Source organism: Labeo rohita, chromosome 17 (assembly GCF_022985175.1).
Source record: "Labeo rohita strain BAU-BD-2019 chromosome 17, IGBB_LRoh.1.0, whole genome shotgun sequence".
Lineage (NCBI taxonomy): Eukaryota > Metazoa > Chordata > Actinopteri > Cypriniformes > Cyprinidae > Labeo > Labeo rohita.
The window spans coordinates 23777419-23849507 of NC_066885.1; positions in this window are offsets into that span (position 1 = coordinate 23777419).

The following is a 72089-nucleotide window of genomic DNA, read 5'->3' on the forward strand; positions in this document are numbered from 1 at the left end:
AACAAAACCCTCCTTCATTCCCGCAAACTCTGCATTTCGGGCCTCCCTCTCACAGCTCTGGAGTTTCACCAGAGCCTTGATGTATCACATATCTCTGTGTTTTTCCTGCATGGCCATGTCTGGGAGCCAAGGGTCAAAGGGTGAAATAAAGCAGAAGCTATTTAAAGTCTGACAGGGCCTTGAAAGTCAGAACTCACTGCTGTCCCTGCAGCCATACTTTTACTGAGGCCCCGTCCAACAAAGGTGCGGTTTGTTACAAACTCAAAAAAAAAAGGAAAAAGATACATGAGAGAGGATTATTGGGGGTTCTCTTGACCCTTTAAGCCCCTGGAGAAAAAATGTTTTCAATTTTTACCAGCTGGACAAGTCTAGTTCACACACGGGGAGTAAGTGTGAGTGTTGGACATGCTTTAAAAACACGGGAATAACTTATGAGAATTACTGCGGTGTGGTCATCGACATGCTTACAACATACGGACCATAAATCACTTGTTTGGATTACACGCCATTTATGATAGTCAATATCAGCAGAACGCAAAACCCCCGGACACCATGCATGCATACAGATACTGACCTTAACCAGATTAAATCTATATGCCATGTTAAATCATTTACACTTGAGTCCAAAACAAGATTCGCGATATTGCTTGAAACAGCGTTTTTTTTCCTATTGAAAGATAGGCTATTTTTCATTTACAGCAGGAGATCGAGAAATGTGGGCTGTGCGCTGTTTGCTAAACATATCATCAAATCTTGTAAAGCCTGCTTAATATTTAAAGCCCTGGCTATCCGGGCTAATGGCACAGGGCAAGAATAAGCTATTATAAAGTCAATAGTTTTATTAAGACAAATGATGGCATGGAGAAGAGGTTATTCTGATTAGTCTGGTTCATGCTTTTTAAAGGGGCAGATGTACAATAAGCTTCTATATCAGAAGAGCTTCAGAACTGTTTCTCACTTTTCTTTTCTCACAGAACAGATTTCTCACTTTTGTCTCACTTGACAAACAAATGTTTTTCAAATCAGATCTTCTAAACAACAAAATGTGAAGTTGTGATTGTGAGATACCAAAACATTCCAGGATTTTTCTCCATATAGTGGACTTCAATGGGGATCTACGGGTTGATGGTCTAAACTGCAGTTGCACTGCAGCTTCAAAGGGTTCTACACAATCCCAGCCAAGGAATAAGGGTCTTATCTAGTGAAACAATGTCATTTTCTAAAAAAATATATAAAAATGTATATCATTTTTAACCACAAATGCTCATCCTGCACTAGCTCGACTTCACACATTATGTAGTCATGATGAAAAGGTCACATAAAACGTAAAACGATGTTAGACAATTCTGAAGTTGGAGGAGAAAAGATGAAGTTTTTCGCCCCAGCCTACCTTTTTGAACCGAAATACACAGACGAAGAACAAACCACACGTGACCTTTCCAACATGACTGCATAATTCACAGTAAGTCGCAGAACTAGTGCTAGACAAGCATTTGTGGTTTAAAAAGTATATACATTTTTATTTTTTTGAAAATCGTTGTACCAGATAAGACCCTTATTCCTCGACTGGGATCGTGTCGAGCCCTTTGAAGCTGAACCGAATCTGCAATTTGGACCTTCAACCCACTGATCCCCACTTAAGTCTACTATATGGAGAAAAATACTGAAAAATTTTCCTCAAAAACCTTGAGAGACATGAACATCTTGGATGACATGGGGGTGAGTAAATTATCAGGAAAGTTTGATTCTGGAAGTGAACTAATCCATTAATTTCTCTAATTTTAAGTGGACTGTCAAGTCAGATGCATTGCATTATGGGATACAAAACTTTTGATTCCATAACATAAGAATACTAGCTATGCATTGCAGAAAGAGTAAGATTGGTCTTCCCAAATCTAAAACATTTGGGCTGCTAACACACTAGTGAAGTTCTGAGTAAGAACAATGTGCAAACAGAGTCACGCAGACACTCTGGCAGCAATAAAACTGCATTCAGATGAATAATGTGACTTTTAAATACAGTAAATTAGTATTTTGACAATGTTTCATGAGTCCGTCCAAGCTACTGAGACCAAAAGAGCATGAATCACCCAGCTGTGTCTCCTACAGTGAGCAAGCTTAATTCAGCATGTAGCCAAAGCTGTAGACCAAACAGAACATTAGCATCTCCAAAATCTTATGATGATGTAGGCGTTAATTGCTTTGACGCCCTAAATCTGGCAATAATCCTTATTAAACTCAACTTGCATGTGATTTAAAGAGCACACAAGCACATCTGGCTCCCATCAGAGGTCATCATCTGCCAGAAACGCAACCGGCTGCTAAAACATGGGGCGTTGCTTGAGAACTTGAGAGCTTGAGAAGAACTTGAGAACAACAGCAATCCGCAACACTAAACCGATACTCATTTTTCCAAAATGTCTTATGCATAGGCAGCCTATTTAAATCAAAAGCTAACTGATTTAATGTAGGAGCAGGATTTCACTAGTCATCTATAGAAAGAAAGATGTCACATGACAACACTATCCAGAGGGATGACCTCCACTGGACCATCTGCTCTTGTCTTCTTCGCTTTATTTTTGCCGTTTTCCACTACTACTGTATTTTTTATGCAGAGAGAGTCTTGGAGGGCCATTGCAAATCTTCAAAACAAAACAGGCCTTTCATGTCTTTCTACTTTGGTCTTTTTCCTCTGAAACACACGCTCGCATGCACTCTGACACATTGACAGGCGGCAGGAGTCAATGCTGTGGTTGACCTCCATGGCCAGTGGTTTGGTTCACTGAGTGTGAGGCTTCACAACAAAGAGTAGTGAACTCAGCAGCCCTGACCTTCCGTACCTCTCCTCCTCACATCTGGCCAGCCAAGCAGGCAACACGAAAACACTGCAAATAGGCACTAAACAACCAACTTCTCACTGGCTTGGGCACAGCTTTAATTGGAACCCCAAGACAGAGGTTTTCAAATTAATAGAACAAAAGTCTATGGAGCAGAAGAATGTACAAAATAAAAATATGCTTTAGGGTCTTTCCATGTCAAAGCAACCAAATTTTGGAAACTTCCCTGGCTCAAATTTTTCATTTTGCTGAGTAATCCACTGTTTTGTAGAGTGGGGTCAAAATCACAATTTTCATCTTAGATGAACCAAATTAGAGGGATGTAAACATGACTTCAAAAAAAGATGGCAGCATCTTAAATGTGACCCTGGACCACAAAACCAGTCACAAGTAGCACAGGTATATTTGTAGCAATAGCCAACAACACACTGTATGGGTCAAAATTACCTATTCTTTAATGTATGCCAAAAAATCATTAGAAAATTAAGTAAAGATCATGTTTTGTAAATTTCCTACCATAAATATATAAAAACTTAATTTCTGATTAGTAATATTCATTACTAAGAACTTTATTTGGACAACTTTAAAGGCAATTTTCCCAATATTTAGATTTTTTTTTTGCACCTTCAGATTCCAGATTTCCCAATAGCTGTATCTCTGCCAAATATTGTCCTATCATAACAATCAATCAATGGAAAGCTGATGATGTATAAATCTAAGATGATGTATAAATCTCAATTTCAAAAAGCTGACCCTTGTGACTGGTTTTGTGGTCAAGGGTTACATTTTTTTTTTTTTTTTTTTTACACAGGGATTGACTTACATGTCTTAGTAAAATCTATTGAGCTTAGAAATGTGTGTTTTATAACACGCCAACAGTGACAGATCAAAAATGGTAAAAAGCACATTTTTGTTGTGTTTGTTTGTTGTTTGCAAGCCTGTTACTCAAGAAGTATTAAAGACGACTTAATATCCTTTTAGATTCTGATTCGTAATAAACTTTCCTTTTGGTATCTTCATTTTAAAGGCCCTCAATGGTTCAGTCCCGGAGATATAAAAATCTTGTTGCGTAAACTACTTTCATGAGTAAGCTGTTCAATTGTTCACATTTTCCGTGGTCAAAAACCAAATGTGGGTCACTTTTTTTTTAAAGAATATCTAAAGAACAACTACAAATGTATCTCACTGTCTTCCGTCAGAACACACCTGACCAAGTGCCATAAATATTCTTTTTCCAAAGCTGTCATTCCTGTAACTATAAGTATTCAAGGTATGTTAATATCCTATCCTATTCTTATTTTTAATAAACTTTACTTTTGGAATCTTCATTTTTAAGGACATACATGGTTCAGTTCCATAGATACTGAGACCACAATATGACCTCATGTGCAATTTTTGAATTTTACCCAATTTATATGGTCAATAACCAAATCTGCAAACAGCTGATAAGAGTTGAGTTGTCACAGAATGACCATTTAGGGTTCAAAGACAGAGTAATAGATCCTCACTGAAGTATATATTAGGTATGAGTATTTTAGTAATCTGACTATTCAAGTACTTGGCTGATAAATTAAAAATGTAATCAAACCAGAATTGCATTAGCTCTGTTATACAATAACCAATCCTCAATAACGCATGGATATAATATAGAATCATCACCCTCAACCAGCACAGCTACTAACATCTCTGAAGCAGATAACAAAGTTTCAGATGGCCTAGGCTCTGAAAGAAAAAAGGCAGCTTTTAAGCATGTGTTGACACTATGAGCTTTGACAGAAATGTGCAGGAATTTCTTCTCAACCTTAAAGTGGATTTTCTCTGGCCTGCAAAGAAGTAGGAGGCACTTAAGGAAGGCCCACTTGATAAAACTTGAAAACAATTGAAAAAGACCCATCTAAGAAATGTTCAAATGAATCGAGAGGACATGTTCTGTGGAATTTCAATTCAGAGAAACCTTGACGCCTACAACTCTACTGATTATATGTCTTACTAGCTACGTTTCCATCACAATGTTATTATGCGCATTTTGAAGTATAGATTCAGAAACGAGTGATGAAAAAAAAGCCTCTTAATTCAAGTTACAAAAAAAGTCTCTAAATTCATTAAAAAAAAGGCTTGTTTGAGATGTGTTTTGAAAAAGGTTTAATGCAAATAATGGGAGATGGAAATGCATTTTGCGAATAAATTCCTCTACGCACACCAAAAAAAGTCATGTGACTTTGTGCTATGGTAATAATTTGACTAACCAGCAGACAGATCTCATCGCACAGCATCTGAAATGTTGTTATGGTCATTCTGAAATGCCTGAGGAAAGTCTATCAAAGTATTTTGGTATAATTGCCTACCAGAACTGTCTTGCACGACTTCATTCCCAAACAGCACTAACCACATTTATTTTAGTTTTGTCTGCTCTCTCTGAGGCGCACGTAATTTATTATATATGAAAATTATTATATTTAGGGCTGGGCGATATGGCAAAAAATTTAAATCTTGATTTTCTCAGAACGTTTGAAAGATTCTTGATTTTATATGATTTTTAACTAGTCAACTTTGAAATGTAACTACAACATGATTCAAGTAACTTTTTCTTTACTAACCCTCTAGTTAAAGAAAATTCTATTCCAATTCCACACATGAAGTTGTCAGCATGATGTAAATGTTAAACAAATCACGTTAAAAATATCTTTGCAGAAAAGATGCATAAACTACATCTTGAACAAACCTGTCTTATACATATTATATGTTCTAAAACAATGAGGAAAAAAAAACCAAAAAAAAAAAAAAACTCAAAAGTAATACAAATTCAAAATAACTGAAGGTATAACACCAGTAGACCTTTATTAACTATAAATGTTCTGCATAAACAATGAACAGCAGCTTTCAGTCTGTCATCATGATGCAAACATGAAATATCAGACATACAGTAGTAGTTTTTCACAGGTTTTTTTATTCGATTGCACTGCTTTTACATTGTTTTCTCTATGGACAAGTTTGACTGCTTTACAACGTCTCATGCATAAAACAGCATTATAAAAACACGGCGCTCAAGTTAAAAGAAGTTAAATCCCATCTTCTTACATTTTTGTCTTTTCCACCGCCCGCGTTGCATCCTTGTCAGCGCAAAAGCGTATTCGGTGTGAATGGCGACTAGCGATATGAGCACATCACACGTGAGTGGTTAATAACGTGCACAGACATATGGTTGGATCGTTCTTTTCTCTTTACTGTTATCATTGGCATATTGTCAAAGTGTCTATTTCTAAAATTTGGTAATATTTCTATTCAAAATTGCGATTCCTCGATTTCTAAACATAAAATCATGGCAAAACATTAAATTCGAATGAATCGACAAAAAAAACAGAAAAATGACCCAGCCCTAATTATATACAGTGGAGTCTTTTACTTTTCTTAGTGATATTTAGTGGCAGTTTATCAGGATGTGATGATGGACGTGACGTAGGGCTTCATGATAAATCGAAATGAAATCGTAATCGCGATTAATCAAAAGCTGCGATTGTCACGCCTATCTTTCAAAAAAGTGCGGTTCTGTGATCAGCAGTAAGTCTCCAACTCAAGGCTAGAGGGCGCTCTCGTGCAGAAAATCCAAATACACCCCAAGAAGAAACCCAGTAAATCACGATCGCTGCAGCTAAATAAACAGGAGATTTAACTGCTTTTATTGATTCAATGTCACTAATAAACACACGACTACGACAATTTATGGTTTAAGAGTTCTTCTTATTATAATTTTCCTTAAAATACAGTATATAATAATGCAATGCCTTTATCACTGCTTAGAATACTATGAATACTATGCGTACCTTATTCTGTGTAAAAAGCCACATCATCTCACAGAAGGATTTATTTCAAACACTTGACTGACGCTATTAAGTGAGTTTGGAGTAAAAACATGTTATTAAATGTGGTATGTACATGTGCTTTCAGATGTAGCAGCATTTCTACACAGAGCCGTAGTTCACTGAGAAGCTATGCAAACTGCTGTATCACAAACGATTTCTTTCGATTTCATAATCGCGTGATTAAATCGTCTGCGATATATAGCGTAGCTTCTCAGTGAACTACGGCTCTGTGTACTAAATGCTGCTCCATTTGAAAGCACCTGCTGGAGATTTACTACTGATTACACAACCGGCTTCACTGAAAAAAATGCACATGACAATCACCTTCAATTAATCATGCAGCCCTGCTCGGATGGATAAAAAACGTGCTTATTCTCAAATTTAATATGTGATTTTCCAATTTTAAAAATTCGCAACTTTGGATGGAAACCTGGCTACTGTTGTTGTGTGTATATAAAAGATCTGCCATGGTGTGCTAGTGTAGACATATGTAACTTTGTATCTTAAAAACAATATTGCTAAGTGGGTTTGTGGTGGATTTGCTCCCATCACAAAATGATATGATCCCCCTGTTGGCACCAGGCCTAATTTTAAAATTGAAAAACTACACACTTCACATTTAGCCAGTATATTCATGGCCCATATTTTCCAACAATTACTTACAATGATGAAAAACAGCATAATTAAGTCATAAAAAAGACATTAAAATAATACTTATGGTATAACCAAATGATACAACAAATAATAATAATAATGATGATGATGTCTACATTATTCATAAGTGTTTCAAAAGGCAACTTGGGCCATGTTCTGTATTTCTGGATCCACTGATGGCCCACATCTGCATGGCCTGTCAGTTCTCTGACGGTCTGTGTGAGGTGGATGAAAGCCATGACCGAATAAACTGACAGGGCCAAACCTTTCACTCCATTCACCTGCTCTCCTCTCAGCCTGAACCTACAGTCTCTCTCCGGTGCGCCTCTGTTTCAGTGCAGGAGCATTTGTATCAAATCACCCAATACACGCATTGAGAAAGACTAGACCTCGCAGCCAAACTCTCTTGTACTGTCATTTGCTTGGATTCAGACCAGTGCCCATATGACTGGATAAAAAGGGGAAAAAATAAAATCAGCACCCATATCCCAATACATATATATAACTTCTGCAGTTGAAGGCCACACTCAGGAAAAAAAGGTACAAAGGCTGTCACTGAAATGGTACCTTTTCAAAATCTAGTTTTGTAGCTTTTTTTTTTAACCACTAAAGTGTACATACTGGTACTCTTTAAAAAGGTACCACCTCAGTAACAGCTTTTGCACCTTTTTTCTGAGTGTGGGGCTGCAGAGGTAACAGAAATTAACTCCAAAATCACAGTATGGCTTAGTGCAAATTAGGGGTCGATATGTAACAATACGTGTTTTGTTTTTTTTTAGGTCCAAAGCCAATACCGATAACCGATATTTTGAACTGATATATATTTCTGGTCTTAAAAATTAAAGTTAATGTCAAAATAAAAAATAACAAGGGCTCTGACAAAAACTTTCTTTAAATGTTTTTAAATTATTGGGTTTTATAAATGACCGATACCGATAACCATTAAAAAAATAAATAAATAAAAAATAAATAAATAACATCGACTCCTAGTGCAAATATTAAACCACAAAGGCTGTGATTAAAGTTTCCTGTGTTTTTTAGACAAAATAAAAGCTTGATAGTTGAAAATTAGGAAATTAAGGCTAATATTAGTATTGTAATTTTACAGTTACACATGTAAAATTATTTTCTTATTTTGTTTTACTAAGTATATTTAGTAAAATTATTATTAGCCATATTGATATAATTTGCAGCAAACCTGGAGTTCTTAATAATAATAATAATAATAATAATAATGTCTACATTCCAGCAAGAAGGGAACAAATTAAATGAATAAATAAAATAAATAAATAAGAAAGACCTATTGTTACTGAATAAGATCTCAAGTGTAACAATTAAAAAAAAATTATCTCACATATCACAGTTATCAATAGCTTATAGTCTCAAAGTGCAGTCTTCAATAAAAATTAAGAGTTTTTAAATATAAGCTCAAATACATCATCAAATTTTCCAAATCCCAAAATATGCAAGGTATTCTATCCTTATTAATTTTGCATCCATTTTTTACTTTTTCTAGGAATTTGGTGCAAAAAACACAACATCACGTCATTATATACACAAGAACTCCTACGAGCTCTGAAAGAGCACCTTGTAAACAATAGAATTTCAAGGTTGCCACATCCTCTGCAGACCATGGAAAGACAGAATGAGATTATCGATGTTTGCATTCTTAAGTTTAAAGCGGCTCTTCAATTATACCAACTTAATGTGTGCAGCATATGCGACGACATGCCTTAATACCTCTCCGCAACATAAAAACACATCTAGTGTCATTACCGCGGATTCAGCTGCATACGACCCAGTTTACCGCTCAGCCTGCTGTTTTGTAGCATTTCAACCATTCAATTATGCTAATGCGAAGGTGTTAGTGCACAATGCTGAAAACATATCATTATTTAAGCCAACTTGGGTAAAGAGCACTACTCCTGGATCCGAGAAGCGAATGTCATTTCTCTGACGTAATGAACAAAATGCTCAGGAACACACAGGGTGCTTAGTTTGAAGTAGTTTGAAAGCCTCTTGTACACCAAGTGCACGCATTCACTGTGGGGTTTTATAATGAGTTCCTCTCCTTTTTTGCTCATTCTGAAGGCACTGATAGGCACTGAATGCGGGCGAAATTGCTCTGGCAGGAGCCGATCCAGCTCTTGCCTTTCGTTCATTATTTGTTTCAGATCAGAGAGAGATGTGGAGAGTCTATAGATCACAGTCTAAGCTCTACATATGCGTCCCTCTATCTCCAAGGCACACAGACACAGAGAGAGCGCAATTTACTAAGGCTGCTCTGAAGGATCAACATCACTTCAAAGAGGCCCTGGCTGAGTGCGGTGCCGCGTACGCCAATGTGGGTCTTGTAAGTGTGGGTAAACACGAGGAGATCACAAGCCCTCTAATAGCAGCCTGGATCTGAAGAGGTCCCCACCTTCTGCCTGCCTTTTAAATGTCTTACGAGCTCGAGACACAGAAAGCCTCCGCTCTCAAGTACTTATGTGTGCCATTACTCCGAGTGCGGGCAAAATGCACGTGCAAACACATAAGAATCATTGATAATACATTTTGCTAAACATACAGCGTGACTTATATGGAGATCGGAGTCGGGATAGGTTTTTCACATACACATAAATATATATACAGACGCACATACAACGGTTCAAAAGTTTGCCGTCAGTTGTTTTTGTTGTTTTTTTTTTCTACTGAAAGGCTTTAGTAATTTATTTAGCAAGAATAAATTAAGTTATTGGTAACACTGAGACTTTCAGAATCCTGAAAATAATGTATCACAGTTTCCACAAAAAATATTAACAGTACAATTGTTATCAACACTGATAAGACAAATAAGAAATGTTTTTTTTAATGTTTAAGAAATGTAAGAAATGAAATAGTGCACAGTATGCATCAGAAGTGTATAGATATACCAAGCATACAAACAGTTAAAGTCAAAAGTTTACATATACCTTGCAGAATCTGCAAAACTTAAACTATTTTAACTGCATGTTAATTAGTACTGACCTGAATAAGATATTTCACATCAAAGATGTCTACATATAGTCCACAAGAGAAAATAATAGTTTAGTTTATAAAACTGACCCTGTTCAAAAGTTTACATGATTCTTAATACCGTGTTGTTACCTGAATGATCCACAGCTGTGTTTTTTTTTGTTTAGTGATAGTTGTTATGAGTCCCTTGTTTGTCCTAAACAGTTAAACTGTCCATTGTTCTTCAGAAAAATCCTTCAGGTCCCACAAATTCTTTGGTTTGCCAGCATTTTTGTGTATTTGAAGCCTTTCCAACAATAACTGTATGATTTTGAGGACAACAAAGGGACTCATGCATGTGTATGCAGGGACTCATTGCAGAAGCTTTGAATTTGAAGATAAGAGTAAATTTAACTTGTCTTCTGGGCATCTTCTATAGCTTCTGAAGGGCAGTACTAAATGAAAAAAATATGAAATTAGACAAAAGAAAAATGTAGACATCTTCATTCTGTTCAAAAGTTTTCACCTCCGTGTCTTAATGCATAGTTTTTCCTTCTGGAGCATCAGTGAGCGTTTGAACCTCAGTTGTCCCTCAGTTGTCCTCAGTGTGAAAAGATGAATCTCAAAATCAAACAGTCATTGTTGGAAAGGGTTCAAATACACAAAATTGCTGGAAAACCAAAGAATTTGTGGGACCTGAAGGATTTTTCTGAAGAATAGCAGGCAGTTTAACTGTTCAGGACAAACAAGTGTAAACTTTTGAACAGGGTCATTTTTATAAATTCAACTATTATTTTCTCTTGTGGACTATATGTAAACATCTTTGATGTGAAATATCTTATTCAGGTCAGTAGTAAATAAACAATAGCATGCATTTTGTATGATCCCTCTTATTTTGGTACAATAATTAACATTTTGCAGATTCTGCAAGGTGTATGAAAACTTTTGACTTCAACTGAAATGTATGCAACACTTACTAGCCAAGGCCTGTATTTCATATGGTGGTATTAATTTTCCATATAGACATCACCATTTCTAAAGTATAATAATCTATAGACTAAATACAGTTACAATCATTCTCTCTCTCTCTCTCTCAGTTTGGTATACTTTTTTGCATGTCTACAGAGGCCAACCTCTAGCCTAGGCCTTCTTCAAAAGTTTGTTTTCAACAAAACGTATATAATGTTTAATAAATGCACTGTTTCTTTTTGGGCAAGTCTATCACAAGTGCTTTCCTCACTGATTAGTTTAATTAAATCATCAAACAGTGGTTAGATCCACATGCTGAGGAAAAACACAACCCCTGCTTGGACTGATGGCTGTGAATGTGATGTTTTTTTCAAAGCATCCACCTGAAACACTTGATACACCCCTGAGAGGAAGTTTAGTAAATAAAACTACTCTTTAAGCCAAATACAACATTGAAGTTCAGAGATTAGTTTACATCCAGGAAAAACAATGATCTAACAACACTTGCCTTTTGTTTCTTGTGTTATCCTGAGGAGCATTTGGGAATCCTCAGTTGCACTACAACCTTGTAAGACTCCAAAACGAGAGGAACAACAGGCCTCAGAGTGGGTGGCAAAACATTCCTCCATTACATACATTAAGGTTCTCAACACCTAAAGACTCAAGAACACTGACATCTATTGGTTCAGAGGTTAAACTGCATGTGCTTAGGAAAAACAAAGTAATCAACGACATTATGGGACTTTTTTAAATTCACATTTACATTCCTATCCACAGACACTTTGTCTCCTGTTTTTGTGAGGGCTATTATTATTATAATTCACCACCCATACATTAATAAAAACATAAGACTTAGTAACTAAAAAAATGCATATACACTACAGTTCAGAAGTAGAACTTTTAATGAATAAATGTGACCTTTAAAGACATTTATAATGCTGTTAAGAACCCTGAAGGGGAAAATACCAGAGGATTCACAAAAATATTAAACAGCAAAACTCTTTTTAAGCTTATAAGAAGAAATGTTTCTTAACCACTAAACCATAATGATTTTTGCGGGATCATGTGACACTAAAGACACTAAAGAAAAAAATACATGTTAAAATAACCTTAAAACAGAAAACAGTTATTTTTTCAGTTTAAACAGTTATTTTAAACTTTTATAATCTGGCATAACATTTTATATTTAAAAAAGGAAATAAATAAAAAATAGTGGGACTTCATGTAAAAGTGAAAAGTGAATACTATATACCAGAATGGACCCAGTTGTTGGAAGACGCCAGAAGTAAAGGCTAATGAATGAGAAGTACACCTAGGACAACTGATATGCATACTTCAGATGCATCCTCAGCTAAAATAAACCAATATATGCACTGCATATGGGAAATTCAGGGCTATTTAGAGTCAGAAAAAGGAGAATTGTCAATTACAGGTTTGTCAGAAGTTTGCTTCATTGACATTGATCTCCATCTGTGGGCTTTTTACTCCAGTGGCTCGAAGTGAAGTACTAAAGCCATGGTCGTTCTTGAACATGACACCATCTATCCCTCCCTCCCAGCTGTGAGTGCCCCTCGGTGAGGGTACTGTGGCTCTGGCAAAAGCCCCACCAGATGTTCCAGCTCTCCAGGGACTGATGGCAGGGCCTCCGATGAGGATAAGCAAATTGTCATTAGAGTCATTATGGCAAACGGGGCTTCATTTCCAAAGGCAGGTCACAAAGTTTGCGCTATGCTTTGTCTCGCATGCCCAGAGTGGGCGTTGATGGATCTGTTGCCCGTGAAAACAGAAGGCCAAAATGTCCTCCACTGCTGTGCTGGACTCACTGTGATACTGTATAGGGCTCTGAACATAAACAAAGCACTGAGGGCTTGGCGTACGAAAAAAATCTATTAATGCATTTCACACTTTTCCCTTTCTCTTTCACTTGCTCTGTTTGTCTTTTTCTAGTTATTGATTAGTCGTTTGCATATTAGCCTGCTTCACACAGAGTCAATAGCTTATACTGTACTATACTGCTTTTTTAAAGTTGGCATGGATCTATTTTCATCTATTTTCTAAATGCTATAATAGATCTTATTGTGAACCACTCAGCCCTGGTTCTTTTTTTTTTTTTTTAAACATTTTGATATTTGGAGCTTCCAGTCTTCTCTGGTGACTTTTACAGGACTTCTCCAATCACTTAGTCCGCTTAAAACCCACCCTTGCAAGACTGCATTTATCTTCCTCCATTTTTAAGTGCAACACCCACATCTCAACATCCAACCAGCAACTGATCCAATAAACAACCTTTTTTTTTTTTCAATGTGTCTGTTATACTTAGATCACAGCAAAATATGAAATAAACGTTTTGTCGCTTTAATCGCATTTTAAAACCAAGCACATACAAGACACATGATCGTTGACTGACAAAAATGATGATAAATCATCCAGATTTCAAATCAGAAATGAGTGTCTCTTAAGCATTGATATCAATAATCAGAAAGAAAATGGATTCAGAAAGAAAATAGATTTTGATGTTAGCATATTGTTAAGCTAACACTACAATACTAATAAACATAAAAATAGTATATACTTGCATGCATAATTATGGGGAAACTAGAAGTAAAGGTGACTAGAAGTTTAACAAAACAAGTTTGACTTTTAATGGTTTTGAAATCCCGAATGCTCACCAAAGCTGCAATTATTTGATCAAACATACAGTCAAACCGTAATATTGTGAAATATTATTACAGTTCAAAGAAATTGATTTCTGTTTAATCTATTTTAAATGTAATTTATTCTTGTGATGACAAAGCTGATCCTTTAGGAATCATTATAATATGCTGGTTTGGTATTTTTTTAAAAAAGGATTTTCAGGATTGGTCAGTTTAATGTGCCCATCCTGAATGAAGTATTCATTTTAAATAAATAATAATAATGATAACAATAATAAAAAAAAATAAATAAAACAAAATAAAATAATAAATACTTGATTGACAGTTCACTTCATCAGAAATAAAATGGATTTCAATTTCTAATATATTTTATTTTATGTCACATAATTTTTTTTTTTTTAGGATTAGTCAATTTAATGTGCCTATCTTGAATAAAAGTGTTTATTTAATATAAAATAAAATAAATTAAAATAAAATAAAACAATAAAATAAAATAAAATGAAATAATATTTTTTTGTTTGTTTGTTTTGTTTTGTTCTGCTCTGTGCCTGCTCAAAACTCTTGTGTAAAGACGTAATGCAGAATAAAAGCCAGACTAAAATATGCCTGCTCTGACCCACCTTAGTCCTACTATTAATTTTAAAAAGTTTTAATTATTGTGTAAATGCATTTAAGTCACCTCTGAGAAGCAGAGGTCTGTTTAAAGACACCTAAATGCCACTAAATTGCAGTGTAAATTTAACATTAATGTTGCTGTTTACCTTTTGGAACAGCTTTCAAATCTGTAGTGTGTCTTTTGCCAAATTTGACCGCAAAGGTGGCACAGAAGTGCTTCTGAGCTGGCATTTAGGTTCATTTATACACACTATTTAATGTTACTCAGAGGTGGCATGAATGCAGGCATAATTTGGTCTGTCTTTTATGTGGCATTGCATCAATACACTGAATTTTGAGCAGACACAGAGCAGCCTTAATTTGACTGTGTAAAGATGCATTAAGATGTCTAAAAATGCTATCCTGGTAGGGATCTCGCTAGGGTTTGGTAGATCACTGGTGTTTGCTGACTCACCTCTGAGCCCCACTCACCACCAAAACCACACACTTTCTTTCTCAGACTACTTTAATCTCTTCTTAAGCAGTTTGTTGTTGGTTGACAATAGGTTTTTGTTTGTGTGTGTGTGTGTGTTTGGGGGTGGGAAGCATAAATCTCAACTTTGTTAGGTGTTATCAGTGTAACTCCTCTTTTGTCCTCCCCTGCTCCATCACTCTGCAATCTCTGCATTTATTATCAAAGCAGAGCAGATAAGAACAAACACAGAGCAGTTTGTCGCCACCTGACACGGTTTCCATTGGAGGAGATGAGAGGAATACTTATCTTGTGGGCTAGATGAGATAAAAAAGAGAATATTCCTAGAGGAGATCAATAATGGTTATTCAGTCCAGAGTTCTACCATTGAAAGCAATGACACTGTCCCAAGCCACCGCTGGGATATTGATTTCAATTTATTTTTAACTTAGTGATGGATATGGGACAAGCTGATAGAAAGGTATTGGTTGGATAATTACTAACATCTATTAATTGGAGGATGAGATGGAGCACTCAGTTTTTATTTAGCATAACAGCAAATCCAGATGGCCGAGTCAATATGATGCAATTTAGCTGCTCTCACAGATGTTTGTTGGATTAAAGAAAAAGTTGCTTGAGATATTTACATTTAAAGAAGCCTAGAAGATGAAAAAGACTTTTAATGGTTTTTGAAATCTCTAATGCTCGCCAAAGCTGTAGTTAATTAAAAATAAATAAATAAATAAATAAATAAACAAAAATACAGTAAAACAGTAATATTGCAAAACATTATTACAATTAAAAAAAAATTGGTTTAATTTATTTTAAATGTTTGTTGATTTTTGTGATGGCAAAGGTGTTTTCAGGAATCATAATATGCTTTTTTTGTTTGTTTGTTTTGTTAATAAAATAAAATTAAATAAAATAAAATTACATAAAACCACTTAAAGGATTGGTCAGTTGAATGTGCCCATGCTGAATAAAAGTATTTATTTAAAAACAAAACAAAATAAAATAAAATAAAATAAAACAAAATAAAATAAAATAAAATCACCTTTTCAAAGGAATGGGAGGATTGGTCAATTGAATAAAAACATTCATTTCAAAATAAAATAAAATAAAATAAAATAAAATAAAATAAAATAAAATAAAATAAAATAAAAAAATAAAATAAAATAAAATAAAATAAAATAAAATTAAATTAAATAAAATAAAATAAAATAAAAATAAAATAAAATAAATAAAAATAAAATAAAATAATTACATAAAACCACTTTTTAAAGGATTTTGAGGATTGGTCAGTTGAATGTGCCCATGCTGAATAAAAGTATTTATTTAAAAAATAATAATAATAATAAAAAAAAAATAAAACCACTTGTTAAAGGATTTTGAGGATTGGTCAGTTGAATTAAAATAAAATAAAATAAAATAAAATAAAATAAAATAAAATAAAATAAAATAAAATAAAATAAAATAAAATAAAATAAAATCACCTTTTTAAAGGAATGGGAGGATTAGTCAATTGAATAAAATATTCATTTAAAAATAAAATAAAATAAAACCATGTTTTTAAAGGACTTTGCGGATTGGTCAATTTCACATAAAGATTTGAATGACAAGATTTGAATTTTTTTTCTTTCATTTTACAGTAAAACTATGGATTTACGATATTCTTGTTTACATATTTCTTTTAGGATAAATCATATTCCATGCATCCTCACCAAAATTTACAATTCCATGCTCGGCGGATTAACCATTTGTTTGTTCTTTTTGTGATGTATTTAGGCAAGTGAGTAGAGGAGCAGCAACAGATGGTGTTTATGAAGATAATCACCGACCGCCTCATCTGAATGCGTGTCAGACCAACACTTGCCTTTTGTGGAGAGAGAAACAGGTAACCATGACTGCTTTGACTGCAGTACATCAGGGACTTGGATAATCACTCTACCCCCAGCATCATTTTGCATCAGTCAGATAGACGGAGTGAAGCAATCGAGGAGCGATCGGTTCTTGAATGCGAGCATACAATCGCGCCATTATAAATAGAAGGTAAAGATCTGCCCTTCAGGAGTGCAACTATCAAACACCTGCCTGTCAAGCAGCTAATCTCCTCGCCTCATTGGCTTTGCTCGGCTCTTAATAATTCAGTAACTGAAAGATTAATTGTTGCTCATTCAATTAACTTAGCCTCTTTTTAGTAGTTTTATCATTCTAGTAAATGCAAATGCACTCCATGACTGGGGGGCGAAATGTGCTGCATGCTGAGTTCAATGCAGCCTGTCACAAACAAGTTCCTTGCAGTACTGGTGACAGAGCAATGAGTTCATGAATTTGTTTTGTCTGGAAACTAAAGAACATCACATCTTAAATGCATTTGTTAGCATTTGTGTTTTTACACATTAATCCTTAAACCAGAGGGGTTTCCTTCGAAGAGGCAGTGCCTCCTCAAAATATTGGATGAAACTAAATATAACATTAAAAAGTGTATACATCACTCGTTTTTCTAAATAAATATTGTCCAAAAGCGACACCACCAAATAAAGTTTCAGCAGGAGTCCGCGTCTCTCTCGCCTCCCCTGAGCCCAACGAGTTTTAACAGACCTCCTAAAGCATGCGGTGGATTTGGTGGGGGGTAATTGAGAAAGAATGGGGGAAAGTCACAGGAGAGGAGGCAATCCCTCCATTGCGATTTGATTGGATATGACTGGTTATGTTTAGCTGTGATTGGTTCATGCGATAAATCCCGCCTCTTGTGTTTGTGCATGTTCCACGTTCATGAATCAGTCTGAATGAACAATATAATGGAGTTAATGAGAAGACAAATTTTAAAAAGTAAGTAAACAACTCACACAGATATTGTTTAAATTGTTAATGTCTTGAGTTCTTATTTTGGAATAAATGTAAAATGCTTAAAAACACTAACTTAATGAGATTTGGCTTTAATAAACAGAATATTAATTACATTGTTTGTAAAATTCTAAAATAGATTTTTTTTTTCTTTTTCTGACACTGCTCATATATACTAAGTTAAACTTTCAGCAACACAATGAACATTCAGATCTAGTTAATATTCCCTCAAGTTTTTGTGTTAAAGTTCGACTTATTTATAACCTGTTGTTGCAAACTTTTCAATTTTATAAACATTCTACAGTATATATAGATAGAGAGTATGTTATGCTACAATACAGCTAAATCCCTCAGAACCCAATTAAATTCTGATATGAATACAACAGGATAAATCTCATGAAAGCATGCCCTGGTCACATTTCACCCCAAAATCAAAAGAAAAAAAAAGCATAATTGTAGTTGCATAAACAAAGAAAACAGACCTAGTTTTAGGACCATTAAGATTTGGTTCATTGCACCATTATTTTCATGACAATTAAGGATTTCTCCCCTCAAATTCCCAATGCTGTATATTTTTTATTAAAGGGGTCATCATATGCCCATTTTCCACAAGTTGATATGATTCTTTAGGGTCTTAATGAAAAGTCTATAATACACTTTGGTTAAAAATTCTCAATGGTTGTTTAAAACAACACCCTTTTTACCTTGCCAAAATCAGCTCTGCAATAATCATCCCATTCTGGTCTGCTAAAGGCTGCTTTAAATGCAAACGAGCTCTGCTCGCCCCGCCAATCTCTTCTTTCTGTGGAGTGATGAGCCTGTTTACTTTAGCCGCATTTAGCCGCTAAACTTGCCAACTAGCATGATATTAGGAAAGGCGATCGCAAAAATTTATAAAAAACCCCTTGTACTCATATCTGCTGTAAGTGAAGCTGGATCACAAATGATTTGCGTGAACATAGACGCATTTATGTAGATCGGGAGGTGCATTCCCTTCACAAACAAACATAATCTACACTGTAAAAAACAATTTGTTGAGTCAACTTAAAATAATTTGTAACCTGGCTGCCTTAAAATTTTAAGTTCAGTCAACTCAAAAAACATTTATTCAACTTGAAATGTTAAATTATACTAAGTGACAACTTAGATATTTGAGTTGAATCAACTTAAAATTTTAAGGCAGCTGGGTTACTAACCCAATCTTTTAAGTTTAGCAAACACAAAAATCTAAGTTGTTACTTAGTACAACCTAACATTTTAAGTTGACTAAACTTATTTTAGTTGACTGAACTTAACATTTTAAGGCAGCAGGGTAACAAATTATTTTAAGCTGACTCAGCAAATTGTGTTTTTTACTTTTTTTACAGTGTACTGCATCTTCAGCAGCTCAGGTGTCGGGAGTAAATGACGAACACTACGTTCATTATTACATCCAGCAACACAACACCTCAGTCGCTCAATACTTGTCTAATTTACAACTTGCTCCGGCATCAAAACATGGAGGTTGGACTGTTACAGCTGATCTGAGGTAAAACGCTTGTGTCAATCAACTATTGTGGGAACGGCCTCTGTCGGTGTGACGCCACAACGACAGGCATCTGAGAATGGCTCGATTTGAAAAAGGGAATATTATTTTTACAGATTAATTAAAAACCACTGCATGGATTTTTGTCATTATAGGGTAGATGTGTACATGCACTGCCAACACACATTAATGTAAAAGTGAACTTAGCATCTGATGACCCCTTTAATAATGTATTTATTATAATTATCATTGTTTTTAAAGGTGATTCTCATTACATACAATTTACTGTAATACAATTATTTTTATATTATATTTGATTTAATTTAATCTGTATAAATAGGCAATACAACAAATATTACCATGACCTTTAAATAACTATGTAATACTTATTTCTTCCTTCTTACTGGATGAAATGTATTGCATATTCTGGACATACCTGATAATTCTTCTTTTTGGACATATTCCAACAAATTTTTGGAAGGTAATACACTGAATACATCAAGATTAATAAAGGCTAATTGCAATACATGTTTTTATTTATTTATTTTGTATAATTCCTATTATACTTAAGGTGATTTTCATTAGATTTTACTGTAATACAATTAATTTATTAATTTATATTACATTTGATTTAATTGAATCTGCATAAGTTGTCAGTACAACAATTTAAATTTGGGATGAAATATGTTCTTTCTATTGTACATATTCTTTTGTTGAGGGTATAATTGCAGTAATGCACTTCAAACACAAGGGTCAATTGTAATGCATGTTTGTATTTATTTTTATGATTCCCATTATTCTTAATGGTGATTGTCATTAGATTCAATTTACTGCAATACAATTATTTTTATATTATACTTGATTTGATTAAAGCTGCATAAATTGGCAGTGCAACAACTATTACAATGCTGTTTATATATTGAAAAAGACACTTTGGAACATTGTAATATGGAAACTCATGCTGTGTGTTCATCGAGGTACAGTATGTTTTAGCATGCCTTGCTTGTATTCAGTGCCTTTGGAATAAAGTATGCATGTTTACGATGACCTGTCAACAACACATCAGTGGCCTTTTCTGCTACCAGACAACACCCTGGGATTTTCGAGAGCAAACTTCATTTTCTTACACAGTTTGACAGCGTAATCACTTGATTGAAGAAAATCTCACTTCACAGTGGGAGATGCATAAAATAAGGCACTATGGCTCTCTTTCCTCCCCCCACGTATATGCGGCAGACCCAGTGCAGGCTGAGCGCTGAGGTTTTTTAGGTTTTGGCTTATTCGCTTTGGGTATTAAGTTCCAAATTCTATCCAGCTGGAGAAGGGAAACCAACTCATCTACCTCCCTTGGCTCCCCCTAAATAACATTAAAAATATCCCACACCACTCCCTGCCTCCACTCCACACACTATTCAGGGCTTAAGTAATCGTCCATCCTGGACGGTAGAAAAGATTTGGAGGTCATACGGCTAGTACGGCTCTCGTAGAGAATGAAAGCGCCAATGAAAGAATGAAAGAAAGAGACTGAACGAGGGGGAACGAGAAAGCATGGAAAAACAAGGGGATAGATTGCAGGCAGGCAGGTGCAATCCACACGCATATGAGGTGGCGATTAGGGAGCGTGGGGCCCTGTGTGGGGCGAGGGGAACATCTGTGCCTGTACCAGCCCACACAAAAGAGGCGGAGGGCCTCTCCACTCTCTCCATTCCCAAAGACCAGCCAGGCCTTCTCCAAATAGGCCAGTCTCAATCACACAGACTAATTTAGAGCACTCAGCCCCACAGCTCATTAGCATCTGAAAAACTGCAAGGCAGAGTGCATCATGGGTAACTCAACAATACGCTACATTTGACTATATATGCTGTGTCAAGTCCTCTTTTTTCTCTGTCTGTCATTACGAAGAAAGAACTACTTTGCAGAGCTTGGTCATCATGGACAGTCTTCACAAACAACATGTTTTCCACAATTATTACCAAAAGATTTTTAGATTTTTATTAACTGAAAAATAAAAAGGATTTTACCCAACTATGATGACTTCCACTTCAGGGGAACCCTGTAAATGTGAAAAGAATCCCTTATCTAGTTAGTTAAAATAAAATTATAAAATGAATTGTAAAACAGTAATACAAACAATATTATTTGAAAAAAAAAAAAAAAAAAAAAACATTTGGAAATGTAATAGGTTACAGATTACAAGTTACCCTATTCAAAATGCAATAAGTAGTATAGCTATTTCAATTACTTTATTGAAGCAATGTAACTGATTACATTTGGCTACTTTTTGATTACTTTTCTAATTTCCTAACAAATGTTTTCCCCAAATCCCAGAGATAGTCAGTGATAAGCCTAGGATGGATGGATGGATGGATGGATGGATGGATGGATGGATGGATGGATGGATGGGTGGATGGATGGATGGACAGATGGACGGATGGATGGGTGAATGGATGGATGGACATATGGACAGATGGACATATGGACGGATGGATGGGTGAATGGATGGATGGACATATGGACAGATGGACGGATGGATGGATAGGTGAGTGGATGTATGAATGTATGTATAAATGGATGGATAGATGGATGAATGGATGGATGGATGGACGGATGGACAGATGGACAGAAGAACGGATGGACAGAAGGACAGACGGACGGACAGACTGACAGATGGATGGATACATGGATGTATGGATGTAGAAATCTATGAATGACGGATGGACAGATGGACAGATGGACAGACTGACAGATGGATACATGGATGTATGGATGTAGAAATCTATGAATGACGGATGGACAGATGGACGGACAGATGGATGGATGGATGGATGGATGGATGAATGTATATATCAATGTACGAATGGATAGATGGATGTATGAATGTATGTATAAATGGATGGATGAATGGATGGATGGATGGATGAATATATGTATAAAATTTATACATAATGATAGATGGATGTATGAATGTATGTATAAATGGATGGATGAATGGATGGATGGGTGGGTGGATGGACATGGACGGATAGACAGATGGGCAGACGGATGGAATGGGTGAATGGAAGGATGGACAGAGGGATGGATGGGTGAATGGATGGATGTATGGATGGATATATGGATATATGTATACATTTTATGGATGGATAGATGGATGTATGAATGTATGGATGGATGGATGGATGGATGTATTTATAAATGGATGGATGGATGGATGGACATGGATGGATGGATGGATGGACATGGACGAATGGACAGATGGACAGACAGATGGAATGGGTGAATGAAAGGATGGATAGATGGATGGACAGGTGAATGGATGGATGGATGGATAGATGTATAAATGTATTAATGGATGTATTAATGTTTGTATAAATATATGGATGGATGTATGTATGTATAAATGAATGGATGGATGGAAGTATGGATGTATGTATGAATAGGTGGATGGATGGATGCAGGTAGGATAGATGGATGTATGTATGGATTTATGGATGGATGGATGGATGTACGAAGTATATGAATAGAGGAATGAATGTATGAATGTATGTATAAATGTATGGATGGATGATATATGGATGGATGGAATAATGTATGTATGGATGGAAGAATTCTGATTCTGATGTACATCTTTATGGATGTATAGATAGATTTAAGTACCGTAAATATCTTAAATGTTATCTTAAATGTTTTCTCTTCAAGGATTGTGTTTGCTCGATTTTTCTCCATGAATTTATGGTGTGTTGAGGGGTTTTGTTGTGTATCAGATATAAAACCAGGGTCCCTTGTGGAAAACACTGGGAAACAGATAGATCTGATAATCAGTACTGATATATGATGAGAAACACTCAACATATAACCACTGCAGTCCACTCAGTTTCTGACATTGAGGTAGATATGCACAGACATAACAATGCATTATGCATATATCTATGGTAATGTGTTCCAAAGGGAGAAAGGTTTATGTGGATAGAGGATGAATTCTCTTCTATATACGTGACCCCTAACAGCATAAAATAGCAAACAGTAACTAAAACATTAAAAAGCTCTTTCAAACTACTGACACCAGAGCACAAAAAAAAAAAAAAAAAAAAAAAAAACAAATCTGTACTGAGAATCTCAACCCTTTATCATAAAACATACATATACATAATTTATGCTTCACATTAAGCCAGACAAGTAAACTGTATACCCTATAGTATATCTCTGGGAAAACAGTCTTTTTTTTTAGTATACTAGCTAGTTTCTATCATTCCATATAGGCTAAACTGGTGACCATTCTTTCAGATTTTTAATAACATTAACCAAGATACTGTATTGCATTACTATGTATGAACTAACGTAATATTTGTCTGAGAGCCAGTAAGAAGGCGTTTATGTGTAGTAGCTAACATAATGCTGAACTGTTAACGATGGGACACGCTAACAGCTAAAGCTAAGTTAAATGACTTAGATCTCATAGTATTGACATTTCAGCTTTTCTTTGTCTGTTGGCATGATGAAAACATATCTCACAAAACAAACTGTTACGACCCCAGATCTCCCCATCATATTCGTAGTGGGTTTCTGTGTCCGTCTTTTATTTTCTCTCTCTCACTCTCAAAATGCATGCGTGCGTGTGTGTGTTCTCCAAAATATCGATATAAGCTGGGCCTAATCCTTCCACTCTGACGGCTTCAATGACAGAGGCACAGCATCAGATAAGAGGTCATTGAACTGAAGCCGCCATCCCTTCATTCTGAATGAATGGGGTGCAGAGAGAGTGCACCTTCAGCATGAGCCACACTGCTACGCTCATAATGAAAACCTAATGCATTTTGGATCCTACGGCTGACTCTTATGGGAATATTGAGCCATGATATTGTCTACTGACATACACTGCTATAATTTGTACATCAATTGGAAACTGGCGAAAAATGAAAACATTTTCAGTGCCCATATAAACCCCCACAATGCAACACATTTTTTAGTGTTATAGACTACAGGAGAAATTATTTTGTGATCCGTGTCTTGCGTAGATGAAAATTACTGGAGACTGAAGCTGTGTTCAGTCACAGTGAATGAATAATATACCTTAAATGTAGTATACAATAAATATACTGCATATTTTTTTAAATGCACAGCTGTTCAAAAGTTTGTGATCAGTAAGACTTTTTAAAGAAGTCTCTTATGCTCATCAGAGTTCTATTTATCTGATCCAAAATACAGAAAAAAAAGTAATATTATGAAATATTATTGCAATTTAAAATAACATTTTTTCTATTTTAATATACTTTAAAATATAATTTATTTCTCTGATGCAAAGCTGAATTTTAATCAGCCATTACTCCAGTCTTCAGTGTCACACAATCCTTTAGACATCATTCTAATATGCTGATTTATTATAAGTGTTGGAAACAGTTGGAAACTGCTTAATATTTTTTGGAACCTGTGATACAGGATTCTTTCATGAATAAAAAGTTCAAAAGAACAGCAATTATTTAAAAGGGAAATCTTTTCTAACAATATAAGTCTTTACTATCACTTTTTATCAGTTTAACAAATCCTTGTTGAATAAAAGTATGAATTTCTTTCAGACAATTAAAGAAAAAATTACTGACCCCAAAATTTGAATGGTAGTGTACATTGTTACAAAAGATTTCTATTTTAAATAAATGCTGCTCTTTTGAACTTTTTATTCATCCAAGAATCCTAAAAAACGTAGCACAAGTTCAATAAATAAATAAATAAATAAATTAATTAATTAATTAATTAATTAATTAAGCAGCCCAAATGTTTCCAACATTATTAATAAATCAGCATATTAGAATGATTTCTGAAGGTTCATATGACACTGAAGACTGGAGTAATGATGCTGAAAATTTAGCTTTGCATCACAGGAATAGATTCTATTTTAAAGCATATTAAAATAGACAATCACTATTTTAAATTGCAATTATATTTCACAAAATTCCTGTTTTTTTTTTTTTTTTTTTTTTTTTTTTTTTTTGTTACATGAATAAACTTATTATACTGTGTTATGTTTTAAAAATGTACAACTATCCAAATATATTAATTAATAAATGTAATAAACGTATTTGATCAAAAATGCAGTAAAAACAGTAATATTACGATTAAAAATAACTGTTTTCAACTAATTTAATATATTTTAAAATGTAATTTATTCATGTGATGGCAAAGTTGAATTTTCAGCAGCCATTACTCCAGTCTTCAGCATCATGACCTTTCAGAAATATTATTAACATAGATTTAAGAAATAATACATTTTAAAATTAAATTAAAGGTTTTGGTTAAAAACAAAATATAATATTAAATAAAATATAGTTTAAAAAAAAAAAACAGTATTTTTGTGGAAAGTGTTTTCTGGATACCTGGGTGAAGAGAATATATATATATATATATATATTTTATGTATACATATGTATGTAAAATCTTTATATTTAGTCAATGTTTATAGGTTCTAGCAACCCTATATAGGACTGCTGACTTTGGAGAAAACATTTTGGGGGGGAAAAATGCTAAAACATGAAAATAATTGTGATTAGGTTAATTTATAAAATGAATCTTGAAACTATGATATATTTGATGCGCAATAAACTTCCTAAAAACCATTTATGAAGTAAATTAAACAAAAAAAGCTCATAGAATACATATAATACTGGCTGGTTGGTAAATCAAGTACCATGTAAAGTCAACTTTACTGAGCGCTATGGGACAACAGGAATGTTTTGTGAGCATGCAAAGAATGCGTAAAAATGCAGATATCAATTTAAACTCTCAATGTTTTTGTAAATCAGCTCTGCAAGACATGGCAGCTTTCATCAGTTTTAAAACAGCAGGAGTTCATGATTTTCTGTAACAAGCGCTGGCAAACCTACTGAGTTTAAGGGAAACAAGTGAGGGGTATGTCTTCAGAAATCTGATGAAAGAGTCACTTTTTTGGCATTTCCTGCAGCTAATTCCACTGGGATGACATCAAAAGTTTAGTCATAACATTATGGATGTGGCATGAGGCATAGCTGAAATATGCAGATGATATCATTTGGTTGTGCTTGTGAGAACCCTTACTGGGAAACATCATTTGATTTACTCATGCATGGTGTCACTCGGCATGGAGTATCACAACAAGGAACTCGGTCATGCGCTCCTTGAATGAGCGTCTGTTGCTAGGCAATTACTGAAATCAAGAGCCGGGATTTGGAAAGGGAACGCATGTTTACCTTGGTGCACAACTTTTAAACAAAGCATGCCGCTTCGAATATTCCACTCATTATTGTTTATAAAAGTTCATCTGGATCAGCTTCAGACTGATTTGTGGCGCATCTGAATCACATCAACATCCCACTGAACAAAAAGCGCAGTATAGGAACTTAGAAATATTTAGAAATATTTATAGAAATATTGCATTGAAAATGCAGTGAGAAGGTACATTTTTTCTGCATCACCATCCCATCAAGATAATTCAAAACGCAGTTGGTGGTCCAAACTTTTAAATTAAACTTTTTAAACTCCCTTTATCTTCCTAGTTCAAGTAAAAGGCTGAATGTTGTATGACTACTTGTGCTGATAGAGGCAATCAGAACGAGCTAGCTTGAGTGAGATGGATGTTTTGGTTTGGGCGACAGCACAAGGCACAGAAAAGGCAGCTTGGCTTTGGACGTGCAATCACTCAGCTGAGACTTTACTTACAGATCAATACATTCAAGCTGGAGGTCATCAGAGGTATTGCTGTTAGCCTGACCGCAAATGCAACACAGTCGAAAGAGGGCAACAACAAGTAGTCTATCCATCCCCCTTTCAGGTGATCTACAGTCCAATTTCTTTTTCCTCTCACAGTATTTCATCATAAGGGTGGCCTCATAGAACGTGGCACTCATTTAAAGATCAGCCCTTTAGTTTGCTAAATGTGTGCTCAGTAATTTGTCCCTATGTGCTTTAAATGGTTTACACATAAAGGATGAAAAATATGTTTAAGGTGAAGAATCCAGTCATATCAGTAGACTAATTAAGCTATTTGTCATAAAACAGGTGGCGACAGACATGCTGAGATCACATGACCAGATAAATACTTCTTGCTCTATCTCCATGTCCCATTATTACATACCATCGCTGACGCTGGTACATTTTTACACAACATCTGTAACTGAAACTTTTTGCTTTTGCATCTGCATTAAAACCACTAGGTGCCAGTTCCCAAGTGCATAAGCGTTATGTGGTTTAAAACACTGCATATTGATTATATCACAAGTGCAGAGCTCGTCTCTCTCTGTCTCAGCACCAGCCAACGCACAAAAGCACAGTTTGAGTTTGGCAGTTGCGTGACGTCACTAAACATTCTAAATCCCATATGTGGGACCGTAACGCTCAACGGGTTAAACTAGTTGCTTATGAGTTGGGATCTACTCGAATACAGGGTTTACACTTAAATCACAGTTTGGAGAGTTACCCGGATGTGCGGCCATATTGGAGATACTCAGATGTAAAAAATAGCATGGACTGCACTGTTAATGTACTACTGAATACGTTGTTCTGCTAACATATGCTGTCTAAACCATGGAAAAAATGTGTGGAAGCTGCTAAATCATATAGAGAAAGACTTAGTAAGCAGGAAGGGGCGCAATATTTTGACAAACTAAAGTTAATAGGTGGTAAAGATACGTACGAGCAGTATTAATTAAAATATTAGCCTAATATTTCACCTACCTGACTGGAAATGATAAGAACAAACACAAATGTTGTCAAGATTCTTGCCCTGGAAATTCTGGTTCAGTTTGGCCAACCACAAACACCTTTTGTTCCTCAGACAGTTTTTTTGCACTCTTCTCCTTGAGTTGTTTTAACTTTTGGCAGTCTGTAGCACTCCAAATGTTTTTCCTGATCTGACTGATTAGTACAGACCAAAACATGACAATAATTGACCATTTTCAGCAGAAATAATCAGCAAAATATGCGAGTTTCGTTTGGTTCAGTGGCATTGTTTACAGTAAGTGTCACTAATATAGTTGACTGATGAGGATGATGCGTTGTGAAAGCCCTCTACAGTAAATCCGTATTCAGCTGGGCACAGAAGTAAAAATGAATAACCAACAACTTCTCACTCCAAACAAATAATCTTTTAAAAATAATCCCGCTCTGCAAACATGCTCACATCTAATCAGGATTGCCAGGTAATTTCAGGGGCTAAATATGACATTATTGGGGTTGCTTTAACCCGCAGACATCAAAAACAACCCGTGGCAACAGTGTTAAAGTAGCCCAATTCCACAGGAAAACTGCGGACTTGGCAACACTGCATCGAATTCAAAACATACTCCCGAACTTTAGCATGACGCAATCAGTCACGAGACACACAAGAGCCAATGGCATTTCAGAACCTAAGCTGATGTAACGCTTCTTCTAGCAGCATTTTTGGAATTTGTGCACAGACTGCAGCACACAGGATGAGCTTTATGGTGGATAGAGATGGCAATTGTGTATATTCCTCTCAGAAATCAATCGTTTTGCTTCGGAAGACTTGGAATACTAATATTTTTTAAATAAATTATGACTGTAGTTGTATTTGCCTGTTATATACTGTGTTTTCTTGACAAATGGTTAGGTTTAGGGGCAGGGGTTGGGTTATGTGCTCATAAATGTGTAAATAGTGCAATGTAAATAAAACTGTTGTGACTGTTTGCACTGAAAAATCACAACCCAACATATATGCAGTAATGGCAAAATGATTACCCAATATATAATTTGATCAAGACAATAAAATTCAATAAATGTCTTTCGCATCAGTGTATTGATGCCAAGGGTTTCTTATTTAAAGCAATGGACACTGCATATCAAAAAATAACAGGGGGTACCCTGTGCATCAAAAACTGATGCCAAAGGGTCCTGACTAAGCCTCAATTTGTGAAGAGTTGGGAGTGAGAATGTGTTGGAATAACACTTTCTATGGAGCCGTTAAAGGGGCATGGTTAGCCGCTTGCTATTGGTAGCCTAGAGTACAAACAATTTCACTTACCACATAAACAGAGTAAGGAGAAATGACTGATAGGATGATAGTGAATGATTGCAGATGCCACTATCAAACATCTAATCTTGTAAAACGTATGGTAAGCACTGCGCTCCAAGCACGCATTTAAAAGCGATTTCAATGCCCATATATTAATAGCGGCTCTCAGATGCCCGCAATTTTATACAGTATAATTACCCAAATGATATAATTGTGAGAGAAAGCATTGAAATATATTTGTTTTATTTCCAGGAATTTATTTCCAGGAAATTGAGGACTATGGTCACCCTATTTATCATGGTGTAGTTTATTTACAGCCTAATTTTAGGTTCTTTTTTTTTTATTATTTAGCTTTTTTGTATTTAAACTTCAAAATGCATAGAAGTTGTGTTCATTTGGATTATCTTGATGGACAACTACTGAAGAATCATAAAGCTTTGTTGCTTACAGAGCGTATTCAATGCAATAATCCAAAAGTGAATGGAAAAATCCTACTGGCTTTTTATAGAGGGAACCAGGTTGATGCTACCTTCACATTTGGCCTACAAAAATACTCCCCTGCAGCACTCTATAGAGGGTTTGCACTTACGTCATGGTTTGGTGAGTTACCCGGATGCAAGGCCATATTGGAGATACTCAGATATAAACAATAGCATGGATTGCACGGTTAATGTACTACTAAATAAATTGTTCTGCTAATTTATGCTGTCTAAACCACAGAAAAAAAGTGTGGAAGCTGCTAAATCATATAGAGAAGGACTTAGTAAGCAGGCAAGGGTGCAATATTTTGACAAACTAAAGTTTAGATGGTAAATATACATACAAGCAATATTAATTAAGATATTAGCCTAATATTTCACCTACCTGACTGGAATTTTTGGAAGGAGAAAGAACAGAGAATCCTGCGACCCTATAAAGGACGAGCAGTTTGTGAAATAGATGGATGGAGAGCAAATAATTCCTCACAAATAAAAATGTGAAGTTGCTTCTCTTTACAAATGCTGTCTACATTATACAGAAAATAACTACACATGTAAACATAGGGGGGAAGACCTCCTTTTTATTATTATTTTTTTTATCTTGTATTCAGCACAATAACAGCTTGATATTGCTTTTGGCAGCATTTTCGCTTCCCTTCTACTCTACATCCACTGTGCAGTTTTGTTAGCTTGGAGATATAACGCTGACAGCATGGCCCGCCTGCACCTCATTCTGCATATTTTCTAGCTTCACTAATTAATAGGAAAGCCTGGGATTACAGGAATGATAGATGGCACAGTTTTGCAGCAGAACTCCTGTTGTAAATAGAAGTGGTTCCAAAACCCTCAGGGAAGATGGAAAAGTAGGGTAACATCCAATTTGATCTTTCCAAAAAATCCTCCTGTTTCCAAGGAGAAAAATGATACAAGAGACCGATTCCAAAACACATATTCACCGAGTCAAAAGAACACACGATAACTCAAAGTCTAACAATGTTTTATGTAAATACATAATTTCATGTAGTATGACCGGAAACCCTGTGTGCATTCAAATAAATCTATCTGATAACACCCATATCACAGAAATGTATTTCTTTCTTTGTTTCAAGCTGTTCAGATGTGGGAACCAGAAATTCCCTGTCTTTTATTCTGGGCACAAACCTTTCTTTCATGATCCAGGCGGCAATGGAAGGTCTTGACCCCACTTCCACAGCCCTCGTCTCCTCAATACCTGACGCTTGGCTTGCCTCCGCATGGATTATTGCAACACTCCATGCAGGCACTTTGATGTAATAACTATGTGCAACTTGAAGGCAGAATGAAATCTCACCTGATGGAACACAGAATAGACAGACAGATGCGTGGAACGTTTCAACATCACCACAATACCTGCAACCATCATGCAATAGCCGCTTGCTTTGTTTACAGAAAATAGCAGATCGTGCGAAGCGTCATTTTCATTTCCTTCTATCATTGTTGTAGGATAACTCGAAACAACAAAGTAATTGTGTGTGGTTTCTCATGTTAAATTTAGAGAAACTCAATCATGCGGTTTAGAAAAGGAATGGATGAATCCAGTTGCGACAGGATGTGATGTGTAAAGGAAAATTGTTTTCATTTTTAGTACATAGCTGTTGTGTTGTGTCTAAGTGTTGTTGAATGGATTTGACAATGGATTGCTTTACCTTTGTCTTTGTAAGCATGCATGTCTTAGCATCCACTTAGACTTTTGCCTTCTTAAGAACTTATAATTATACACTGCCCTTCAAAAGTTTGGAAGCACCCCTGGCAAAGTGTGGTTTTGGACGATATCAGCATAAATCCTTATTATGTTTCGGTGCAAATACATTAAAGTATCTTGACATTATCATTAAAGACCAGCAATAATAAATTTCATTTTGTTTACATAATAATGGCAATATATACATGTCAAAGTCAGACATGCTTCTTTGCCAGCCGTGATGCCTGGTTACTGGTTTAAACTTGGCCCAGGTTTTTAAAAGATTTTTGGGGCCGGACCCCTTAATAGCTTCAACAATTGATTGCCAATTAAGTTTAGAATACAGTGCATTTAGGCCCAGATTATGCAGAGCTGTAATAGCTGCTAATGGTGAATATTTTGATGAATCTTTTGAAAAATTTGCATTTTTTCCATGTATAAACTGTTTATGTAATAAAATATTTTTTCATAGTTTGTGTTGTCCCTTATCAGTGTGAAATTACAACAAATTAAAAAGGATTCATGCCAACATTGTCCAAAACCCCACTTTTCTAGGGCGTTTACAAACTTTTAGAGGGCAGTGTACAAGAAAGTAGTGGGTTTACTGAGAGAAAAAGGAAACAAGATGAAGAAGGTAAGAAAACGCAAAACTTTCCTCTTGATGGAACCCTGCGTTCTGACCAAGTCTCCTGAAGCACTCGATTTATTTTTAGATCAGTTTTTTTCTTTTGTCTAAAATGGGTAAAACCACATCACAGGTGACACAGAGTGAGTCCACATGTGTTTGTGTGCCTTCAGAGGTTTCCAGGACTAAATAATACTTGACTTTTCTTCTGTGGAAACTTCTAATAGAAGTAATTCCTCAGTCAACCTCATTGGAGCCGAGAATAAACCCTGGCTTTGGTGTATTGATCCCTTGCAACTATCAATACAGTAAATGAGGTAATTTTGTTCGGAAATGCACAAAGACGGTTGTGTTGTCTTTAACAACTTCATCTTTACAACAGGCAATTAATGTTAGCTGTCCAAGCAGGCTACACTTACACACCCCGATCTGTTGTGAGTGTCTAAGTGTCACTTACTGATAGATCAGATTTAGCTGATGGCGGCTACAAACAAATGGACGAACACAGAGTCTGAAGACGATGGATAATTCACTAAGAATGAATTGCGACGACTGATAGTGCCATTTATTTGCACCAAATCCACTAAAGGAATTGACCCCAATGTATTGTGCTTAACATAATTTGCACAGTTTCCAATCTTGCTGCTCACTTCTGAGCTCTTGGTAATAGAAGATATATTATTAATATGTTAATCTTATTTTACAAAAGTTAGATGCTGTGTGAGTTTTATACTTCACAGCTATATATTATCAGATTTGACTTAAGGATCAATAAAATTCATTTGAAGTCTTATAAAATATGACTGCCATCATGACAACTGCACTAGAAAGCTGAATTTATTGAAGTGCAGTCGTCTTTGCTAACGACGAGAAAAGAACCCATAAACACCTTTGAAATCAGTTGTCCTGAAAATGATGCAAGCAGCGTATTAGGGCTCCTTAAATGGAGTCCAGAAAGAGTCCTGAACAGCCAAATACCACTTGGGAAATAAACATCTTGAAATAGGCATGGGGCCAGGAAATGGATTTCACTGCAGAACTAATCAACAGGGCCGTTTTAGAAAGGAACAATTTAGATTTGGATTGGATCTTTACTGACATTGGAGTTATCAATGTGGCTCATGCCAGCCAGTGTAATTTGATCCTTCATGTCCACACCAAAGCCTGACAGATGTCAGCGGCTCCAGCTAAGGCTTGCGCCGTGAGTTTGGCGCGGTATAAAGCGGACTAACCAGAGTTAGTCATCGCATCTATCTACTGATGTGGTTTGATTGGAATTCAGATGATCTTTCACTAGTATCATAGGCAATCTGTCAGCACATGTTCAGGCTCCAAACACATGTCATGTGTGAAGCTGGATCCTGTTTAGGCTTCTTCACAATGTAGAAACTTAAGCCATTTATTCCACTGAAAGATAAAGAGAATTATGCCTCTCGCAAAGCCGCTGCAAGCCACTGTGAGAGTAAATCAATAAGCTGAACTGAATTTGGCTAGATCTGAAGACTTGGGCGCATACATGTCTTGCCAGCAGAGATGGACAGACGCGACAGCGATGATTCTTTTTAATTGGTCCGCAAATCGCAATGAACGATTCATTTGTGAATTGGAATGATTCGATTGGATCTGTTCTCGAGTCAGCAACTCACTTATTCAGATGATTCGATCAGAGCGACTCTCCAGGTAACAATTCACAGAATTCAAAAGTCTGAGATGTGAGACCCTCTGAGCTTGAGTGCGCACATAAACAATGTCACGGAAATATCATAAATATCAAACTTTTATCATTTATTATTTCATATTTAGCTCAAGGCTGGCTGGCTTTTGTTTGCGAAGTAAAGCTAACCGCTGTAAAAGGTCTGTGTAAGTCCACATGCTAACACATTTTGCCCAATGTGACGTCTTTTTATGTTGCATTTTATGTTGCAGTTACTTTTACTGCAACACACATTTAGTTTTTCCTCATGTACTATATGGTATATCTTGTTATTTTCACTTTTTTGCTAGAGGTCGACCGATATTGAATTTTACCGATACCGATAACTAGGTTGGACCACACTGGCCGATACAGATTAATCGACCAATAGTTTTTAAAATGGATACTGAACGGATACTCTACTATTTAAAAAAAAAAAAAAAAGTAGCCTACTGAATATTAAAAACATTAATATTAATTATGTATTGACCATTACAGTTAGTTCATTAATGTTAACAAAATAAACTATATTTTTTAAAAAATATATCAGTAAATGCTGAAATTAACACACTCTAACAAGGAACAATACTTATATTCTACAGCTTTTATCAATATTAATGTTACAAATGGACTCATATTGTAAAGTGTTACCATTACATCAACAATCAAGCTAAAGATGACCATCTTTAAATATCTACACAAAGGTCACAGTATTGAAATTGCATACATATGGATATTGTGTACTTTCACAATTTAACTGCAATTTAACTGGATTATTGCCGATAACCGATAGTTCCGCCAATCAACTATTGGTGCCGATTAATCGGCAAAACCAATACATTGGTCGACCTCTATTGTTTGCACACTTGAATTATCAGTATTTAGTAGTTGTTACCAGTGTTACAACACATATTTTTATCAGGAGGACAGAATGCAAAATAAATAAACATTTATCAATTTATTTTTTACTTCTAGCATGTACATTTTAATAATGTATATTTTTCTGTTCCTCAAAGAATTTTGAAACAAGCATCACAAAAATATTAAATTAATCTGAGTATCCAAAGCTGTAAAATCACACATTTAACAGTTTGTGTTGACTTTAGTAGAATAAAATGTATGCATTTAGAATAAATCATTTAGAAATATACACAAGTCAAAAGTTTTAGAACAGTAAGATTTTGAATATTTTTTAAAGAAGTCTCTTTTGCTCACCAAGCCTTTATTTATTTGATCCAAAGTACAGCAAAACAGTACAATTTTGAAATATTTTTACTATTTAAAATAACAGTTTCTATTTTAATATATTGTAAAATGTCATTTATTCCTGTGATTTCGAGCTGAATTTTTAACATCATTACTCCAGTCACATGATCCTTCAGAAATCATTCTAATATTCTGATTTGCTGCGCAAAAAAAAAAAAAACAAGTATGATGAAGATATTGAAAACAGCTCAGCAGAATTTTTTCAGGTTTCTTTGATGAATAGAAAGTTCAGAAGAGCAGCATTTATCTAAAATAGAAATCTTTTATAACATTATAAATGTCTTTATCATCACTTTTGATCAATTTGAAGCATCCTTGCTAAATAAAAGTACAAAAAAAATAATTACAAAAGCTTTTCATTTCAGATAAATGCTAGTCTTTGGATCTTTCTGTTCATCAAAGAATCCTAAAATCAATGCACTCAACTGCAAATATTGATGATAATAATAATAAAATGTTTTTTGAACAGCAAATCAGCATATTAGAATGATTTTTGAAGGATCATGAGACACTGAAGACTGGAGTAAAATATATTCAAATAGAAAGCAGTTATTTTAAATAGTAAAAATATTTCACAGTATTACTGATTTTGCTGTATTTTTGGGGTCAAATAAATGCAGGCTTGATGAGAAGAAGAGACTTCTTTAAAAAATGAATAAATAAAAAACGCTGTTCAAAAACTTTAGACTGGTAGTGTAAATACTGAATATGCTATCTGCTTATTATTTATCATTTGTCTAGAACAAAAACAATGACATTTAGGCTGAACAACTGTGACCACATTAAACTTGAACAGACAAATAAAACATAATAGGCTAACCATAAACAGACTTTTAAAAACTAAGAATAAACCTTAGTTTAAAGCAATGAACAGCAGTTTAACTAAATATAACAAAGACCAACATACATGCAGGATCTAGAACCAGCACATACGGACTGTGCGCTGTATGTCTCCATTCAGAGTTTTTGTTGGCTGATCTCTCATTCACTTGTCTGCTTTATTTCAGCAATCACACGTAATGAAAGAGTTTCATTGCATTCAGCATCTGGTCTTTTGGCAGCAATAGCTGAACCCAAACCTCATGTTGGACTTTCCTCAAGTTGGCGTGAAAAGTGTCAGCGTTTACTGTTATCAAGGCACATCACAGTTACTTTAAACTCGTAATACTATTGATCATTCACAGACTTGGATTCAAAGACTCATTCAGACAGAACAGCATGATATTCTCATTATTCTCACATTTCTGTACGTTTAAAGGAAAACTAGTGTTTTTAATAGATTATCTGAGAGAAAAGGGGCAGGTGCATGTGGAAACTCCTCATGTTTTATGCTGGCTTGACAAAGAAAATAGCCCGAATATCCCGTTGTACTGAGATCAAGAGCTGTACTTTTTAACGTGCCACATTCTAATCTTATTTATGCAGCGGCCAAGATCTCCTGATGCCAAATACCATCAAAACCAGCGGCTTTGAAGCTTGAGCCAAAGCATTAAAAATACTGGAATGTGGTAGTGCCTGCAAGTGCCAGGTGTATATCACCCTGTAATTAGGCCTGAAATGAATTAAATCAGGGTATAAAATACTGTGTGAATATTAAACTGATATTTGTAATGCCAGCATCACAAGTTTCATAATGTACCAGAGCTGTCCGACCAGAGCAACTACAGGAAAAACAACATTTTATGGACAGGTGTAAATCATGATTCTCAGATGATTTTTCTCCACATCAAAAAGAGCACTTCAAACCTCTTACCCTCGCAGGCGATCCCTGAGAATGAAAGACACACTTTTATCGTCCGCACATGTTCTGGTGTGTCAAAGTATCCCATTTTCTTCCACCGTGTAATAAGTTGACAGCGTGTTTGGCGCTCAGCAGAAACAGCTCTGTGGAACATGAAAATGACCTTATTATTTTCTCTCCAGTGACATCATTGCTCATCTGCAAGGTGTTAATTTGAATTTGGGGAAGTTTGTGCGACTGAGCAATTTTCTTAGAATTGGTTTCACTGTTCTTAGGGCTTGTTTCCTCTGTTATAACAGGCTTTATCTTGAAAACAGACGATCCATCTTAACTAGAATTTGCAAAGGAGAAAGAAAAATAATTACAAAACTCCAGATTTAATTGGCCTCAGGTCAGAATGACAACGGAAAAACAAAATATTCATCTTTGAAGTGATGAAACGCAGATAATTACAACCTTTGTGTTGTGAAAATGTAATTGCGACATTCAACATTAAAAGCTCTCATTAATGACAACATTTGATATATTGATACTGTGCAATTACAATACCGAACAGCCAAAAGAAAGAAGCAAAGAAAAAAGTGTAGCCTGTTTTACATGCCATGAAAAAAGCCTTAAGGAAAGCTGTCAGAATAAAACCCTTTAGAGAATGATGCTTCATCTTATGCTTACAAGTAATTCAGAGCTGTGCAGAACACAAAAAGAGAAGATCCATAAGGCACACAAAAAAAGCCTAATATTCATTCTGCATTATTAAGGTGGATTTATATTAAATATTAAAAGGATCATATGCTGTTTTAATATTCATAGAACTGAACTTTTACTGAAATATTGGTGAAATGCTTTTATGTGCGCTTGGCTGGAGAGCTGATCTGATTAAATTTCATTGTTTGATCACCTTCTCGTGCTCTGGGGGTGAATGAGCTGTACTGAGTCCAGGTCTCTGTTTACAAACAAGCTGGCATTTGACCATAAATCTAAAAACGCTTTTTTTCAGTGATTTACTCTGTATAGAATCTTGTGTTAAATCATGATTTAGACTAATCAAGCAAAATCAGCCTGTGCTGTTCATATTGCGTGTCTGATACCTTTACAAAAGTTTGAAATAAGACATTTTTTGCACTCTTTTTTTACACGTACTGGCTTCATCTATTATATTTTCACAATAAAATAGTTCCAAAGAAAGCCAGATCAACAGACTCAAATGTCTGTGAACAACACACAGTACTGACATTTTAATTTCAGAACGAGTTTTGATTGCTTTGGTTGAGTGAACAATTCAATAACTCACCTATAAAGTCTTGAACAATTCCTGAATGAATCAGTGTTTTGAATTAATTGGAAGCATGAATGATTCAATGAATCACTCATAGAGACAGTCACTTGTCACCATCTACTGGCATAACGATGTAATCTGTAGAGACATAAAATGGTAAGGATTAAATATCAGCACTTAAATATCAAACCTTTGAATCATGGTAGTTTGTGATATGCTTCTCCAGCTTTCGATTCAGATTTGTGATTTGCTAAATTAATCGATTTAGCCATAAATGTAAAGAAGGGGTCTGGAAAAACATATTGCAGTTTAAGTGTTTTCTCTTTAAAATGTTATGAAGTATTTAGACAGTAAACAGTAAACATCAAAAATATTTATACTTTATAAAGTAGAAATTTTAGGGGGTTATTTCATTCGTGTTTTTAAAATCATTAATTCGGCTTAAGAAAGAGCTTTCAAGCTACAACCACCAAACTGACTGGTCTGGCTCAGGTTGATCTAACTTACGGTTTTCGTAAGCCAGACTATCAAAACCACCTAAAGACTTATAGACTTTCATTGAGGGAGTGAAAACTTTTGGACAATGCTGTATTTAAACTGTCTATGGTCGGTGCCCATAGCCTCATGGGCAGTGTGTTGACATGCAGCGCTGTTCAAGCATCCCGTGTTTGAGTCCTGGCTCGCGGAACTTTACCGATCCCGTTCCCCCTCTCTCTTCCATTTCATTTACTGTCTCAATACTGTCCTTTCAACAAAAGGCAAAAACACCAAAAATAAATCTTTAAAAAAAATAAAACAATAATAAAAACTGTCTATGGCTATAGTAAAGCTTAACAACTCGCTAAAACCAGCTAACTCTAGCTAAAACCAGCCTCAGCTGTTCTCTCAGGCTGGTTTTCAAATGGTTTTGGGCACTTTTTAGTTGGTCAGGCTGGTCTTAGCTGGTCAAGCTGGGAAACCTGCTAAAAGACCAACGCTTTTACTTGCTGAAAAAAAAAAAACAGCTAAAACCAGCCTAAGCTGGTTGGCTGGTCTTAGCTGGTTTAAGCTGTACGTAGCTGGGTTTTAGCTGGTCTCCCAGCCTGGCTAGGCTGGTCAAGCTGGTTTTTACTGGTTGTTCCAGCTGGTCTCCCAGCCTGTCCAGCTAAGGACGTGGCCAAAACCCCTCTAAAACCAGCCTGCTGACCAGCTAAGACCAGGCTGGATACCAGCTAAAACCAGCCAACCAGCTTAAGGATGTGTTAAGTAATGTTTAAAAAAACATGTTAGCAACATACTAGTCATGCTAAGAATAGCTAGCAACATGCTAATCATACTACGAACATGTTAACAATATTCTAGCAACATGGTAATCATACTAGAAACATGTTACCAACATGGTAATCATGTTAAAAGCATGCTAGCAACATACCAGCAACATTGTAATCATGCAAGAAACATGCTAGCAACATGCTTATTATGTTAAAACATGATAACAACATGTTAATCATGCTAAAAGCATACTAGCAACATACCAGCAACATGGTAATCATGCAAGAAACATGCTAATCATGTGAAAACATGCTAACAACATATTAGCAACATGCTAATAATGTTAAAACATGTTAACAACATGCTAATTATGCTAACAGCATGCTATCTATGTCTACACTGGTGAAAAAAAAACAGCATATGCTGTTTACGCTGGTATAAGCTGGTCCTTTGTTGGTTTATACTGGTCTTTGACCAGCAACATGACCAGCATAAACCAGCAAAGGACCAGCTTAAACCAGCATCAAAACATACCTACCAGCATATGCTGTTTTTTTTTCACCAGGGTATCTAATCTATCTAAACTTTAAAATTTCAAGCTTTTACAACTGTTTTAAACTTTCAAGCTAGGCTTTCTCAAGCCAACTTCAAAATTTGTTCTCAAACATTTTTGTTTAATGTCTCCTAACTGAATGTATTAATGTTACATTTTTTTATTTTTCACAAAAACAGTCATAATTTAGTTTTTTTACCATTTTCAAAATTACCATTTTTCACCCTATCTCTGACCTTTAGAATTCATCCACTCATTATTAGGATTGTCCTTGGATATTGTCTAAAAAAATACATGCTTTCAAAATCTAGCCCTATAATAATAATAACAATAACAACTTTATTTTAGATACTTTAAAAGTTGCTGTCTCAGGCAAAAAAAACAGGCAAAAGGTGCTGTTTTTATGTTGTAACAAGTACCAACACTAAGACTTGTGCACAAAACTCATGTGTTGTAACTGCTCTAGTAAAGATCAAGGGAAAAGCCTTTTACTTTCTTTTTTTTCTTCTTCTTTCTTTTTGTGTTTATCACAAGAAGCCTTTTCTTAAGTCTGTGTGTTCACAAAGTAACTTTTGCATTCAGAAAGAGTGAACCTCTGTTTTGGTGCTTGAGAGAGCGCTCTAATTGGATTAAAGCCGGGGTTGAATCCCGCTTTATCGCCTCTTTTGTGGGTCCTTTAGAGCTGAATGAAGCTTAGGACTCACTGCTGGGCTACAGCTCTGACTGGATTACTGTGAAACACCTTGACCAATTAGAACAAGGGCAGGTATCATGCTGATTCTTTTCCAAAAAAATTGGGACTGCTCCTGGCATCTGACTAATACGCCCTCATTAACTGGCAGCGACTCTCATTTGCCACAGAGCAAACTCTTTTGTTCTTCATTCCCTCCTAAAGGTAACGTGATCTGCCTTACCTTGACCTCTCCTCCACTGAGAGCTAATCAGGCTCACCTGTGCGCTCTCCCCAGTGGCGGAGAGCGCTAACTCAGCAACACCTGATAAGGTTTCGATCCCTCAGGTAAATACCAGAGGCCAAGGACCCTCCTCAAGATAGTCTTGCAGCCTAAGTGAAGCTTGTGGGATGCGATGAGGAGAGCTGTTGTTATGCTCTCCCGCTCATGAACGACTCAGGCGGTGGGGGAAACATTAGCTATGCTCTCTAACATCCATACTGTCTACTGAGACTGAAAGGAACTAGTATGGGTTACTGATAAAGAATGAAAACTTATGGTAGAATCCAGTTGAGGGAAGGTAGCAGACCTTAACAAACTCTCAGTGTAGTAAGAAATTATTATATTATGAAATAACTTGTATTACTTGAATCCTGCATTAGGAAATAACTTGCTTTTATAAGGAATTGTTTAGATTTTCATTATTTTAATTTTTTTAACACAATATCAGGGCATTTTTGACTTTCCGTTCATTTATTATGACATTTGTTGTAAAAATAAAGTTTTCACAGAGCTTTATTTAGACATTTTGTACATTTAATACTTTTTTCTTTAAATTAAACATCTATATTTCTGTACAGTAGTCCCTGCAATGACAGTTTAATTATGCTGCTTCTAATTAAGAGACAAAAAGTAGCTGCAAACATTTTACCAAATATACATACATACAATGAAGTCGCTGTATTTAAGACTCTATTTGCATATGTGACATGATGGTACGTTGGTATACAGTAGTCAACATTTGAAGTGGATCAAAAAAGTTAATCAAAGTTGGTCTAAGACAAGAATGGGTGAACCTTTTATGAAAGGTTTTGATCCACTTCAAATGTTGAACAGCTCTTGTTGATACAGCCTGAGGGGGTTTTGGGGCCGTGGAGAAGTTTTGACATGCCCTGACATTTGTTCTTTTTTTCAGTTTTGTTGTTATTATGAATGTATACAAATAAAAATAGACCCTCTACAGATTTGAATGATGTATTGCTCTTATCTGTACAATAAAAAATGAGTATTTGAGTTCCTTTAGGGGTTATCAGGAAAAATGCCACAAAATGCATGTCGGGTATTGGCCCCATCTGCCTTCCACAGTTTTGGGATGACCCCCTGTTTGTCTTGATTTCTAGTGTGTTCTTGTTTGTTTCCTTGTTTATCTAGTAAGGTAGTTCTTGGAGGTAGTTCTTGATGTTCTTTTTCCTTACAATTCTTTGGTATTACAGCTGCAATTAGCTGGGGTGGGATGAGTCACTTGATCACCCTGGTGAAAAAAACAGCATATGCTGGTTAGGTATGTTTTAATGCTTGTTTAAGCTGGTCCTTTGATGATTTATGCTGGTCCTTGACCAGCACAAACCAGCAAAGGGCCAGCAAAGGACCATCTTAAACCAGCATCAAAACATACCTAACCAGCATCCCAGCATCAAAACATACCTACCAGCATATGCTGTTTTTTTCACCAGGGCAGGAAAACTGAAGGATCATACTTGATTAAAATATTTGGAAATCAATTCCTGAACTCAACATAAAATACTGCTTCTTAAGGTCGAAACAGTAAGATTAGTAGTGCGCTATTCCGAATTCAACCAATATTTTGTAACTTTGGTTTGCTGCTGCTAAAGCATATAAATCACACACTTCACCTTTAAGAGTCAAGGGAGACCGGCCTGACAAGGACAATTTGCAATACTGTACATTAGCAGTATAATATTCTCTTGAGAGGGGTTTCTTGGCCTATTTTTCAAAAAACAATAATGATAATGACTTTCTTCTGATTTTGAGATGTTAAATAATTATGATTTTGCCAAAGGTCAATAATAACACAACTGCTGACATTCTCATTTGGTACATTATGAATTGTTAAACATTGATCTATGGTTTAATATTTGCAATCCAAAAGGCACGACAAAGGTTTCTTTTTTCCTTTTGACAGAGAACCATAATGTGTTCTGACATGCAAGTGATTATTTAAATAAGGAGTGACAGTAAATGCATATATGAGCATGGAAAATGGGGCTCAGCCAGTTGAGATGAATTGCTAGATTAGGAGTCACAATGGGAGCGAATGAGAGAGAACATGAATAATATCAACGCAGAATTAGGGAGATGCACCCATTAAAGTAGTTATGAGGTTACATAAGAGAGCTAATTTACAATATGGCTGCCAGAGATATTGAATACAGAGGAAATGGTAAATTATGATGCCAAGAGACGCCCAAAGGTGAATGCATTTGCTCGGTGAAAGAAATGAAACAACTTCATCCTGCTGTTTAATGTGAGAACATAGCCGCAATATATACAGATGAGAAAGCTAACGGTGAACTGTAGATTAAAAAAAGATGCTAATCGCACTGCGTTATAAAATGTCTTTTTCTGTTTTAATGTTGCATTTAACTTTGAAAAGTGATGTATTTCTTAACAATTAACATTGTAAGTGTACTAAGCGTAATGGATTTCCCATAATGCATTGCCGAAGGAATAAGAGGTCACATCAGGGGAACTCTGAGTCACTTTTCATTAAGATGAAAGAGAAGACATGCTTTGGCCGTAGTACCCACAATCCCACCTGCTTCTCCGTCTCCTCTCTACTCAGAAGCTGTTATTTTGTCACCAAGCCATGGTATCCCAGCATTCCCTAATGAGATTAGATGGCCACTAATGAGCGCTACAGTGGATAGAATCAGCTGTGTTGTGAAGGTCAAAAATTTCACCACAGATTGTGCTGTTGGACTTCAAGAATCATTAACTAATAACAAACAAATGATTTATGAGGGAAGCGGAATTTTTGTTGGCCTTTAGGCAGGGTTTCCCTTTCTTCATCCTATTTTTAATGAGCATGAAAATATGGAAGTGATACTAAGACCTGGTAGTGAGCTGTATTGAAGAAACATGCTATTATTTTGACTCACGTTCACATGGCATACATTCAGATGGACTAGTTCTGGTCTGGATTCACCTTGAGTAAGTAAATGTTTAACTATATAAGCCAAACACGTTACCTGTGAGAATAAAGAACTTCTATTATCCTGTTTTTTTATGATGGGACATTTAATATTTGCTTTTCCAGACTGATCCTTCCAGTTCAGCAACTCAAAAGAGGTCTGCAATGACTGTGTGTACATTGTCGATGTGAGGTCATACCATTTTTACTACGGGATGGAAATGCAATGAACCATTGACCTATATTGGATTCCAGACGAGAATTCATCTTGGATTTTCCCCTGCTCAAACACTCATGTTTAACCCACGCTGACCTTTCATCAAGAAAAATTAATTTTCTTTATTTGTCACACGGAAAAAGTTGCACTGCTGGTAAAATGTTTAAACAAGCATCAGCATTTTCTTATATTGACATGCATTTTTGATTCGGAAAGAGTCTTGCATTATATGTAATCCCCTGTTAACCAGTAACCTCACGGCGCAATTTCATTGAGATATAATCAACATGCAATTTGCTAAGTGGACGGAACTATCATTTTTGTTAAGTGTGCATATTAGCAAGGCAAATATTGCTTGGCGCAGTGTTTCAGCCGAAAGCGTCCAATACATCTTCTTATCGGAGCTGAACGATGCTTGTCACAGCAACTGTTGCTTAAGTGAACACATAGAAATCTTGCAGTATGTAAAAGCCAAGACTGTGTGATGTCATGAACCTTTTATATCAAACCATTCGGTCTCAGATAAAATGGTTGACAAAGATGACTGAAAAATCAATCACATCACATTTTAACATCCATACTGATACTCAAAACTGAAATGGTTGCCATACAAACTGAAGTCAAGCTCTTGCGTTAATAGTTTTGTCATTTAAATAATGAGCAATGTGGCATATTGTGTCAACAAGCTATAAACATTTTTAATTTAATGTCTCTTTTTTTTTCTCTGGAGAATCTACAGAAAATTTGAGAAAAAGATTTGAGTTAGCAATATTTTAACATTTCATGAATTTAGTACTATTGCCGTTTTATTTCGCTTTCTAAAAACTGTCAGGAATTTAGATACATAATTATAATTATTCTCAATTATTCTATTGACATCACTAATTTTAAGTTAAAGGCAGGGTAGGTGAAATGGTCTAAATATATTTACCAACCCAGGCTCATGAAAATACATGCCTCTATATACATTTCTGCAACACTGTAATTACGTACCTTACTGCACATTTCGCAGCAGTTTTGCGCAGGATTTTTAAAAAGTCATAGCATATAATATTCTGTAAGTAATTGTGTGAAAATTAGGCTTTTTTATACAAACCTCTGTACCTGTAACTTATTCTTTGTGTGAAAAGGACTAAAAGTTGTAAGAGTTTTACTGTACCCTGTTCGCACAGACATAACATGATTCCATTACACAATTGCAGACCAAGTGAGAATTGAAGGCGTTACTGTTATGTTATGCACTTTGTACTGCAATGTTTTCTCACTAGTGAATGAAAAATTAGGTAATCTGACAGCATTGCATTCAACCCTCCACCAACATAGTGTCTCATCATGTCACTGGTTTATGGAAGGCCATTAGTGCCAATATTTGTGAAACTAACACGTTAACACGTAATTGTGTGTTAACATGCAAATTATGCATTTACACGCAATTGACCCTTCACAGGAAGCTTGACTGACAGACTATCTGACCAATCACAACACAGAACAGTGTTGGGGAAGTTGCTTTTAAAAGTAGTGCATTACAATATTGCGTTACTTCCTTAAAAAAGTAACTAACTGCATTACTTAATTACTTTTTATGAAAAGTAATGCATAATGCTGCTTTTGCGTTAGTTTTTCTCAACTGGGCTGATCTTGCTTGTTTGTTTTGAATAAAAAAAAAATAGATATGTGATGACAGCCTTCAAAAGCATCAAGTTTTCATTGTTTAAACATGATGTTACTATAGTTCTAGACTAAATGTGAACATGCATTAATTCATCTCACTCAGAAAAAAACAGATTTAGTACTCATCAGAATGAATTCAAATAGTGAAATGCAAACTCAGAATATGATGCAAACCTGCAACAATATGTTAAATAACACAAATATCCTTTATGTATTTAATGGCATTTTATTAACCAATGTCTTTGCTGCTGACCTTTGATGATCCAGTTCAACCATACTAATAAACAAAAATGGCTTTGAATAAACTAAAATTTGTGCTTTATTGTTTTTTATTGCTGAGGCTTATTCATTTCACATTCATTTTTGGTGTGAAGCCCTGCCCTGATTTAAAATGTAACGCGAATGTAACTCAAAAATAATGTAACACATTACTTTTCATATAACATAACGAAATAACGTTATTAGTTACTTTTCTACACTGTAAAAAATAAAAAACACAATTTGTTGAGTCAGCTTAAAATAAGTAGTTACCCTCCTGCCTTAAAATTTAAGTTCAGTCAACTAAAAGTTTAGTCAACTTGAAATGTTAAGTTGTACTAAGTAACAACTTAGATATTTGTGTTTGCTAAACTTAACAGATGGGTAAATAACCCAGCTGCCTAAAAATCTTAAGTTGATTCAAATCAAATATCTAAGTTGTCACTTGTCAGTTGTCACTAAGTTGAATAAACTTTTTCTGAGTTCACTGAACTTAAAATTTTAAGGCAGCCAGGTTACAAATTATTTTAAGTTGACTCAACAAATTGTTTTTTTACAGTGTAGGGTGTAACGCAATATTGTAATGGATTACTTTTAAAAGTAACTTTCCCCAACACTGGTTATTACTGTAATTTTATGCACTTTGTACTGGAATGTGGTAAATGAAATATGAGGTAACCTGACAGCACTGCATTCAACCCTCCATCAACGTCATCACTCATCATGTCACTGGTTTATGGAAGGCCATTAGTGCCAAAACTTGTGAAACTAACACGTTAACATGTAATAGTGGGGGTAACGTGTAAATTACGCGTTAACATGGAATTGAGCTTGATTGACAGGTGATCTGACTAATCACAGCGCAGAACAGTGTTGGGAAATGTTACTTTTAAAAGTAATTCATTACAATATTGCATAACTTCCTACGAAAAGTAACTCATTGTGTTATTTAGTTACTTTTTATGGAAAGTAGTGCAGTTTCACGTTTCTGGCAACAATGGCCTTCCATACTGGTTAGCCTGCCTGTGCACGTTCAAGTGTTTTGGAGGAGGCATGGCTTTGGAGAGTGATTTGCAGAAGGTGTGTTGACTAATGACTCAACTTATTTAATCTTGAGTCTAATGTGTGAATGCTGCTTTGAGCACATGCATTTTTGAACAGACTCTCTTTTCTATTCAATCACTTTTCAAGTCACACACACACATTATCAAGTTTGTATCCATTTAGCTCCAGGTTCAAAGCATCTCATGAAACAAAATTAGCTTCAAACACTGGACGCTGGCCTTTAAGATGTGTTTCACGGCGCTGCTAAGACTTACAACTAGCTTTTCCTCTCACTTAGAGAACTTTGACGTATGGGTTGTGCCAGGTTTTGTGAAGCTAATGAAAGTATGGGCTCCTCTATTAACCTCGCAGAGGAAAGGGGAGGTAGTTTGATGCATTCAGATCGGCAATAGCCAATATTTCACCACGACAGGCATTACCAATGAATAATTAAGTGTTTAATATAATGTTCGTGAAGAGAGGGAGATAAAGGAGGGTAGCGGGGAAAGGGGAATGATTAAACTGTAATTGATTATACTTAAAACCAATGCACTATTACAGAGTTCTCAATAGCGAAAGTGTTTGTGTGTGTTTGTGTTCGGAAAAATGGCTTTTTGATGGCACTGTCAGGGCAGTTGCAGTCATTAGCTCTGAGAACTCTTCTATGATGGAATTCAGAGGCCTGGCGTGTTGAGATCATGAAAATTTAAGAGGGAAATTTATACTAGAGGGACCGGCGCCCTGGCAGTGACTCGTGAATGCCCGGGGACACATGTTTTCACAGGGCGCAACTCTGGACTGATGTGGCTGGTGATAAATAGTTAAGAAACTAGGGTTGTTTGCACTCTGACGGCTGCGAAAGCGCTTCTGAGAGGCATCTCATACTTGAAAATGCAGTTTGGAGATAAGATGAATTCATATTAAATTACGAGCAAGGACTAAATCAGTGTAGTGTGCCGTTACGGGTGGTACTGCCTAATGAATTATTTATTTTTTTCAAGAGATTCAATACCTATGTTTACAAAGCGCTGTGTGCTATTTTAAAATGTACAATTCAAAGCTGCAAGAAAAAAAAGGAAGGAAGAAGTTGATACATTTTCTGGAACACATTATCAGCAACAGATGTCATGTCCCCGGATATTAAAAATGAATGGTAGATGTTAAACATTTCAAGAATGTTAGATTATAATTTTGATTATTTATGACCGCTCTTCAACATGTTATGTCACGTATGCGGTTTAGTAAAGGAGATTTCATTAATTAAGAAAATTAAATGTTGCCTCACATTAAACATCAGCTTCAACTTTCTGTGTTTTTACATGGCAATTTAAAACATATGTGGCCCATTACAGCTAAACCAGTCTAAAAATATCGACAGGTTCCCTGCTAGGAATCAGTCCAAAGTCTCAGTGAATATACGTCCTTACACAGACAGAGGTTAGCAATTTCCATACCTCAATTTACTGACCTATGGCTTCCTGTCTTGCATATATGTCCTTCTTGTTAACCAGCTGACAGATTTTCATGCATATTCATGGATGCATATGGTCTGCCAGAACGAAAGCCGTCTCATCTTCTCAGATACCACCGTGCTGCAATGTATGAAGACACTTTATTAATGGATGCACCAAAAGAAGCATCGTCTTCTTTTTCTTGCTTTTGTGTTTGCATAAATTCCAAAGGCTGATGAGAATGTATGCTGTGAAAAATACATTTCTTGTTTTTGTTTTTTTACATTCAAAACAAAATCCATAAATTCTTAAAACTAAATATATTATATCCTGTCATATCCTTTTATGACATGGATTTAGAAAATAAATTATGCATTTTAAAAAATCTTGCTAAATTTTAATTTAGGCTAAGAACAAATAAGAAAAAAAATCTGAATATTTTTGCAACATTGATTTTAATGTAAACTAATCTTGTTTACGGATGTTTTGATATTTTTAGCTAATTAAATAAATAAATAAACAATTCCCTCAAATGCAGAGCGAAAAAACCATGACAGGTAACAGCTGGGCCGAATGGAAAGCACATGTGAGAATGCCATTCTGCTAAGACATGTTACTTTATTTCCTCAGGGCTAATCAGACGTAGTACATAATCATTCAATAAAGACGGGGCAAGATGCCGCAAACTAATTGCGCTGCTGTATTTTCGGAATCCAGGGCTGTCTGGGAATTATGGTGAATATGCTGAGTGGCATAGAAAGATGTGTTTATCCACAAGTCTTTACCCCGTGATGACGGATAACTGATAATGAATGGGCTACGCATGGGCTGCTTGATATGCACGAACAGCCTTAATGTATATCAGGTTGTTAATTCTGTCAGCACTGATAATTTAAGCAATCTTTCGATGTTATACTAGTATATGATGTCTACTGAGTGTCAAAGAAATTAATGTGAGATGTTACACATATGCAAAAAAAAAAAAAAAAAAAAAAAAAACATCTACTAGAAAGTACTATTAGCAAGTAAAATAGAATGTAGCACTGCTGGTGACTTCCAAATTAGGCAGGTTTACACAAAACAGGAAATTTGTGTGTTGAGTTTAACAAACCTGAATATGATGCAAAATCATGCAAAATTCCAGATGCTCATAGTCTCATAGTCACTCTTGTATATACATTTACTATAAATGTGGACAAAAGCTTAAAAAAACATTAAAAAACAGTACAGTATCTCACACAAGTGAGCACAGCCCTCATATTTCAGCGATCATTTTAGTATATCTTCTCAAGGGACAATACTATAGAAATGAAACTTATTGATATATTGATATATGATATATTTTAGAGTAGTCAATGTGCAGCTTGTATAGCAGTGTATATTTAATGTCCCCTAAAAATAACTCAAAATACAGCCGTTACTGTCAAAACAGCTGGCAACAAAAGTGAGTACACCCTAAGTGAACTTTTCAAAACTCTCAATATTATGTGTCAAACCATTGTTATCTAGCACTGCCTTAATCATTCTGTGCATGGAATTCACCAGAGCTGCACAGGTTGTTGCTGGGATCCTCTTCAAATCCTCTATATTGACATCATGGAGCTGCTTGAGGATGCCCCTTGGGTGCTCAATAGGTGTGTTTGGGGTCATTATCATGTTGGAAAACTGCCGTTCGGCCCAGTTTCTGAATGGAAGGCATCATGTTCTACATTGATCACGTTTCCCTCAATGAACCACAGCTCCCCAGTACCAGCAGCACTTATGCAGCCCCAGACCATGATGCTACCACCACCATGCTTGACTGTAGGAGAGACACAATTTTCCTGGTATTCCTCATCAGGGCACTTCCACACATGCTGGACACCATCTGAGCCAAACAAGTTTATCTTAGTCTCATCAGAACATAGGACGTGGTTCCAGTTCATGCTCTTGGACAGGTTGTCTTCAGCAAACTGTTTGCAGGCTTTCTTAAAAGCCAGCTTCAGAAGAGGCTTCCTTCTCGGATGACACCAATGCAAACCGACTTGTTGCAGTGTGCAGCGTATGGTCTGAGCGCTGACAAGTGGATCTTCTAGTTCTGCAACCTCTAAAGCAATGCTGGCAGCACTTATGCATCCTAAAAAAAACTCAGTATGACCATGGCCACAGTACTGAAAATCAGTTTCAGGTTGTTACTGAACTTCTTATAGTCTAGGCAATCCTTGTGGAGAGCAACAATTCTAATTCTCAAATCTTCAGAGATTTCTTTGCCATGAGGTGCCTTGTTGAACATCCAGTGGTCAGTATGAGCCACATGACCATATGCAACATGAACCAATCAGCTTGAGCCAAGTAGTTTACCGCTGTGAATATCATCAGTTTGCGTTAACGACACTTCACCTGCGCTATCTAGAGTTTCATGACAGAACTTGGCATTTCAATGATTTTAAGTTCCCCTGAGAAACCCGCAAAACGTTTCCCCAAGAAACTTTGTGTTTACTTGTTATTTTGGAATCACTGAGATAAATATGAAATAGATTAATAGATAAATTAATAGATTTTATTTTTAGATTTTTTGTTTCCATTGTAATTTTAGTTAGTTTTAGTAATATCATTGTGTTTTGTCAATTTATTAAGTTTTATTGTTTTTAAATATATTTATATAGTTTTTAATTTTATTTCAGTTTTAGTTGTAGTTATTTCAGTACATCAGCAAACTAAATCAAAATGAGAAATGTTGCCATGTAAAATAGCTGAAATAATATAAGTTTAAGGTTTAAAGGTTTTTAAATATGGCCTTAAGTTTTAGTTAACTATAATAACTAGTGATGTCAATCGATTAAAAAAGTATTAATCTTACATTTTTCTCTGAAATTAATCATCCAAATTCACATCCACTCTTCAAATTAATGTAGAAACAACATAAAGACAGCATATTTTTAATATTTGTTCAATATTTTTTTTTTTTTTACAACTGAAGGTTTCACTGATACCAATATTACTTCTTTTTCCTTAATATTTAACCATTGAATATAGCCATTCAACATTACAGTATAATTGAGAGCTATCAATTTTAACATTTATTAGACTTTAAAAAATAACAACTTCTAATTTAAGTGAACTTTATCTTAATCTTCACATAAACCATTATTTACCTGTGCCTTTCAGCAAGGAAGAAATATACAGAAATTGAATAAAGTTATCAAACACTAAATTCTAAATTAAATATAGTGAATCCAAGCTACAAAAGTGATTGATTTCCTCTTTTTCTTTTTTTCTTTGATTTAACAGAAATCACAGCAGCTGGGTTATTAACTTATCTGGCTGCTATTACTTTAAGAGCCACCACTGCTGAACGTGATGCAGATCTGACATGCATACTTGTAGTTTCATTCGCACTTCAATATGAAATGATACAGGCTACAGTGCACACTGCCGAATTTGTGTGTGCAATTAAAGTGTGCATGCTACAAGCTCAGTATAAAGGCTGACAGGACAGGTATATTTTTTTTACTGACATATGGCCTAACAACATCTCACCTGACTGGAGCTCACCATTGTTCTACTGAAGCTCCTCGCCACCTGTACAGTTTTCTCGCTCATTTAATTAGCGCCTGGCGCTGAAGTGAAGTTGGACTGTCTTCTGTTTGATTCGGTCATTCTGCAACAAAAATAAATGCACTTCTTGTCAAAAAAAACAAAAGATAGAAGCAGCAGTTGTGAGTGGGGTTAAATATTTTTTAAAACCATCAAACTGAAAAAAAATTAACGTCTGCGTTTAACAACACTAATAACAAAAGAATTACAATTTAATTTTTCCTCCTTTTCTATGACCATGTCAGTAGTTTTGTGTGATGATGAACAGTTAAAATTAATAACCATTAAATAACCATCATGGCGTTTCCTGTTATTTACATTTGCTAACGTACTTCAGGATTTATGTGTCCTCCCAGTGTCTAGTCTCACACAGGCCTCAGTGACATGGATATTTATGGCTCTATAACTGATTCTCTCCACCTACTGAGTTACCTGAGACAGGTTCAAAACCTGTTTGACCAAGGTCACGAACTGTGTCATTTCTGTGCTCAAGGTCCACGAAACCATTCTAGAGCACATATGTGCTTGTCTCTGGCATCGCCGCCTTCATCTTGTCGCGGTCACATTCAGCATGCACTGTGCCGTGAGCTCCTCTGCCAAACAGGTGTTCCACCCCGGCTAGGCCATCAATCTGCCCACGGCCCATCTCTGTAGGATTCAGGGTTAATTATCATCAAATAAGCCATTAGAAAGAGTGATGAAAGCGAAGGGTAAGGATCCTAGGTTTGATAGGAAACAATGGTGTATAGATAAGTGGAGATAGATATTACTCCATGTTGCGGTGTTAACCGGATCAAGAGCTAATGCGGTTCTCGGGAAGAAAATGATAGGATCTTCTAGGCCTTTCTTAAATGGATCTCATCCATTAAAGGTAATTGCAGTTCAAATAAAAGCACATAACGCATTTCCCAACGCCTTCTTCCAGATCTTGACACAAGGTCTTATCGTTCTCATTCCAAATAATTTCACAATCTGTAACTGGTAAATGCCATTATGATTCTTTAATGTGCTTAATGTATTAATTGGCATTAACGTTACATTAAGATCGCGTAGTAAATTATTCCGTGGCATTAGATGACACCTGACCTATTGTAAATTTTACACTGTGCTTAGGACTTCATTTATCTATGCAGTATCCCTGTGAATATTTTAAGCACCCAATTAAATACCAACTGACCTGAAGGTCTAAAGCAGCCCTGGAAATTGAGCTGTCTGGCGGGTTTGAGCTCAGCAGTGCTTGTGTTTAATCATGGTGGTCTTTGGAAGTTGTTTTTAAGGACCTTGTTAGGTGTTCTGGTCTTACAATACCATCAAAACAACTTCCATAGGGTTCACTTAAAAGCACACATCACTAAAAATAAATAATTTACTCACCTCCATGTTGTTCTAAACTTGTATGGCTTTCTTCTGCTGAACAGAAAAGAAATGGTTTTTTTTGTTTTTGTTTTTTTCAGTTCAATTAAAGTCATTTGAGACCAGTTTTGTGTTGATCACTACTCACTTTCATTGTATGGACAACATCAGCTGAAACATTGTTCAGAATATGGCATGGCTGTGATTCAGCTAAAGATAATTTAACAGCTAAGCATAGCTTAGCTTTACTAATAAGAAACTTTGAGTTGCTTCATTGAAAGCTTATTGTATTACTCTATTAAAAGCTCACTGTATTATGTGTAAGCTCACATATGTATTATGAGAAAGAGATGGACTCAGAGAGTGTAATTACCTGCATCTGATACATTAATTCTTCAGCTCAATCTCATATTCACAGTAAAACATTAGTTTGAATATCCGCTGAGGGAAGCGATATCTTTATCATACTATCCTTTCATATTTTAGGTGATTTTCAATGACAGCTCAATGCATTTGCTGGCTATGTCTTACAAGCGGTTGTTAAAAGTAAACAAAAAAAAATATTATAATTAATTATTACGTTCAATATAAAAGTCTTTACTCTCTTGTCACCATCTAATGGCGGAACAATATAATTAAAAATCACCATCACAAACACATGCTGTTTCCCAATACTAAATACATAAATATAAAATGTTATTTATTGAATAATAATATTTAATAAACAACAACAACAGTCATCATAAAAGTTGCAATAGGCAATTCAGTCAAAAGTGCAAAGGCAGCGCTCTGATATACAGCAAATAAAGTTATATAAAATATCTGATGAGATATTTGCTCTGGAAAACTATTCGTTCTGGAACAAATAATAGATTATTAAGACCAAAGACTGCCCATTAAATTTACCCAAAGCAAATTTTCTCTCATGTTTAACCTCTATAGAGACATCAGAGCCAGCAGCAAATTTCAGAAGATCTAGCCGAGGTGAGGCTTCTCTTGGCGGGTTCATGAGCGCTGAACGGCCACTGACACCCTGGAGCTCACATCTCAGAAAACGCTGAAGCGAATTTTCAAACGTTATCTTTATTAACAAACCGTATATTTGAAGTATAAACAAGGACAATCTCGCATAAAAAACTATGTGCAGTATTATTTATAAAATTATAGTGGATTTGGGTATCTGTCATGACATTCGCTGTGAGAAATATCACAAACGGAGTGATGCAAACGATGAAACAGTTGGAGTTCTGTTATCACTAGAATATTGCACTCCCCTCAGCCAATCAGACTTAAGAACCGGAAAGAACAGTTGTATAAAAAGAATTTCTGTAATGATAACAAAACATTTGTTTTAAATTAACAGACACTGGGAGTTTCAATATATGAATTCATACTGCATATGTGTTAGGTCATTTTATTTTATTAATATTAAAATATTTGTTTTACATTTAAATAATTGTACATCATCCTGCAGTCTCCTTGAAGGTTGGTTGAGAGTTGTTGCTTTACAGCTTCACCTTTTCAGTTAACTGGAGTGTTTTATGATAAATTCTACAATAAGTTACAAAGATATACAGTATGTGGGTTGGGGTTGATGATGTGATTTAACATACAGGGCCCATAATTATCTCTCTCTCATGTTTTCGGCATCCGCGGCTTCACTTCACTGTTAAAAGCATGCCATTTTACAAGACAGATTCCTTTGCGCCATTCTCATTAAAGAAATGATATGGCTACTTCCTAAAGAAATGTGCTATTTGTGTAAATCTCAGCTCATAAATACACCCGCGTGCAGTCGTAATGAAGAACGGCTATAACCTCCTGTCTAGCTTTAAAAATATATCAAAGGGTAACAAGTCGATGTGAATTATACAGGTCACCCTGCATTGTATGGGATACAATAAAAATAAATCAAAGCATTTGTGTTTAATCACCACTTGCCGTAACGCAATACCTGCTTCACGGATGCTAATTTTAGCTGTTGTGAAATTGCATGTGCTAGCCATTCGCTAAATGCGAGTGTTGTGAAAACAGCATTTGGAATCTCCCAATATCAAACCCATGCCAAACGTTATCATTCAGCTGCCGGCTCTCGTGGCGAACTCGATTACCTTAAACCTCTAAAGAACACAAGGAGTGATTTAGAGCGAAACATTTTCGTAAATTGTACAGGACTTAGCATGCGCTCGGCCAATAGACTGCCGTTCGCCCTCCTTTCAAATCAGGCCCACTTCCAAGTTTCCAGTTATGAAAAATGCCTGGGTAGGGGACTATCATTACAGCAATCATTCCTGTCTGTTGTATCCATTTTGCTTTAAATGTATCTCTAAAGCTCATACAGGCATTTCCAAAACCACTATCATTTCAGTCAGACTGTGATCTGCACTGGCAATCTGCATTTCGTTGAACGTGTGTGGAGGGAATAGAAACCAGACACCTGTCTCTCCACAGTGGGATATTAAGAGAGCGGGAAAAAAAAGAAAAAAGCCACACTAAATTCTCCGACTGGCCGAGCATATCAAAGCAGTGTGCACTCAGACCTCAGATTGCAATAGGGATATCACTTTAAAAAAGGGGGACAAACCATACCTTGCAGGCTTCGGGGCCTAATAATCATCATGTCACCCATCGCTGTGGTCTGCAGCAGTAATCTTACTTTCAGTTGATTGGCTGATGCAATGACAGCTTTTCCACGACTGACATGTGGACAAATACAATACGGTTATGAAGCAGAGCTGTTAGTGAGCTGTTTGGCAGGGTAATGTTTTTTGAAACAGATCTGGACCTGAAGTTTCAAGTTCATTTTCAACTAGGAGCTTTGAAAGTCACCCAAGCTTAAACTCAAACTTCTGAAGTGGTATAAATGATATCTTGAAAAGGAAAAAGAAAACGTCTTAGTGGTCAACTGCTTTCTTTTGATGTATAGACTGAGCGCTACGTGTTAAATTGGAGACATTTGGAGATTCGAACTATTAGTCATCTTTAAATCATAGCTGGATCTTGATAAATAGGTTGATGTGAAATGTTTTTGGAAAGTTGACATATCATGTGGTGTGATGCTGTACTACATCTGAAACTAATTCTTCTGCAATTATTATGCATGACTTCATTTTAATTGAGAGACATGAAATATTTGTTGTTCTAAAAAATGCATTTGTCACACTGCAAGACCACATAGACGGATGGTTCAGTCAGAAATGAAATTTCTGTAATCACTGCCTTGAATTTTGCTCTTGTACTTCTATCAAACTATCATATGGTTTCTATATTCTGCATATATAGACTTATAATATAATACAGACCAATGCCAGAATATTGTTCAAAACATAAGATGGATATATATATATATATATATATACACACATATACATATATATATATATATATATATGATTTTTGTTTTTTTTAAATAAAATACTTTTTTTAACCAAATGTACACTATAATTCAAAATTTTGGGAAAGTTTTTATTATTATTATTATTATTATTATTATTATTAAGAAGTCTCTTGTTCAAAACTACAGTAAAACCATATTATTAAGAAATACTACAATTTCAAACAATTTTGTTTTCTATTTTATTATATTTTAGCTGATTAAAATTTGTGAAAATGTTTATAATAAGTTCTTTAAAGTAAAATACACTCTTTATCTTACCAAATCTACACTATGATTTAAACGTTTGAGGAAGTTTTTATTATTATTATTTTTATTATTATTTATGTTTCATGTTCAGATGTATAGCAAAACCGTAATATTATGAAATATTCTAATTTAAAACAATTGTTTTCTATTTTATTTTAGGTGATTAAAAACTGTGAAAATTTGATATAATAACCTAATTAAAGGAAAGTATACTCTATTTTATTAAAAAATAATAATAATAATAATTCTCCTCCCAAATGTACACAGTTCAAAAGTTTGGGAACGTTTTGTTTGTTTGTTTGTTTTTGTTTGTTTGTTTGTTTGTTTGTTTGTTTTATTTTTTATTTTTTGTTAAGAAGTCTCAAAAAATACACTAAAACAGTATTGTTATGAAACAATATAATTTAACACTTGTTTTAATATAATTTTTAAAATTGTTTTCTATTTTAATATATTTTAGGTGATTGAAGAGTAAAATAAAGTAAAATATATATTTTTAATTTTATTAAAATAAACCATTTTTCTACAATTTAAAAGGTTGGAAAATATTGTTTATTTATTTATTATAAAGAAGTCTCTTATGTTCAAAAATACAGTAAAACAGTATTAATATGAAATATTATAATTTAAAACAATTATGTATTTTATTATATTAGCAAAATGTTAAAACAAAAAAACTTACATAAGTTCATTAAATGAAAATATATGCTTTATTTTATTACATAAAAAAACACATATTTCTCTTACCAAATGTACACTACAATTCAAAAGTGTGTTGTTTTAATTATTTATTTGCTTATTTTAAGAAAAAAAAAAATACAGTAAAACAGTAATATTATAAAATATTACAATTAAAAAAAAATGTTTTCTGTTTTATTTTGTTTTAAAACAACTGTTTTCTATAATATAAATCATATATATTTTTAGTTTATGTAATTCATTCCTGTGGTAAAGTAATTTTACATAGCCATTACCCCAGCCTTCAGTGTCACATGATCTTTCAGATATCATTTAATTTTGCTGAACAGCATAAAAACAAAAGCAAAAAAGTGTACATTCACATATGAAAAAAAAAAAATTCATTCTTTGACACAAACATTCATGGATATGTTCCTTTCCAAATATAAAAAGCCAGTGAGATTATGTGATTAACTCGTAAGGGACTCATTTAAAACAACACTCACGCTCACAAGCCCACAGTGTTTAGTCATTCCATGAATCTTTAGCTTTATCCATCTGGCTGTTTGTCATTGCCTCTCGATTAGAGAGCGTCTGTGAGCTCCCGTCACCGTGCTCCAGCCTGGGAATTCATAAGAAGTGTTCAAAGGATAGCCAAAACATGAAGCCTACAGCCCGACAGCCAACAAAGTTCACAGACGTGCTGTGAGTTTTGTGTGGCCACGTTCTCCCAAGAAACCACTAAACTAGAGGGAAATATGAGGTATAAGCCCTTCTGATACTCCCGGAGAGAATATAGCTCGTGTGAGATTTTAAGACGACTTCATTTTCAAGGTCTTGCTATTATATGGGAACATAATTAACATTTCCCCATCAATTACAGTGGAGTGGAAGCACAGGGATCCAGGCGGATATGCTTAAATCTGCCTTGAATTACTCTCCACTAGCGTCCTATTTCAGCTGAATTCTGATGAGCCTGTCTGGTCATTTATTCAACAAGGCTACAGAGCACTTGTTTCGAGTGCAACCTGGCTACAGCCACATGAAGGAAACCTTTGATCAAGGTCCTTGTTGCTTATGACGGTCAGTGCTTGCAGCATATGTAATATGTCTTTTTAATTTCTCTAATCTGATTGAGTCATAATTAGTCTGTGACAGAAGGACCACACGATTAAGAAACTGACATTTTACTGATGCTTTTTTTTTTTCCTTGTTACTAGATAGTGCCTAGTTTTGAAGTGAAATGTGCAGCTGACCCCCTCTAGTGGCTGCTTGTGCGTTATATGCACTGTAGCAGTTCTTCAATTCAAGATGTTGTCAATCATTTACTCTTTGGATACATCAAGGAATTGAGTAAGAATTTCCTCTAGGGATTGTTCTATCCTTGTCTCACTAAATCTTTGTCTGAATACACATCAGGCCATTTCCGGGGCTAATAAGAGAGGGTGTGATCAGCTGAAGGGTCTGCGTGTTGCAATCAAGCAAGAAGTGACTTAAACTACATCTAAAAAAAATCAAGCCATGTTTGAAGCTGTGATGAATCCCATCTATAGTTTTGAATTAAATTTCATTCTGTTTCTCATCCGTTTTAAAGAGTAATGTAGCTGGATACTGATGCTGGCAACGTGTGTGGGCTGCTCCAGCTCCAATTTGATCATTTTATCTGATTGTGAGGAAAACAGTTGGGTGATGGATACCATCTCATTACGACGGGAAAGTGAGAGTTTAATTTCCTGTACATGTTCCATCTTTATTAATGTCAGGAACAGCGGGTTGTCAATTGCATTAGGGCTCTGTTCTTGTGCTAGGCATTGTGCATGACACAAACAATGTCTTCACACTGAGCTTTGACAAACACACGCAAATTAAGCAGTCGTGACATATTTTACCATTAGTTGCAGAAACAACTGATTTGCTTTTACTGCAAACCTCCTCTTACTATATTTAGATCTCAGCAGAGCTGAACACCTACGGATACCCTGAACTGAACCCAGGAATCAGAAAAACTATTTCATATAATGCCTTCAGCAGGGGTTCTTAAACTCTTTTTTTTTTGTATTATTAATACAGTATTTAAAATATGATTAATAAATGCTAATGCTGGTTTAAAAATAAAAAATAATGATCCAATCCAGAGTAGGCAAAGCTTTTTACTACACAAAGGACCTGAAACAAGCTTGATTAAAGACCATGGTCCAAAAGTAAATGTTGTATTACATTGTATACATGTATTATGTATAAACAAAAAGATAAATTATAAATGATATGCTTAAGTGACATGTTTTTCCTTTTTTCAATTCCTGGGGTGTATTTCGTCACAAAATCAAAAAGAAAAGGAAAAAGGAAAAGTCATATTTTTATTTTTAAAAAGCCTTTTGGTAACATTAAATGGATAGTGCATCCAAAAATGAAAATTACCCCTTGATTTACTCACCCTCAAGCCATCCTAGGTGTATATGACTTTTTTTCTTTCAGATGAATACATTTAGTTTTATATTAAAAATGTCTTGGCTCTTCCAAGCTTTATAATGGCTGGTGAGATTTTGAAGTCAAATAAAGTGCTCCCATCCATCATAAAAAGTACTCCACTCAGCTCTGGGGGTTAATAAAGGCCTTCTAAAGCAAATAGATGGATTTGAGTAAGAAAAAAATCATTATTTAAAACTTTATAAACCGTAATCTCTAGCTTCCGCTAACTGTTGTTAGGCGTAGCGTAAGCTCCAGTGAGAATATGCTAGTCTTGTGAGAGCCACGTTTTGTTTACAGCAAAGGAAAACCAGTCTCCTCTTGGCTTATATCGAAATCTTTTACATTTTTCTTTTTGTTTTGTACTTCTGATTCGTGACTGGTGTTTTGTTTTGCTCTCCTCGTCAATTCCAGCGTTGGGCATGTTACTTTAAAAAAGTAATTTGTTATAGTTACTTCTCACAAATAGTAACTGAGTTACATCGTTATAAAAGTAACTAATTAACAGGGAAAGTAACTATTGCTTTCCTTTTTAAAAAAAAATTCAAATATGTCAAATAACTTGAATGCTCCCAATGGGCTATTAAATGGTAAATGAATAAAACATTGCACACTAATCTACACTATTTTAATGTTGCTGTGGGACGATGTGAGAAACACCTTCCAATTGCTAAATATCACGTTATTGGGGTCACTTTAACCTGCGGACATGAAAAATATCCCATGGCAGCACTGTTAACCCTCTGCGGTTGGTGCCAGGTGTAGTCTGTCTAGTTTTTTCTCGATGACCGCGAAAAAAAAAAAAAAATACTCCATCATTTGATAGTACAGATAAGAATAAGGTATTGTTTGAAACTGTGAAGGGTCTTTTATTTGTGTATAGTCATAATAACAACAATGTGCTTTTGTAAAATAAAGAAAATAAACGGTGCGCTCTCAGCCGTCTCGGTCTTCGTCACCTCTCTTCACAGACATGTAAATTAAGCAACCTGAATCTCTGCAAATACATGCCTCACAGACATGAGACATATATGTATATGTCTACTTTAAAATTAAGCAAGTCACATCGAAAAACAAATATTCTCTGATAAGGTAATCAGAAAATATATGATATTTCCCCGTCTAAACTCATTATCTCTAATGTAATTACACCCACGAGCAGCTCCGCTTTTCAAATTTTAAACATGAGACGCACAGACAGTGGCAGATTAAGACTCTTTGGTGTCCCTGGGCAAGGACACCTACAGTGCCCCCCCTACACACACACACTTTTTTGACACACAAGTTAATTAATGGTTAACGTTTCGGTTCGATACAATGTTTTTGTTGTTGTCAATTTAATCAATTGATGCCGAATTGCCGCTAATTTGAAAGTGAAAGTAAAATGCGCACAGGCATTTGAAAGGTATTTAAAGGCGAACAAAAATGAATAAAAGCGAGGAAAAGAGGGGAAAACTCTAACAAAACTCCCTCACCTTCACAGCCCTATTGGAGAAGTGTGATTTTTCTTTGGGGATGGGAGAGGCAGACATCACGTTGCCTGTTACGTTGGTGGGGCTGCTTTGTTGAGCACAGTAGCACAGAGATGATTATATTTCACACACTGTAAGCTCTGTTATTTTTTTAAATGTAATAGGATTAGTCCAATGAATCGTTCGGTTTGCAATGCGTACCGAACGTTTCGATAGGAGTATGTGTGTTACACCCCTCGTTTATTTATTAGTGTTTTGGTTGTTATTGTTTCAGTTTGTTATTTGCCTAATAAAAGACAATACAACTTTTTGTTTTACAAAAAAAATGGCGGGTAATGGGTGGTCTAACAAATTTGTTAAGAACTGTATATAGCTACATAGTTTTGTAAGGATTTGAACTGAAAATTAAACTTACAAACTCACTCGTTAACACTCCAAATCTTTCTTGATTGCCAACGGCTGCGAACTATGTGAAAGCGCAAGGCTGACGCTCTGTAGCGGATTCACACATCTATGAGTGAGGTAGTTTTGATTCAGTTGCAGAGGCGAATTGCTTGACACCACACAGCATGTTCCCAGCATGTTCTGTTTCAGTAATATATGGGTGTATATCCGGTGATAGATTGCGCATCCACTGATTCACGGAGGAGGGAAAAAATGCAAAACTTAATGCGTTCTGATGAAAGGGTATACGGCATGGCTAGATAGACATTTGAGAATACATCGCTTGTCTTACTGGAGAACATTTAATTGCGTGGTGCCCCTGGACACTTGCCCAATTGCCCACATGGTTAATCTGCCTATGCGTGCAGACATGTAGGTAAACGCCAACATCACCTCCTTAAAGAAACGTGAACATTCATCAAGTTCATCTCAGCTACTTTTCGTCTCTGGAAGAAGACATGCTGAGAGGAATAAGCCAGAATTTACCTCAGAAGAGGAATACAACGGAAAATTATAGTAATTGCACATTTCAGTAACGATAACAGCGTTGTAACGGGGGAAACATTAATTCGTTTGATTACTTGTTACAGAAAAAAGTAATGCCATTAGTAACGCCGTTTATTTATAAAGCCGTTATTCCCATCATTGGTCACTTCTATGCTACATCCTGCATCCTATGTCATCCACTGGAACAAGACTCTCTCATGAATGCATGTACGACAGTTAGCGGAAGCTAGAGTTTTAAATATGGATCTTTTTTGTACACAAATGCAACAGTTTGCTGTAGAAGGCCTTTATTAACCCCTGGAGCCGCATGGCACTTCAAAATCACAACACCCATTCACTGCCATTATAAAGCTTGGAAGAGCCAGGACATTTTTTAATATGACTTAGACTGTATTCGTTAGAAGGAAGAAAGTCATATACACCTATGGCTTGAGGGTACGTAAATCATGGGGTAACTTTCTTTTTTTTTTTTTTTTTTACATTAAAGGCCTAGTTTATTCAAAAATATTAACACAATATACTTGCTTTAACGTCACTCCAAATTTGTATGCCATTTGATTCCTGCAAAACACAAAAGAAGAAAATGTTTATTATATTCTACTCTCTCTATTTGAAGCAAGCCTTATTCTCTCATACAGAAATGCTAAACACTAATGCTAAATGTGACCTCAGCGCACAATACTCTGTTTTTCCTTGTTTTGTGAGATTTAAAGTGTGGCAGTATGGGACAGGATTGAGTACATAAGAGAGCGCGAGCGTGAATGAGAAAATTAGAGAGAGTGAGTAGCAGTAGTTGTTCTCCTCCACTGGCTGCCTGCAGCAGCTTGTATTAGGGGCTCAGGGGGCCTGCAGAACTATACCCAGAGTGCCTGATTATTACCATGCTAAATTTATATTGATTGCTGTAGCTTAAGAGCTAAATTCGAGTTATTCCCCAGACGCAGTGACAATATATGGTCTGAAGTGATCTGGTCATCCAACTACAAGATGCGCAATGTGTTTGTCATGCAATAAACTCCTCAAAGAATCTCCAAGCTCTCAGGAGTTTTGTTCATCCATGTGCCAGATGACAGTCGGGAGGTAAGTTTTCCTGAGTGCTTGAGGTGAAGTTGTAACTGCCCTCCTGCAGACACTTTTCATCACTTCTATGCATATGTGTTTGCCCTTGACATTATCAGCAGATTTATGAAGCCCTGAGGTAGCTAAATAGTGCTGAGATAGTGAAGACAGTGGCCTGCAGTTGTCCGTCGGCTATGTTTGCACCCGTAGAGGAAGAAATAAGCTCTGTAACCGAGCCTCACGGAGCAGGCCCCCGGGGAAAGCCCCTAATTAAACAGTGATTAAATTAAGGGCCAATGCGAGTGAAATGCACATTGATTGACAGGCTGCCCCTCTCGCATTCACTTTCTCCTGGGTTTAGATGGAGCGCGCGGACTCACCGATGACTTCTCTGGCTTTGGTCTCTGAAGACGTCCAATTAATCCATTTTAGCATATAAATGTGCATGATTGCGACTCTTTGAAACGGTTTTCAACCTGTTTGGGACTGGAACTCATTAACATATCTGAAAGAAACATTTCCAGGTCATCTTTATGCATGCTTGAGGCAAGTCACACAATCAATGTGTGGAAATCACCTCTAAAATCTCATTTAGCAAAAAACGGTGGCCTTGAAATTGGTTCAGGAGTCAACAAAGTGGCCAGTGTTCGTGGTGAACTCTCCCTTAATTTGTACACTGATTTAGATATTTCATAATGCAAATATGCTGCTATTAAAAGTGAGAAATATTTGCCCTTGAATAACGTTTTAAATTGTATAATGATGAGAAGGCCCTGTCTAGGTGTATTACAGATTGAAAAAGCTGTTTATAGATATGGATAACAGCTTTTGATTTGCCTGAGAATGACTGTTACTTGCGATATGACAGGTACTGAGCTCAACAAGTGCTGAGTAACCAAACAGAATAATGCCCAAAACGTATACAGAGTTACAGTGAAAATTGAAAATCTAAAATGGGTCACAGTACACTTGCACACTTATAGTCCTGGGCTCTCAAAGCTGGAGGAATAAATATGATTTGAAACACTATTTGGGTTCTGGAGAAAAGTATATATCATTTCTGATTTAACACTAAAACACAAGATGTTTACAGAACTTTAAATAAAACGGCCTTTTTTTGTCCTTTAATTGTCTGAAGTTGATTTACCTTATTAAATGTAACTTTTGAGTGAACGTTTGAGTCATGACAAGTCATTATTTTGACTATTTTCATTACCACTAAAAAGTGTGTCAGCAAGATTTTTTATTAAATAAAGTAATACTTTCACCAACAATGCATTAAATTGATCAAAAATATATTTTTTAATGTTAGAAAACTTTACATTTCAAATAAATGCTGTTCTTTTGAACTTTCTATTTATCAAATCTTAATAAAATAATAATTAAAAAATATGAAACAGCAAACCTGTTTTTAACAATGACAAAAAAAAAAAAAAAAAAAAAAAGCAGCAAGCAGCGATTACCAGGGTTCAAGCGCTTTAAGGCATTTATGCATATATGAAAAAAGACTTATTTAGCAAGCTTGTATCCATTAAATCAATAATTTTAAACAGCATTTTTGGCAAATCCAGGTAATTTACCATAGAAATATTATGTTTTTTAATGTTTATGATCGTTACAGCGCCAGCTGTGGTGCGATCCGCTTATAACTTTGTCTGCTTGTTTAGAGTTTTTCTTTAGGCTTTTCTAGGATTTCGGGTAAATTTGGACAGGCCCTTTTTTCAAACGACCCTATTATAGCTTCCCAAAGGGTAAATTTCAACATTTTTCATAATTATTGGCCTAGAGAGTCCAGAGAATTGTACTGCAGTGTTTTTTTTTTCCAGATTGACTGGTTCACAAAAGTAGTTTTTTTTACATCTTCTCAATCATTTAACAAACGAACTGAATTACAGCGGTGGTTCTAAAACCAAAGTTGTCCAGAATGAAGAGTTCTATCATATGATAGGAATAGTGTGCGTATGTTCGAAAAACCATGCGGCGTGCAATTGTTTACGACCTTGAAAAATGCAATATCACCCCCCCCAGTGGCCAATTTCTTTCAAATTTCTCTCAGACCTTTGGGGCCGTGAGTTTCATTCCGATCGACCTCTGTTAACCTTGTCTAACAGGAGCTCAAAATTCATCGGCCAATGGCGGCCATGTTTTTTGAGATACACAAATGTCCTTGTAGTCACTTGTGGCACTTTGGACCAAGACCGTGCACACCGACTTTCATGATCATAGGACAAATGGTTATAGCCATTTTTATGTTGTTGTTTTTTTTCTCCCTCTTATAGCGCCACCAAGTGGCCAAGTTCTGCGATTTTTTTTCCTGCGACCTCAGATTGAGCTCTTACATAAGTGTTCTGAGTTTGGCATTTTAGTAAAAGTGGCCCTGCTCCTTTTGAACGTTTTGGTGTCCCTTTGCGATGGTGAGTTGAAATGTCAACTTTTTTTTGATAATTATTGGTATTCACTCTCCAGAGAATCTTTCTGGAAATCCAAAATACCCAAAAATTTTGCCAGGCTCAATTCAACAACATAAGACACTTGAGACTGTGACTGACTGTTTAGGAGTTCTGAGCAATTTTGTACTTTTGATCACTGTAGCGCCCCCATCCGGCCGATCGGGGCAAGACTTGGTCAAATTATCGGCAGTGTGAGTACTACCATCCCTCCAAGTTTCAAGTCTCTACGACTTATGGTTTGGTCTGCATGATCAGTTTTACATGGAGATCGCTGATCCGTGACCATTCTAACAATTACAATAGGGTTTAAGTGCTACAAGCACCAAATCAGCATATTACAGTGATTGCTGGTTTAAGCTGGTCCTTAGCTGGTTTATGCTGGTCATGTTGCTGGTCAAAGACCAGCATAAACCAGCAAAGGACCAGCATAGACCAGCAAAGGACCATCTTAAACCAGCATCAAAACATACCTACCAGTATATGCTGTTTTTTTCACCAGGGATGTGACTGTTGGTTTGACGCCAAAGAAAAATAAACAGTATATCATAATACAAATGCTGTATTGAGATGCATTATGTGCACCTTAACTTTAGAATAGTAAGAAGTTATCAAAACAATCTAGTATGCCTAGTTCTTTAGCATTATTTTTCTTGAAATAAGAGCTGTTATATACTGCAGACTTACTCCCTTTTCCTATGCTGGTGTTAGAGGATAAATGTGCATATCCCAGAAGATTGCTAAGGAAATGAATCTAATATTCCTCAAACTCAGGAAGCACTCTAAAAACTGAATTGCTGATGTAGCGTGCACTGCAGTGGGGAGTATGAGACAGTGCTTTGCATGGGCTGGCGTAATGGTGAGAGTGATGCCAGGCCTACTGACCTCATCAACCATGACATTTACTACAGCGCCTGCCGCTGCGTTCCTCCTTCCTCCCACGGCGCGTAGCAAACAAGAACAACTGGCCTGATATCCGTGTACGCATCATGTACAGGACCCAGCCGTTAATGCCCGAGACTTTGAGTGCAGGCAGCGAAAAAAAAGCATTCTGTGCAGACTGCAATCTAGCTGTGAAGCTGAAAACTAATCTCTAAGGAAGGCTGTCAAGTCTGCGCACATAACGCTCTAGTGGAATTGAGGCTTAAATGCTTCATAAAGCTTTCATAAATATGCAATCGGTGGGCTAATAGCTGTTGCTAAAACCTGCCTCAGCCCTCATTATCCACTGGGAGCCCGTTGGGAGCCTCTGTGGTGCAAGGTACAGGGGAATATGTTTTGCATTTGCCCCTGCTGAATTCAGCTCCCCTTAACAAATTCTTTTTGATCTGGTAACCAAGTCATAGCAAGAGGAGACATATTTTCAAGAAACTGTGCCAGTTATGGTGAAACACTGCAAGACTTGCACTTTTAATACATAATAAGTTCAGTATACAGTTACCCAAAAGGCAGTTACAATTTAACCGTATTTTATTACACAAGTCTCTGAAACTCTTGATTCTGATTGGTCACTTGCAACATTCTACAGTAATAATGATTGTTAAACTATATAATTGACAGCAACTAGAGAGGCGCTTTCAGGGTTCAGATGGTATAGTTACTTTTTCTACCAGCACACGCTCAACAGAAATGTCTGTGATTGGCTACAATCGTCATCGCTTCACACTCTTTCCTGAGCACTTACACAGACATGAGCATTTGAAAACCGCATCTAACACTTTCAAATGCTCCCGTATGTATCTGTGTAAGCTCTCGGTAAAGACAGTGAAAGATGTGTATTTACAACAAGCTTTTGAAGTGATGATCATTGTAGCCAATCACAAACATATCTGCTGAGTGTGTGAACACAATGGCCAATCAGAGGTGTTTAAGAATCCACTCAACAGTGCTCAAAATGCTATTATCATTTTTTTTTTTGGTACCCATGTCTATGGAAACCCATTTCTGCCAGTAAATAAAGCATAAAAGAAGGTAATTGTGACTTTATCTACCAATTCTGACCTTTTTTCCAACCCAGGCTCATTGAAAACACGTGCCTCTGTATAGATTTCTGCAACACCGTTATTACGGCAGGTACAAAGTGAAATGTCCAGAGAGTGGCGCTAAAACACACATTCAATACGTGACCATGGCATAATTTTATTACGTTAGTACAGGCACGCATTGCTGTGTTTTTATTATGCTGCTTGAGGTATGTATTGCGGCTGTTCAGAATTCAAATATCAAGGGATTGTTGCTAAAGGTTAATCCTCTATCGTGAAATATACCCTATACCAAGCCCAACCCTAAATCTAATCAACAAAATTTACTCTGTGTATAACATACTTTGTGTAAAAAAGGAATAAAAGTTGTTGGAGTTTTACCACCTCTAATGTTCATGTCAAGTGGAAATTACAGTGATTCGTACATACAGGTACGTTTTTTCAAGTTTTGCAAAATGTAAATAGAGGCACATCCCTGGTAGCACACACACACATCTGGGCGAGGTCTATTTGACGTCTGGATTTACATTTGGAAGATGTATTTAAAGTGTTTGCTCATCTGCAATACGTCTATAGGATGTTTCCTATCAGATGTCAAATAGACGTCTTTTAGATGTCCTTAAAATGTTTATGATTTAGAATGTATTTAAAACTGACATCTTACAGACGTCTGTCACATGTTTGTACACAGCAGATCCTTTTTAGGTCAAGTGATCTTTAACAGACGTCTTGCCAAAGTAGAAGTGCTATCGGGGTAGGACGTTTCCTATCAGATGTCAAGTAGACATCGATTAGATGTCTTTAAGATGTTTGTAATTTAGAATGTATGTAAAACTGACATCTTACAGACATCTGTCACATGTTTGTACACAGCAGATGCTTTCCAGATCAAGTGATCTTTAACAGACATCTTGCAGACGCACGTGTGCTATCTGGGTAGGATGTTTCCTATCAGATGTCAAGTAGACGTCTATTAGATGTCTTTAAGATGTTTGTGATTTAAAATGTATGTAAAACTTACATCTTACAGACGTCTGTCACATATTTGTACACAGCAGATGCTTTCCTGATCCAATTGCGAGTTTACATCTAAAATGAAGAAAATACAGTCAGAATTGTGTGATATAAACTTACAATTGCGAGTTGTAAAGTCAGAATTATGAGATAAAAATTACTTTTCTTAGAATTTTGAGTTTATATCTTGCAATTGTGAGAGACATAAACTCGCAATTCTGACTTCATAACACGCAATTGCGAGTTGCAGAACTTGCAGTTCTGAGAAAATATCCGTCCTTTTTTCCCCCCTCAAAATTCGACTCGCAGTTGCAGGTTTATATCACACAATTCTGAGAAAAAAAAAAAAAGTCAGAATTGTGTCAAAATGTCACAATAACCTTTTTTTCAGTCACGGAAATGGGCTTCCATACACGTCAGTACTTTTGACAACACTACAAAGTATGTAGTCAAATTTAGATCTACAGTATTTTGTCGAATTAATTCAGGATAGAACACACAACATGACTTAAAATCTAACCAGATTTAAAAACACTCCGCATCATGCATTTGCTGTCTTAGTAAATGGTTACTTTCAAGTTGTTCCAATCGCAGCAAACTCATGAAAAACATGCGCCTTGGTGCTAGGAGACACATGAAAACACATTTGATATCTTCCAAATGCATGCAATTATACTGTAGTCTGAAGCTAAAAAAATCAGGAACTGTGACCATCATACGCTACGACTTTCAAAATACACATGAAATCTCAACTCATCCTAAAACTAGACTGCATAGTGTAATATATTCCAGCTTACATTTCTAAAACAACAACAACAAATGGCAGTATATAAGAAACAAGACTGTAAACAACAAACTAAATGCTAAATTAAAAGTTGCAACAGATTTTCATTACCTGTTTGTCTGTCTCTGTGCACTCAACTGTTTAAATACTGGCCATGTGTTACAAAGACATCTTACAGACATCTGTCACATGTTTGTACACAGCAGATGCTTCATATAAAGATGGCAGACATCTTGACGCACGTGTGCTATCAGTGATTGATAGCCATCTATGTCAATGAATTATTCTTTAAGATGTTTGTGATTTAAAATGTACAAAGCTCTGCCCATCTTCAAGTTTACCCAATCATCATATAAAGATGGCGGACCAACCAGTGATTGATAGCCATCTATCCAATGAATTATTAGATGTTGTTTTTCAGTGCAAATACTACGTATTATGCTCTTACAGCTCTCTTACATCTGAGCAGGACCAAAAATGATGTGCTTAGAGCCTGTTGTACAGTAAAAAAAAAAAAAAAATCTTGCTTTATTCAAATCAATACAGTTATCCAGTGAAACAACTTTAGTGCAGTGGGGTTCTATGGGCCGTGCATCAACAGAACATTGCACACAGATTTAAACATTGTTCATGTAGTGAACTTAGTATTAGTCCTTCTAATAATTTTATTCTTTTTAAAAGTAGGAAAGAAATAAATGTAATAAACCTGGCCCTCAATATAAGTTCTATTTTTACTGTATACTGATGCATGAAATAGAATGATATTACTGGACATTTTAATCTGTTGTGAATAAGAATAAAATAGGGGTAGAAGAATTGTACCTTGGTGCTTGTCCTATCTGACAGCAGATCAGCATGCCCTTGGTACCCAGCGAGTAATGCTCATCAAAATGGCCGTATTCCTCCATAAACCTTAAGTCTCATACACAATGAGAAACGGCGAGGTATAGGTTGAGAGACCATTTCTCTTGACATTCACAATGGCAGGCTCATCAGTCATGCTGTCAGAGGCTAGTTTGGAATTTATGAGGAATAACGATGGGTTGAAAATAGACGAAAGCCTTGCCCGTACTTCTGTATGGAGTGTTGTATGCTTTGCTTGACCCGGTCTGAAACCCTATTTCTTTCCGTCACTGACCCCCTTGGGCTGATTTTTCATTCAGAGTGATTCCAGAGTTCGGTGTCATATTAAAGTTATGGGTTGGTGCATGGCGGTAGGGTCTGGCAGTTGTCGTCCGGCAAAGGTTGAGACATTTCACAGGGTGATTCAGAAAACATTTTTAGTTAAAACTGCACACAGGCGTAAACTATAGCAGACAACAGACAAACAAGCAAACTTGTAAACAATTCATACAATTCTTTATGGATAATTGTCAATATTGTTTTTGAGAGTGTATAAGGTAATTTCAAGACTTTACGCCAGTGGTCTGAAGATGATGAAAAGAAATAAAATAATGCAAAACAACTATTGAAATCAGCTAAAATAGCTAAAAATCAAGATATTTCCTATTTTAATTCATCCTCTTAGTTATTTTTTACTTTAAAAAAAAAAAAAAAAAAAAAAAAACAGTAATAAGAAAAAACTATGGAAGCACATTAGCGACTGAATAAGAAATTATATAAAAAAAAAACAACAGTTTTTTCTAGCAATTGTGAGTTTGCATCTCGCAATTTTGACTTTTTTCTCAGAAATTGCAAGTCTGTATCTCTCAATTGTGACCTTTTTTTAGAATTGCAAGTTTATATCCTGCAGTTGTGACTTTTTTCTCAGATTGCACGTTTATATCTCGCAATTCAAACTATTTCTCACTATTGCAAATTTGTAGCTTACAGTTGTGACTTTTTTTAGATTTGCGAGTTTGTATCTCACAATTGTGACTTTTTTTCTCAGATTTGTGATTTTATATCTCGCAATTCTGACTTTATTTCTGAAAATTGTGAGTTTATATCTCACATTGTGACTTTTTAGAATTGTGAGTTTGTATCTCACAATTGTGACGTTTTTCTCAGATTTGCACGTTTATATCTCGCAATTCAAACTATTTCTCACTACTGCAAATTTGTAGCTTACAACTGACTTTTTTTAGATTTGCAAGTTTGTATCTTACAATTGTGACTTTTTTCTCAGATTTGCACGTTTATATCTCGCACTTCA